At 40.5% G+C, this 72089-nt stretch overlaps 1 long non-coding RNA gene across 1 annotated transcript; it reads right to left on the bottom strand.

Annotated features, from left to right (window-relative positions):
* Positions 1-18668: 18668 nt before the first annotated feature.
* Positions 18669-50684, bottom strand: LOC111091743. The gene is made up of 3 exons (XR_005375968.1): positions 50581-50684; positions 19768-19866; positions 18669-19119 (listed from the first exon to the last, which is right to left on the bottom strand). It is a non-coding gene; the product is annotated as an uncharacterized LOC111091743 (long non-coding RNA).
* Positions 50685-72089: the final 21405 nt, after the last annotated feature.

The following is a 72089-nucleotide window of genomic DNA, read 5'->3' as shown; positions in this document are numbered from 1 at the left end:
TTTTCCAAGAAATATAAGAATTATTTGATATTAAAAAGCCACCGGTGCCACCAACGTAATTCAAAATATTAACAAAGTAAGGAGGATAAAATATATGTAGAAAAAAATGAATAAATACAATTTAGCACCACATGTATGATTTTTTTTTTAAAAAAATGGTCTTAGAAATTCTATCCGTTTCTGCGACTGCTACCACAGATTATTGCAAACTTAGTATTTTAAATCAACACAGATTTATTTTATTTCAGTTCTGGAGGTCCGAAATCCAAAAAATTTTAAGGTCTGTTGTCAGGTATGATTCCTTCTGGAGATTCTAGAGGGGAATTCATTGCCTTGCCTTTCCAGCTTCAGGAAATCACCAGTATTCCTTGCTTGCTTACGACTCCTTCCTCACTCTTCTCTCCCTGCCTCCATCATCACATTGTTTTTTTGGTTTTGTTTTTTAAATTTCTGTAGTCAAATTTCCCTTAATCACTTCTGTAAAGTCCCTTTTGCCATAAAGTTAACATTTATTTATTTATTTATTTTTAATTTATTTTTTATTGGTGTTCAATTTACTAACATACAGAATAACCCCCAGTGCCCGTCACCCATTCACTCCCATCCCCCGCTAAAGTTAACATTTAACAACAGTTCTGGGGATTAGGATCTGGATGTCCTTGGGGCCATTATTCAACTCTCCATAGCAAGTTAAGATTAAAAATATAAATTGGCCAGTGAATTTGCGAGGCCAGTTTTGTCATATCTTATAACACTGAGGATGTATGAATTAAATTTTCACTTCAGGAACATGTACAAGGGAGACAAGGCCAGGGATGTTCATTGCAGCATTATTTATGCTAGAAGAAAAATCCCATCATACTGTTATAGGGAGGCAGTGAAGTGTAATGCAACACAGTAGTTAAATTACATAGTTTTTGGAGCCAGCCAGACTTATATTTTTTTTAAATTAATTTTATAATTTTAATTCCAGTTTAGTTACGATACAGTGTCATGTTATATTAGTTTCAGGCATATAGTATAGTAATTCAGTGCTTCCACACATCAGCACAGCAGGTGCACCTTTACCTCCATCACCTATTTAACACCCCCCCCCCCCCCCCCGGGTCACCATCAGTGCCTATAGTCAAGAGCATGTTTCTATGTTTCTTGCTTTCTCTTTCTCTCTCTTTTTTTTTTCTTTGCTCATTTGTTTTGTTTCTTAAATTCCACATACGAGTGAAATCATATGGATTTATCTTTCTCTGACTTATTTGGCTTAGCAATATATTCTCTAGCTCCGTCTATGTTGTGGCAAATGGCAAGATTTCATTCATTTTTGTGGCTGAGTAATATTCTATTGCGTATATATACACATCTTCTTTATACATTCATCAAATGATGGACACTTAGCTGCTTCCCTGACTCAGCCACTGTAAATAATGCTGAATAAACATAGGGGCAACGTAATAATGTAAATAAACATAGGGGTGCACGTATCCCTTTGGATTAGTGTTGTTTTCTTTGGTAAATACCTATTAGTGCAATTACTGGATCATAGGGTAGTTCTATTTTTAACTTTTTGAGGAAACTGCCTACTGTCTTCCACACTGGCTGCACCAGTTTGCGTTCCCACCAGCAGAGCAATAGGGTTCTTTTATTTCCACATCCTTGCCAACACTCGTTCTTTCTTGTGTTTTTTATTTTAGCCATTCTGACAGGTGTGAGGTGGCATCTCATTGTGGTTCCGATTTAAATTTTTCTGATGACGAGTGATGTTGAGCATCTTTTCATGTGTCTGCTGGCCATCTGGATGTCTCTTGGAGAAATGTTAACATCTTCTGACCATTTTTAATTGGATTTGTTTTTTAGGTACTGAGTTGTGTAAGTTCTTTAATATTTTGAGGACTAACCCTTTATTGGATATGTCATTTGCAAATATCTTTTCCCTCTAAGTGGGATGCCTTTTGGTTTTATAGATTGTTTCATTCACTGTGCAGAAGCTTTTGATATATATTATATATATATGTAGGATTATATTTTGATATAATCCCAACAGTTCATTTTTACTTTTGTTTCTCCTGTGTTAGGAGACATATTTAGAAAGATGTTAAGGGCAGGTCAGAGAAATTACTGTCTATGCCGCTCTGTAGGATTTTTATGGTTTCAGGTCTCACACTTAGGTCTCTAATCTGTTTTGAATTTATTTTTGTGGGTGGTGTAAGGAAGTGGTCCAGTTTCATCCTTTTGCACATAGCCCGTCCAGTTTTCCCAGCATCATTTGTTGAAGACGCTTCTTTTCATTGCATGTTCTATCTCCCTGTCTTGAAGATCAATGACCGTATAGTTGTGGGTCTGTTTCTGGGTTTTCCATTCTGTCCTACTGATCTATGCCATACTTCCATTTTTATGCCAGTACCTTACTGTTTTGAGTATTACAGCTTTGCAATATAGCTTCAAATATATTTGAAGTCTGAGATTGTGATACTTTCCGTTTTGTTTTCCTTTTTCAAGATTGCTTTGGCAATTGGGGGATCTCCTATGGTTCTATACAAATTTTAGGATTGTTTGTTTTAGTTCTGTGAAAAATGCTGTTGGTATTTTGGGAGGGATTGCATTCAATCTGGAGATTGCTTTGGATAGTATAGACTTTTTAACAAAAGCATGGAATGTCTTTCCATTTGTTTATGTCACCTTCAATTTCTTTCATCACTGTTTTAAAGTTTTCAGTGTGCAGGTCTTTCACTACTTTGGTTAAGTTTATTTCTAAATATTCCATTGTTTTGGTGCAATTGTAAGTGAGATTGTTTTCTTAATGTCATTTTCTACTGTTTCAGTATTAGTGCATAGAAATGCAATGGATTTCTATATATTTGTGATTTTGAGTCCTCTCTCTTTTTTGATATCTAGTAGAGGTTTACATATTTTATTTATCTTTTTAGTAAACCAACTTTTATTTTCATTGATCTGTTCTATCTGTTTTATATCATTTACTTCTGCTCTAATCTTTATTATTTACTTCTGTTGATTTTGGCCTTTGTTCTTTTTCTAGCTCCTTTAGGGATAAGGTTAGATTTGAGATTTTCTTGATTTTTGAGGTAGCCATGTGTTTTCATTTTCATTTGTCTTTATGTATTTTTCGATTTCCTCTTTGATTTCTTGGCTGACCCATTCAGGAGTTTAGTAGCATATTATTTAACCTTCATGTGTTTGTGCTCTTTCCAGATTTTTTCTTGTGATTGATTTCTAGTTTCCTAGCATTGAGGTCAGAAAAGATGCATGGTATGACTTCAGTCTGTTTGAATTTGTTGAGACTTGCTTTGTGGCCTAATATGTGATGTATTCTGGAGGATGTCCCATGTGTACTTGAAAAGAATGTGTATTCTTCTGTTTCGGGATGGAATGATCTGAATATATTTGCTAACTCCATCTGGTCCAGTGTCTCATTCAAAGCCACTGTTTCCTTATTGATTTTCTGTTTGTATGATGTGTCCATCAATGTACATTGGGTGTTAAAGTCCCCTACTACTATTGTGTTACTATTAATTCCTTTATGTTTATTAATAAGTGTTTTATGTATTTGGGTGCTCCCATATTGGGTGTATAAATATTTACAATTGTTATGTTTTCTTTTTGAATTGTTCCTTTATTATTATACAGTGTTCTTTTTTGACTCTTGTTACAGTTTTTTTGCAAAGTCTATTTTTTCAGATATAAATATTGCTACCTGGCTCTTTTGACATCCGTTTGCATGATAAATGTTTCTCCATCTCCTCACTTTCAATCTGCAGATGTCTTTGGGTCTGCAATGAGTCTCCTTGTTGGCAGTATATAGATGGGCTTTTTTTTTAATCTACTCTGTCAACCTATGTCTTTGAATGAAGGGTTTAGTCCATTTGCATTCAAAGTAATTATTGATAAGTATGTATTTATTGCCATTTTGTTAGTTGGTTTTGGTTGTTTTTGTAGTTTTTCTCTGATCCTTTCTTCTCTTGTTCTCTTTCATGATCTGCTGGCTTTCTTTAGTGATATACTTGGATTCCTTTCTCTTTTCTCTTTGCATATGTTACTGGTTTTGGGTTTGTGACTACTATTAAGTTTATATATAACATCTTCTGGCTTATGGCAATCTATATTAAGTTGTTGTCATTTAAGTCTGAACCCATTCTTTACTTTTCTCCCCCTACGTTTTAGGTTATATGTTGTCATATTTTACAACTTTCTATTTTTTTAATATCTTGGCTAATTTTTACAGACACACTTATTTTTTAAAATAATCTTATGTTTAAGTAACCTCTACACTCAACATGGGCTTGAACTCACAACCCTAAGATCAAGAGTCTTATGGTCTATGACTGAGCCAGCCAGGCTCCCCAGATTTACTTATTTTTACTGCTTTGTGTTTTCCTACTTTTCATACTCTCACTTGTCAGGTCTTTCCTTTTCACTCAAAGAGTCTCTAATGTTTCTCATTGGGCTGGTTTGGTGGTCATGAACTGCTTTAGTTCTTGTTTGTCTAAGAAACTCTTTATCTCTTCTATCTGAATGATGGCCTTGATGGGTAGAGTATTCTTGCCTTCAGATTTTTCCCTTTTAGCCCTTTGAATATATCATGGCATTCTCTTCTGGCCTGCAAAGTTTCTGCTGAAAACTCCACTGAGACCCTTATGATGTTTCCCTTGTATGTAACAGTCTTCTTGCCCCTGCTGCTTTTAATTTTTTTTCTTTATCTCTACATTTTATCTTTTTAATTATTATGTGTCTTGATATGGATGTCCTTCAGTCATTTTGTTCTGGGATCTGTGTGCCTCTTGAATCTGGATATCTGTTTCCTTCCCTAGATTCAGGAATTTTCAGCTATTATTTCCTCAAATAAAATAAAATTTCTGCCCCCTTTTTTTCTCTTCTTCTTCTTCTGGATCCCTATAAAGAAAATGGAGTCACTGAGTTCCCTAAGTCTCATTTTGTGTGATTCTTTATTCTCTCAGTTGTTCAGCTTGATTACTTTCTGTTACTCTGTCTGCCAGCTCATTAATCCTCTTCTCCCTCTAGCCTGCTATTTATTCCATCAGGTGTATTTTTAACTTTAATTATTATGTTCTCATCTCTGATTGTTTCTTCTTTTACCTCTGTGTTAAGGGTCTCATTGATATTCTCCACTCTTTTATCAAGTCCAGTAGGTATATTTATGATCATTATTTTAAATTCCCTATCAGATATATTGCTTATCTCCATTTTAGTCAGGTCTGTGATTTTGGCTTGTTTTTTCATTTGGGACATATTTCTTTGTCGCCTCATTTTGCCTAAATCTCTGTGTCTGTTTCTGTGTGTTAGGAAATCCAGTCAGTCTCTTGCTCTTGAAAGTAGTGGACAGGGTGTGCGCTTTTAACAAGGTGGTGCCTGTTCTCTTCCACAGGGGACAGGTAGCCTCTGTGGAGATCCAGGCAGCGGGGCTGTTGTACAAAGCACAGGCGGCCAACGAGGTTTAACGAGGTGTGCACATCCTTTGCAGGTGTCAGGAGTCACAGTATTGGCAAATTTTGTGCTGGTCTTCTTGAGAAGGAGACTTGCAGCACTGGAGGGGAAGCAAGCAGGTCAAGCTGGAGGAGTGGAGCAAGGTATAAGTAAGTTAGATGGTAAATAACTGAGCCACTCTTGTTCCAGCACCCAGCTGTGTGATTATACTAGGGGGTGGGGGAGGGAAGTGGTGCCTGCCAGCTCCTTTGTTTTTGGAGGAGTCCCTCAGTGAACTTGGAAATTAGTAACTAATTCTCTCTCCTGTATCCCAGGCATTTTTCAACTGCTATTTTTAAGCTCTATCTTCCTGGCTGTTGTACTGTCTCTTTAAAGGTGGGGGACTCAGATTCTTATCAGTCTCTGGGCTGTCCAGAGCCAAGCTGCTGATTTTTAAAGTTCTAGGCTTGAAGTCCTGCTGGTTCTAAGAACTCATGAAGTTCAGTCCCTCTGATTTTCAAAGCAAAATGCTATGAGGATTCATCTTTTCTGTGCAGGCTCCCTGTTATGAGTCTGTTTCTCAGTCCTATCTGCACCCCTGCTTCCCTCCCTCCCTTTCTCCCTCTCTCCCTTCATCCTTCCCTCCAGTGGCCAGACCTGCAGGATTTAGCTCCCTGCATCTCTGCCCTTCCTACCCTACTTGATGTGACCTCTTCTCTACATTTAGTTGTGGAGTTTGTTCATCAAGTCTTCTAGTTGTTTTCTGGGTTATTTGCACTGATGTGACTGTTATCTAGTTGTAACCATGGGTTAGGGTGAGTTTAGGGCCCTCCTACTCTGCCATCTTCCTCAGAACCCCAGACTTAGATTTGAGTCTTGGTACTATCATTTATAAGATCACATTAATAGTTTATTGTGAGAATTAAGTAAATCCATGCAAAATGATTAATGACACAGTGCTTAGTGCTTAGTACATAATATACTCTAAAAACATGTATAACAACAACTAACAGCACAGTTGAAGGATTGGGCAAGTTCATAGTGGGGCACACGATTAAATGAAGCAAAAGTCCTCTTCAGACTATGTTGCTTCAGAAGACAGCCCCAGGACCCGAGTGGTTATTAGAGGCTGACACATTTTGAATAAATTCAAGAAAGATCCTTCCAACAATTACAACTCTCCAATGATAGAACAGGGAGCTGAGTAAAAACAAGAGAACTCTCTGTGTCTGGACATTTTAAAACAGTCTGGAGGACCATCTGGCAGAGATATTGCCAAAGAGAATCCTGTTTGGGTAAGAGTTGGAAGAAAAAAATTCTAAGGTCTCTTCCAGGTCTAATAATGTAATTATATTTTATTTATTTAAAATATTTAATTGGGTTTTTCTTTCAAACTAGCATTCTTGTAACAAGCCAAACCACAGGGTGACCCAACAACGGGGTGGAGTGGGGATGAGAAGGCCAATCTCCACACCTCCTAATCCTATCCTTCTGAGGTAACCAATGTTGACAGCTTGGTTTGTGTTCTTTTTCTGGGCTTTTCTTTGTATTCGTACAAATTTATGCAAACACACATATGCACACCATCCCTCCACTCACTTTCCCCTGCCCCCAGTGTTTTATTCTGTTTATTAAAAAAAGCGATCATAGATCATGCTGTATATGCTGTTCAACAGCATGACATTTTTTACTTAATATATCATGGATATAGCTGAATTTAAATGTCATATAGGAAAATAAGTGTGCTTGAAACAAAAAGACTTTTAAAAATTGCCTTATAAGATATTAAAATTTGTCATGAAACCACTGAATCAAAATTATGTGGTATCAGCACAAAATAGATACATAAGTCATAATAAAGAGTTCAGGAATAATTCTAAATTCGTACAGGAATTTGACCTTTTAAATTGGTAAGAAAATGATTTCCACCCTTCTCATCTACATACATGCTTACTGTGTACTGTATATACAGACTAGTATATAAAAATAAAAGTAAATTTAAGGAATTAAATATCAAATATTGAAAATATTAGACAAGAACTTAGGACACCCTTTTGTATAATGTTGGATATGTGTGTGTGTATTAGGGTAGACTTCTAAACAACATAAGAAGTCTAGAAGTCAAAAAGATTGACAAATTTGACCATATATAGAATAAAGACTTTTGCTAGGATAAAGACAATAGATAAAGCTGAAAACAAATCATAAAGGGAGAAAATGTGTGTAATACATGTAATAGTCAAGGGGCCAAAGTCCTTATTTTAATAAAAAAAAAGTCGTACAAACTGATAAGAAATGTTTAAGTAAATCAGTTTTACACTGGGCAAAGCATCTCAACAGGTTAGCCAGAAGAGGAAATCAGATGGGCAATAAGCAAATGAAAAGATACAAAGATTACATGTGAGGGAAATACAAATCAAAGCAAGAACAACATGTCATTTTCATGCATTGTATTGGCAAAAATGTCCAAAATTTATAACAACTAGAGGGAAAAGTGTGGGGGGATATAGTTCTCATAAATTGCTCTTAGGAATGTGAGATTTCACTCTTTTGGAAAAGTGATCTGAGAGATTAAAGATTAATAATATTCTTTGACATATCAGTACTGCCTTTAAGCATCTCTCCTATAGAAATAAAATCATCAGAGGGTAAGGCTATATATTCAAGGATTCTTATTATACAATTGTTTGAAGGGGCAAAAAGCTGGACAAATCATCAATGTGTGCAATTAGAGCATATGTTGAATTAAGTACATTCATATGTATCATTTTTAAAAAGATGTTGATTTGATGGGAAGATCACTAATTAAAAGAAACATTTCTAAATTATAAAAGCACAGAGTCAGCATAGAAAATTGAGAAAATAAGTCTTAAAAATACAAACTTAACTTAGGTTTCTCAGAGTTACATTTTGATCAGTTTTCCAATTTATGTGTGTGTATGTGCACATGTATACATACATACTCAGTATATATTTCTATGGTTATACAGTTGATCCTTGAGCAAAATGGGGGTTAGTGGTGCTGACTGACCCCCTGTGCAATCGAAAAACTGCATATAACTTGTGACATCCCAAACCTTAGCTATTAATAGCCTACTGTTGACTAGCAGCCATAATACTATAAACAATTAACACCTATTGTGTATGTTTTCTGTATTATATACTATATTCTCACCATAAAGTAAGGTAGAGAAAAGCAAATGTGATTAAGAAAATCATAAGAGAAAATATATTTACAGTATTGCACTATATTTACCAAAAAAAATCTGCATATGAGTGGATCAATGCAGTTTAAGTCGGTATTATTCAAGGGTCAACTGAATTATTCCTATTTATATTTGAATTTTTAAACAGGCATTTTTAAATACCTTCATAGCAGTCCCTCCTGAGGCTGTGGCATTATTTGCTGCTGCCACTAGGAGTGGTTTACTGTTTTTAGTGTTTAAAATAATACAATGGATCACTCATACATTGCTGGTGGGATGTCAAATGGTATGGGCAGTCTGGAAAACATTTTGGCAGTTTCTTAGTAAACTCAGTATGCAACCACCCAGCAGTTGAACTTTTGGGTATTCTTCCCAGAGAAATAAAAACTTGTGTTCACAAGAAACCTGCATAGAAATAATCTTGGCAACTTTATTCATAAAAGACCCCAAATGAGAACAACCTAGATTGAAAGATACCTTTCAATGGTTGCATGGTCAAACAAACCACAGTATATCTATTCCAGGGGCTACTCTGGGGAATGAACTTGGGTGAATCCCCAAGATTTATGCTGAGTGGAAAAAGCCAGTCTCGAAGATTTAATACATTATGATTCCATTCATGTAACATTCTTGAAATAACAATATTATATAAATGGAGAACATACACGTGATTGCCAGGGGTTAAGGAGGAGGAGGAAGAGTGTAGGAGGGACATGATATGGCCATAAAAGGGCAACTTGGAGATCCCTGTGGTGATGGCATGGAGTTAATGTCCTCATTAAAAAAAAAAAATCAGCATTTTGACTGTATCAGTGTAAATATCCTGGTTGTGGTACCGTATTATAGTTTTGTCAAATGTAAACATCAGGGGACCTGGATAAAGGGTACACAGGATCTCTCTGTATTATTTTATACCACTGCATGTGAATGTACAATTATCTGAAAATTCTAAGTTCAGATTGAAAACATCAATGCAATGAGCATTCCTCTGCGTGTGAGTCTGTTTCCTTGGGCTGTGTTCCTAAAAGTGAAATTTCTCCTACAAATTGTACTGACACTTTTAAGACTTTCGAGGCGCACTGTCAAATTGCTTTTCAGGAAGATTTGTGCCGTTTGTATGAGCTTATGTTCTCAGATAGGCCCGTTGTTGCCTTCACTTTATGGATGAGGACACTGAAAGAGAAGTTGAGGAGCCCGTGCAAGGTTTCATGCTGGCAAGTGGCATCTGATAGGATCATACTCGGTTCATTTAGTGCTAACTAAAGCCAGTGTGTTAACCACTGTACCATCTCTGGCTCTTATTCATCAGACTACCTGTTAATCAGTAGGCGTGCCATCTAAGCATTAAGAGAATATTGTATAGAAATAGGAAAAAATAATTTCTGTTGAATTGTGCTGGCACATTAGAAGACATAGGGTCATGGGACGTGGATGGAATTTCTAGAATCAATATTCACTAAAATCAGGCTTTTCCCTTGTCCTCTGGCTCTACAGAGCTAAATGATGAACCTAAGATTTCATAAGAAATCTCCAGCTTGCTTTTAAAGCATCGAAGTGAGGATGGTTGTCTGTTGCTGATCCATTTCTACTTAGTTTTCAGTTTTTAATCATTGTATCTATGACACATGCAGTTTTGTTCTCAATCATTTATAGACCAAGTGGAATGTAAAGATAGGGAAGGGTACATTACACACTGTGCTATGTATACTTCATTTATGTGGGGCCGCTCATCATTGCTCTCGTAAATGTGCCAAAGCTTTCATCCTTCAGTTGTTCTGAGTAGGGAGTTAATCATCTTTATTAAGTGTTTCCCAGAGAGTGTTGTTTTAGCAAAGCTTCTTTCTTGGTTGTATGATTTTCAGATTTCATTTTATGTACTGGGTTGAGTCCTCCAGGAAAATGACATTTTCATGGCGGTCCTTTGTTTATGTGGGCTCGTGTTTCGCTTAAAACTACTTAATTTGATATAAAAAGAAAAACTACTTAATTTGATCTACTTGTATAGTTTATGAAAGTATAGCTGACAATATTTAAATTAGAGGTTGATAGTTTTCTAGCACAGAAAAAGTCAGAAATCAATTGGTTTTGCTAGTCTTTTAGGAACTGGAGTTGTATATGATTGTACACCAAAAATCATTGCCTTTAATTAATTTTAAATAAATACTATAATAACTCAAATCAGTTAATAAAATTGGTCTAAAAATTCTGAATTATTGTTGTAATTCTGCCAATGTAGGATTTGATTAAAGTGAATTGGTTTTTACATAGTATGGCAATAATTTATTCCTTCATTTGTTTTAATTCATTTTGCTACATCTTTGCACATTATTTCACATTTCTCTAATTACACTTAAGCATTGTGTCCCTTACCAAAAACAAAGTCCTAGGCTTTCTAATCCCTCTGTATGTGAAAATCCTCATTCTGTGTTGCTTCCTTTTTATTGCTCTTTTGTAGAACTTTCCCTTTTGGGAGAAGATGACCCTAAGTGATAAAAATAAGTCATGGATGATTTATGAAATAGAATAATAATATATTCCATAATTTTTCAAATTCTGTTTCTGACTTTTTTTTTCTTGATGACCACTGTGTATTGAGCATACGTCTTCATTGAGCTGTCCAGAAAGACACCTAAGTCTTTTTACAGGCCTGGAACCTCTCCATGTCTTCCTCAGAGCCAATGTTAAGAGGGACTGTAAATTGCCAAGAAAGCAAAAATAAAAATTCAGATGTAATAAATGTCTTATGACAGAGGTGATTGAGTTCTTGGAAGTGAAAAGTAATTGGATCTAATTGTGAAGCCCAATTGTTTATAGTAGGAACATGTGTAGAATTTATGAGTTTGGATGGTCTATTCCACTCTGAATGTAAGGAGTGTAAGCCCCACGTTACCACATAAATAAAGTATATTACCTTAAGTCATGCTCCTTATTGCTGAAGCATGCGGGGCAAACCAGATGACAGTCATACTGTCCTGGTGATGTTTCAGGAACTTCCAGGTTTGGAGTAAGAGTGCTCCATGGTGATTCTCACCATTTTCTTTTTAGTGGCTTCAGGCCATTTGCATGGATAAGGTGCACCTTTCAGTAGTTGTTCTCATTTCACCTCAGTGAGTCTCAACAATGTCAAGAGCAAAGGAGGTGTGGGGTAGGGCACATGAGGAACATTAGCAAAATGTTGGGGCATATGCTCTAAAAATGCCCCTCAGGAGATTATGTTTCATTATTCCCCTCAGTGCCACCTCCCTCTTCCTGTTAAGAATAATATAGCAAGGAAAAAAAAAGAATAATATAGCAAGGAATATAAAGAAAGACTACATTGAACTCTATCCCAATAAAATGGAAATTTCCAAATAAATGTACTCTTTTCTTGGGCAATTATGAATTATCAAGATTGATTCTAAAAGAAAAATGTTACATAGACAAATATCAATAAAAAATGTTAATGTCAGAGACTTACATAAAAAAAAAGGCTTTAGAACCATGAAAATCCATGGGTAAGTTAGTTTGAACTTTCAGGGAACAAAGAATTCCAGTGATATAAATAAGCTATGTTCCTGTCTAACCATGTGTTATCCCAATATTTTTTAAACACAGTGCATATGCATGCTATTATTTTTTAAAAAGCATTGGAAACAAAGATCTCAAAATATGAAAAGCATTTATACCTGGTTGGTGAGATTTGAGGTATTATATTTTTCTTCACACTATATTTTCCAAATTCTCTATATTGAGCATGGAATATTTTATAATTTTATCTTTATAATTTCAATCAATTCAAAATAAATCCATTATCTTTTCTTGAAGAAAGAAAGTAGATGTGAATACAGTGAGTGACAGGTCTTTCAAACACAGGTGCAAAGTCTACGATGAATGTTCACCTTGTATTGAAGAGGTCTCTTTACAGAGTTGTCACCGTTGTGGATGGGACTTGAGTAAACCTCCTAGGCTCATGGCCCTCAGCCTTGACTACACATTAAAATCACCTGAGAGGCTTTCAAAATCCTCTCCCAGGCAAAGAATACTCAGGTGATCTTAATGTACAGCTGGGTTCAAACCATTGTCAGAGGCTCACAGCATATGTGTTCGGGAGTTCTGACATTTTGGCTCATTTCAGCAGCCGAGGAAGTAGAAGCCAAGCAGGATAAACTGAGGCAAGTGAAAACCCATCCCTACCTCCAGTCTGGTTTTTGGCCCTTTGACTGTAGGGGCAGAGCCTGCACTTCACCGCTGTATTTGCCAGGTATCCAGTTTGAGTATCTGTCCTTCACTGAGATGCAATTTGGAATAATAGCTCTCTAGTGAAAATTACTCAGTATGAGGCTATTGTTTACATGAACTCTTCAGTTCAACCCTTCTTAGGGAATGAGAGGTTTAGTTTGGTTTCTAGTGATGTACAATTCCAAGAATTTCCATTACACCTGGCCTGAATGTCAATTCTATTTCTTATCACTCAATAAAACAATTTATTAGGAAAATAAGGTTTAGAAGTGCCAGACTACATACAATACGGCCCTTGCAAATCATAAATGTCCTAAATCTTGTTGGACAGCAAAAGAGGTAACTAAGATATGCCGTTCCTTATGGCTGCTGGCTGGGAGCTGAGGAATGAGACTGTGCAGATGGTCAGGAGCCAAATGTGAAGGGCCTGGACAAAGGTTGCTGGCTCTAGTCTGAAGGCTGGCTATGGGCTTGGGCTTGGGAGCTCTAGATCTACGTGGTTATTATCACCAGTAGGAAGGCCAGTTTCTTGGCAGTAGCCGAAAATGAGGAGCCAGGTGGGCTTAAGGAATGTGACACGGAACGCTACTCTATTATGCAGTTCTTGGTTTTTCCACTGAGCTTGTAAAGGTGGAGGCAGTAAGAATAAATGGTCAGGGAAGGAATGAGAGGGGGAACTTTCCTGTCTTTTCCAAACATCTCCTAAATTCTGGTATGTCCCTGTCCATTTTAGGTGATTTATCTTTAAAATCTGCAGCCCTCTGGAGCGGTAGGATAATCATGACTATCCCTAGCTGCAGAACATTGAAAGCTTTCATAAAACCCAACCTCTCTTCCTTCTTGCCCTCGTCATCCAGTGAACCACAGAGATTTTGTAGATACAAGTATTTTCCATCAAGCTTATGAATAACACCCTTTGGCAGAAGACCCCGCACAGAGAACGAGGCTGCAATGTTTTGTAGCGACTTTACATACAATGTGCCTTAATTACTGGCAAGCCTGTCAAAAGCTTATTCCCACATGTGTCAACACTTTCTTAATACACTGTAATTCATCATGTTAGCATGGCAAAAACAAGGTATTCTCCGTCCTTACACTCATCCTTCCCCAAGTGCTGGTCCTGAGCTGCGTGTTCCCCTGTAGTGTCTTCGTCTGGTGAACAAAGAACAGACGATAGCATTGAAGCAGTGAGATCCCTGGAGTCCATCAACGTCGTACATCACCGAGCACTTTAGCCTGGTTGCATAGCACTGAACCTCCAAGAAGCGCTGCTTTATCGTCAAAAGGATGTTTGCTTAATAACGGCAGTAAATCCTGAAAGGCAGTCTAATTTTAGACAGAAAAGTTGGCTAAGAGGGAATCCTATCATTTACCCGTCTTGACAATTTTATTCATTGAGTTCATTTTCATGCTAGTTGTGTGATTAAATTAAGATAGGGATTTATTTCTTTTTATTAAAAAAAAAAGAGAGAACGCCTTCTGAGTTGAGGGAAGGAGAGCAAGAAGGAAAAAAGTCTGAATAATAAACACTGTGCTTCAGTTGGAAATAGAGTGATTTGAAAGGCTGTGTTATACTTTCTGGATCATTTCTTAACCCTTTGGCTCTTCTGAGTGAATCCAGAAATGGGCTCTGAGCCTGATTTTAGATGGTTTGGGGAAGAAGTGGTGAGTCTGAGTCCTGTCTCAGATGAAAGCTGGCATTGACTTCCGGAGCAGCTTTGCTTTTCATAGTCATTCAGATTGCTTCTTTCACTTTTGTGTTTCATTTTTATAACCAAGGAAAGAGAAGATAAATATACATACCCGAAGTTTCAGATTGTGTGAGACATGCTTCACACGATCTTTCAAGTAATGCAAGCATTTTTGAGAGTTCAGAAAAAAGGAATGGGGATCTGGGTATGGGAAGCAGAAACTTTCTTTTTGGTAATGCTGAGAATTTAAGAAAAGTTCTCTCTGTGTCAATATTATCTTCTCTTAAACCCACTCTTTGATGGCCGTTCCTCATCCTCGACTGTCGAAATACGTGAGTAGGGTTAATGGTGATACTTTGGTCAACAAGGGAGAGACCACCTGTTTTGCATCAATCTTTTATATTACTTTATAATGTATTTTTCAATAATTGTAACAAATCACACATGGTAGATATTTTAACAGTGCTTAAATTTTAATATTTGTCAAATATTGGGCATGTATTTTATTGGGCGTAAGAATGCTGTGGTTCAAACATATAAGTAATAACTACCCTCTCCCCCGTCAGAGCAGCATATCTCTCTCGCTCCCTATGCACATAATCTTGATGCAAATTGATGAAATTTAGGCATAAAAAGCATACATTTTTCTGCCTTTTAGAGACTTGTAATCCAGGTGTGTGGTGCATGGATGGTAAAGTGCCAGTAGGAAGCATACGGATAGTAAATGGCCTGGATGGAACAGATGTGGGATAGTAAGCTTTGGCGCTCGCCACTGAAGTTAGGCCCTGCCTGCTAGGAGAGCTTCTTACAGCAGAAGAGAGCAACTTCCAGGAAGAGAGGAAAAGAATGTACAATAGCTTTTCTGAGGACACCGTACAGACATCTCTGCAGGAAGCTTTCTAACACTGTAGTGAAATGTAGTATGTTTAAATGTACACTGAATGACCTGAAAAGATGATAAAGCTGAATATATAGCTTTTGCTCTCCAGACTTGCTTCTTTTCTTGCATTTCTTTGTGTATTCATCGAACCAACATCCCATCTGTGTTCCAGGTTCTCAATCTCAAAGGAATCTTTGCTCCTTCCCTTTTACTCTTTTTTTTTTTTTTTTTTTTTAAGATTTTATTTATTTATTCGAGAAAGAGAGAGAGAGGCAGGCTCCCTGAGGGGAGCCAATGTGGGGCTCGATCCTGGGACTCCAGGCAGATGCTCAACTGCTGAGCCACCCAGGCGTCCCCTTCCCTTTTACTCTTGGCCACCTCTGAATGCATACAAAAATCCTGGTGATTTTCTGTATTATCTCTGCAGGCTCTCCCTTCTCTCACTGCTGCCTCTTCCTCATCTCAGGCTAACAATAGCCTCTCCATTGGGCTCTTAGCCTCCTGTCTCTCTGATGAATTTATTTTATGCTTAGCTGTCAGGTTAGGCCTTTTTGAAGCTCAGCTCTTACACCCGTCTGCTCAGAGGCCTTCAGTAGTTTTTACTGCCTAGAGGAGACATCCCAAATTACCTATCCTTGCATGCAAGAACCTCTCCTTTTGGTTCTGTAGAGCTTTTTATATGTTGTAATTTAGCTCAGCAGAACTCTAACCCATACTTTCCTCTTTTTGATTGTTCTTTCTGCTTTGAACTCAGTGCCTGTGGTCAACTTACAACATGATTTGTTGAATCAGGATATTTGAGTTTTGAACATGAAAATTTAATACATTGGAGGCTTTTATGAGTTGGTTGAAATACTATTAACAGGAGTTAGGCATTGGGTATTCATAGAAGTCTTACTACCCATATGTAAGACCAACATTTAACTATATTTCTTCCATTTTCATTAAATCAGTGAACCTTTTGATTGCTGGTAGAATTAGAAATTCTTTGAATGTTTTCCTTCCCAATAAAATCATATTCTGATAACTAAAAATCCAGATATAAGATTATAGCTGCAGAGAAATAGGAAGAAGATCAATGCTCTAGAGTAACATTAGTTACTATGTTATATTGCAGTAATGAGATAGACGTCTGTATTCCACGATATATTAGAATAACAGCTCAATTTTTGTCACATCAAGTCCAATGTAGTTCAGGTGATCCTTGAGAGCATTTCTTTTCCAGGTGGATGATCTGAGTTCCTTTTATCATATGATGTCACTATCCCAACTCATGGATGCATAAGCACAATGACCTTTAATTTTACAGTTTTCTCTCATACCTTATTGATTATAACTAGTCACATGGCCCTACCTAACTAGGCATCTGGGAAGTGTAGAGGCGCATATGGGACATCTGGTGTGTACTACCCTCTGTCACAGAACGCAGGTAGTAGAGGTATGCTGGTGGAGCCCCATGTATTAAGAAGATTGTGGTCTACCTATTACCAGCTGTATGCCTTTTGGTTGGTTGTTTAACCCACTGTGCCTCATTTTCATATATATAACATGCATATAGTAATAGTAATAATAATAATAATAGTAATAATGATAATGTCACTGTCATAGGGTTGTAAGGTCTATAATTCCCATAAATCAGTTGGAAGTGTGTCTTGAACATTTTAGGTTTGAGTTGATGCTAGCTACTGTTATTATTAATAAGGAAAACTTGTCTTAAGAGAATCATTGGTTTGAAATAGTCTTGATGGAAAAAATAAAAGTATCTTTTAAGCCTTGACAGACTTTGGGGAAATAGTCATGGTGGCCAAATGGCTTATCAGACTTTCCTGAGGATTTGGGATAAAGAAGAAATATGGTTGTTTTGTTATTTTTATGCTTTTAAGGAAGTCTTTCTGAAAGTTAGGCTCAGCAAACCAGATTTTACACTTAGAGCATGGATACAGAAGACTCCGTTGACAAGACCAGCCTTTTAATCATTAAACAGTAGAACGAACTGAAGGATGATTTTTCTACTCCCTGCAGCAGAGGATGGTGGAGGCATTTATTTATAAGGAAAAACTGCACGTGTGGTATCCAGATGAGCCAAATAGACAATGGAGGCTGTTGATGGCACAGAGGCGGGGTTGCTTATGACATGGTCTGTGGAACTTGGCTGCAGAGATCCACGTCCTGAGTCTCCCTTTTACTAATCATGCAGCCTTAATCCTCCTGTGTCTCAACTTCACTATTTGTAAAATGGGAATCATAACTGTACTCAGCCACCCAAGACAGTTGTTGTGAGGATTAAGGCCTTAATATATTTAAAGTGCTTTGAAAATGTTAGCTCCCTAGTAAATGCCCATGAATGGTTATGGGACAGTCACAATGCTGTGACTATCTAGCTGAGAACAATGGAGAAATATAAATCACCTTTATAAATAAAGGTGTTCAGGAGAGTAGGGCAAAGGTCATGATGAGAAATGAAGAAAAATGTCAACAGCACTCAGCAAATACTGGCAGTGAGGAATATTAAACTGTGGAAAGTCCCCGAGAACAAGGTAGAAACTCTGTAGTTGGGAGATGTGCAAGCTCATATGGGGGGAGTAAGTGAGAACAGGAAGTGTTCTTCTTTGTGTAAGTTTATGGACAGGAGGACCTAATAAGGTACTTTCACCATTAATTTCTCCAATGACTCGGTAAGAAGGCTGGGGAGACTGAGAGATTGCTCTTTTCAGGGAGGGAACTATGCTGAGCATTTATGCCAGGGAAATTTGTGCTGATTTAGTTAGAAATGTGGTTCAGAGTTTAGTGTTGACATGCATCATCACTTACAAAGATAGGGGCTTTTAAGTTTCCAAAGTTAGGTGCAGAACGGAGTCAACCACCTGGCTAATTTGGGCCAAAATGCCATAGCAAAATGAGGGGAAGGAAGCTTTTCAATGTAAATTATCTGGAAAATTACTTTAATTCCCACTATCATTTTTGTGACAAACATTCCTGACTTTCAGATATTTTGGAAAACAAGTTTGTGGATTGATGATTTTCTGACATGCCTTAATGAAGAATGTTTGCTTATTTTGATATTTCTTGGCATCACTTTTAATGTGTCAAACCAAACACAAATGCTGGGTCCATGTTCAGATAAGTGGTCTCTACTTTCAATTTTATTTTTCCTTAGGAGGAGAAAACTTAGGTTCCATTGGCAGAAATCATAAGGGGAAGTTTAGTACTCCCCACAAAGTAACAACAGGATATGAGGGCTGGGGCCTAGTATGTCTTTAAAAAAGCATTTGCAATATCATATTATTTACATTTGAAAATAAAAACTTTCAGTTTCATAACATGAGCTACTTAAAGATCGTCAAAATTTTGGCTGATATAGAGAAGATGCAATGATTCTTAGTGGGTTTTTTTTGGGGGGGAAAGGATGTTATAAATATGTTAAAGGGAGGTGTGTGTGTATGTGTACGTAGATACACATACGTACATGTATCTGCTCATCTTTTAATGAACCAGGTTCAGGACCTCAACAGAAGGAAGGCCAAACTTTTTACTGGGACAATCTCAGTTTATGCACATACAAAGAAAAGCAGGATGGTGCAGTAAAACAATTCCAGGATCAGAAATTCAAGAGCTGGGTTCCTGATGAGCTGGGGTTCCAATTCTCAAACCTTGAGCTAGTCTCTTAACCTCATCAAGCCTGTCTCCTTATCTGTAAAATAGGAATAATAGTAACATCTTTTTATGGCCTCTAATGTTGAATATATGTATAATAAATGCCAAATATTTTTTAAATTGTAAAGTGCTGATACATGGAGATCTTACTGTTATAATACCATCACTCCTGTACCTGAACTTATCTCGAAGTAGGCAACAAAAACCCATTTATTGTCCATACATATGCATATACACACATATTGTTAAATATAACATAATTTTTCTATTTTTGGCTAAAATAGTCAATCTTTTAAAAAAATGTTCTATCCTCATGTTAGAGGAAGGGACAAGAAATACTTTAAAATAGGTGAAGGAAAGCATAGTAACTATCTTTTATTTATTTATTTTTTTATTTTTTATTTTTTTTAGTAACTATCTTTTATATCCTAACTTTATCCAGCCACTCATGCCTGACAGTGAATGATCTGTGCATGAATACTTTTGAGGCCATAAAGAATTATTTAAAAAAAAAAAAAAAAAGAATTATTTTAACTTAAGCCTCTTTTCGAGGGCAATGGGAATATTTAAGTTCAGGTCTAAAATAATCATTTTTCTGAAAATAACATTCTTCTGCTTATCCAGACTTTCTCCTTTTGCTTTTGGTGTCTTTTTGGCATGTAACAGACAGCTGTAAATTCCAGACCTTCCAGGATCTTGTCTCCTCCCTTGGGAATTCACGATTGGACTCTTGACCTTTGATCTCCTCCATATTGCTCTCATGGAGAGCCCTCATCTGACAGTCCTGGAGCAAGAAACGAGAGATATTTATAGAACATCAAGTTATTGTACAAGCTTGTGTCTCTATGGTTAAATACTGGGTTTCTGCCTCTAAATTAGTACTTTAGTATGTTTTCTTAAGTGCTGGAAATTTATGGAATTATCATAGCCGAGTTCTTGTTCCTAAAACAAAAACAGAAGAAAATACCACTTGCTGATTTCTTTCTATTTTTATGTCTTTGGATGGCTTATACTGCCTTGCAGTAAACAAGCAAGAGTGTTATAGAATTGTTTTCCTCAGGATCTGATTGCCTCTTGGGGAGTACTCCATGTATATCTTTTAGTAATGATGCTGTTCTCACACCCAGGAAATCAGTAATAGAAAGGATGATGTTTATATCTTATTAGACCATTAGCATTTCTTTGACTTCTTAATATTTTGTCTGACAATCAATGTAATCGGTGAAGCATTAAATCGTTTGCTGATAATTACCTAGGAAATTTAGAAAATATTTCCAACCATTTAAAACAAGGGAGAATATCGGTGGAAGTGATGGGATTCCTAAAGCTAAGTCACAGTATCATAAAAGCTCAAGTTAAAAAACACTTTGACCCTATGGAGAAGAATTCCAAATAATTTATGTAGATATTCACTCCTTCTTGAGGAGCTCCCATTCCTTAGGTATGATCTGCACAGAGACTTCCTTCCAAAGTTACAGTATGGACTATAAACTTTGGTTATTAGTAATAATTCAGGAATGTATCAATAATTGATTATTAATGATATATCAGTGTTGGTTCATTAATTGTAACAAATGTATTATACTAATGTATGATGTTGATAATATGGGGATATTGGATGTGGAGTATGTGGGAATTCTCTATACTAGTTTCAATTATTTTGTAAACCTAAAATTACTCTAAGGAAGTACTTTAACAACTTTCTGATATTGTTCTAGTAGGCAAAACTTTGTCAAGACTAATGGCCTTCTTGAATTCCTTGAATTACAGGCAACTCACCAGTTCTGAAAGTAATACTTTGATTAATTCACAACACTTGGAGTTTTGTCTACTTTGTTTTTTGATAGGTAGTAAGAGCTACAGAAGAAATTGGAGGTGGCTAGGGTTAAGCTACTGTGCCACAAACTTCCTACATGGCTATAATAAAAATAAGTCTCATAAGAGATTCTTTCTCCATACATTTATTACCCTGTCTTCCATTAGCAAGCAAGCAGGCACAAAACAGTTCTTATAACCTGTTCTGTAAGTCTGATGATGTCTAAACTCTACTTTGGCACTAAGACCACATCTTGGATGAAAGATTTACTCTAAGCAGGCATGATATTTGAGGGTCAGGATATTGTGCCCTCTAGTAGGTACCATGAAATCAGAAATCCTCTTAAACTAATGACTGGAACTAGGACTAATTCCTATCATCCAGGTTGCAAGATTCATCGGATTTTCAAACTCCATTCATGCAAGTGTCTTTGAACTGTTGTGGCCAATTCACATATCTTGGTACTTCTAATGTCACCAATGAAAGCCTGTTTCTAATATGTCACTAGTTTAACCAATAGATCATTTTTGACATTATGGATGCTAATTAGTACCAAGTAGCTTGCTCATTCAGATGCTGGTAAATGAGGGACTTATAATAGATACTCTGGAACATGATCTTTTCTAATAATGTAGGTGACTACCATGAACTCTGCATTCTGGATTTCATAAGCTAACCCTCTTTAGAAATTAAAGCTTTAGCTGGTCAAACATTATATTGATTATATGGAATATTTGATGTAAGTTACAGACATCAGTAGAAGCAAATTCCATTTTTTAAAAACACAAGAACCCAAAAATGTTCTTCTGTGTCCCTTCTATCCATTCTTTCTTTTGGGGCAAATAAAAGTATGCTTAAGTTTATATCTGAGGTGAATATTAGGCCTGAGTATGGTATCTTTGAGAGTGAACTCCAAGTGTTGATAATTCTTGGGACAGTACAGTGGGAAGAAGAATGAGAGAGTGGGTAAACACAGTGACATAGAAGTGCTTTGGATTCACTGTCAGAGAACTACAATGATCTAGTGAAATCTTGTTTTCCTTTAATTTGGATCTTCTAAATTTTTTTTTGGTCAATAATAGAACTGGTTTTGAACACAGTATTTTTAAATGTTACACAAAAGTAATGTTCTCTGAAACACATAGTCCATTCCCTTTTCCAATACTATAGTAGAAGGTCAAGTGGGGAAGGGCTGGAACATATGTTCCAGGGATAAAAAACAAGACAAATAATATTTATCATAATAATAGTAACTAACATTTATGTATTATATACCATATTCTAAGTGTAACTTCTGTTAGCTGTTCTAAATACATTATATACCTTAACTCATTTAATCCTACAACAAATCTAAGCCATTTATTTATGAGAAACTATTACCAATGACTGGGGAGACTATCTCACATTGTATGCTGGAAAAAGTTGCTCTTCTATGACAAAATGGCTAGAGAGTAAATTAGAGAAAATCTAAAGCAACTAAAAAGAATGACCATGTAGAGAAGTAAAGAATTTAATACCATTAGCATTCATTGAGCCAACATTGAACGTATGTCTGTGTACCTAGAATATTCAAAAATAACTAGAAAAATTTAACTCACAGTCATTTCAGGTACAGATACAGAGCATGTTTTATTTAAATTTTTATTATCTTCTAAGTTTTTATTATTCCTTAGCTGTCTCATAGATGCAGAGATGAGATATAATCTGTATAGATGAAAAGTGACTTTATTTTATTTTTTTTTTAATTTTTATTTATTTATGATAGGCACACAGTGAGAGAGAGAGAGGCAGAGACACAGGCAGAGGGAGAAGCAGGCTCCATGCACCGGGAGCCCGACATGGGATTTGATCCTGGGTCACCAGGATCGCGCCCTGGGCCAAAGGCAGGCGCTAAACCTCTGCGCCACCTGGGGATCCCGAAAAGTGACTTTATTTTTAAGATCTGTTATATAAGAAATTAGAGAAATAATAATTCTGAGGAGATGGCAGCAATAGCAATATACTTTATGGCTGTCCCTGAATTCTCCAGTAAGCACAGGTAAAGTAGGAAAACCAAGACTACAAAGATGAAACCTACAACAAAACAACAAAATATGTGCCCTTATACATGTGCACGTGGGGACAAAACCCTGACAGCAAAGAGTTGAGTGGTATCACCAAAACTGCAAAAAGCAGAGGGAAGACATTGAGACTCTTGTTGGATTCTGGGCAGGAGCTTTGCAGGACCCAATTCTTGGTGAGTGCAGTGAGGCTATGGTAAGATCAGATGCTGCTATGGGTCTCTGGCTCTGTGAACTCTTGAAACTAACCAAGTGAAGCTCACTTTCAGAACAGAGCCCTGCACTGAGATGCTGGAAGCAGGACTCAATTTGAGCAGGATGGACACTATAGGGGCATGGAAAGAGAAGATCCCACCAAGAGTGAGGTGGAGGAGCAGAAGAGGCAAATTTCATAGGCCATAATTTGAGAGCATTCATGGAAAAAAAAAGAGAAGTTGTACTAGAGTGTAAATTTAAGCCCCCATTACTGCTGTAAAAGTATAAGCACACTCATTTCACTTTAACATGAGGAACAGAAAAGGATTACAGTAACATCCTATATAGAAGAAAAAAAAAGAGATGAAATAGAGTAATATATCTAAAGACAGTGAAGTCACTCCAGAAAGACTGGCCTACAAGATTGATAAAAATAACCTAATATTTCAAAATGAGGCAAAAGAAATTGAGAAGTCATTAATAGATATGAAAGAACAATGCAAATCTTAATTGTGTCACATCTCTGGTCGAATCACATCAGAGATGAAGTGATTGGAAAACAATGATATTTGGAAATACTGGAGACAAGTTAGGAAGAGTTGGCAATAAAATTAGAAAAACAAGTTCAGTAATGAAATCTAAACTAGAAGAAACTCGAGAGCAATAAGCACCTTAAGATAGATGAAGAAAAGAAGAAAAGATATTATAAAAACAAATGAAGGGATTAAAAGGACTAAAGAGAAGGTGACAGCTATAAAAACAGGCAAAGGAAATGCAACATATATATAATAGGAGTTACCAGGGAAAGAATCAGGTCAATAGAAGAGAACAAGTACTGAAGAGTATGATTCAAAAAAAAATTTCCTCACTTGAAAGTACTTAATAAAAGGTAATACTGCAAACCTGGGGAAATGAACTGAAATATATATTTCACCAGAACTATGGACTTTAAATAAAATGAAACAATCCTTTGGTCATCTAAGCAAAAACTTCATTGTAACACATTTAAGTGAGTCAGTAATTGAAATATGAGCCAAAGATACTATAACTTGTCAAACTGACATTTAGTTATAAAGGTAATAGACTGTTATGACTATGGAAAAAACTCTTAGGATATTGTATTTTTTGAGACTTTATGAAGCATCTACTAAAAAACAAGCTTAAGGCAACTAAGATGACCAGAGAGAATGAAATGAAAGCATTTGATATAAATAAACAATTAATGAATTAAGATTACATAATATTTATAGGGGAGACATTTTATAATACATAATGGCTGTATGATCTGATGATGTAGATAGGTATAATTACAAAGAATTTGAGAGATAACCAGGAAATAATTAATGCAGATAAAATAAGTTCACTTAATGATCTTACAGATAAAATTGGGAATAAAAAGAAATTTTTTCAAGTTAGATACTAAAGAAATATAAAGAATGGTATAAGTATTTATTAGCTAATTTCAATCATATGTAGAATAGGGAACCAATAGACAATAGCAAAAAAAAATTGAAAGAAAGCTACGGATAATAGTATAAAGGTAATCATTAGAATTAAAATATAAGCTTCCTAGATTTTGAAAGATACATAAAAAAGCAACAAAAGAGACAACATATTGAAAGACTGAATATACAGTACATACACACAAAGTACACAATATAAGTTTAAGGCAAGTACGTTGAATACATTGGTAAATGTAAATGGCACACCAGTGAAAAAATAAAATAAATAAAAACGGAGATTGTCTAACAGCAAAATCTAATACTGTTGTATACAGGCAATATACCTAAAAAGTTTTGTGATACTAAAACCTACAATCCACAGTGAAAATAGTCATTAATGTTTATATTTGCAATAATATAGCAATGAAATTTATAAAACAGAACAAGAAGAAAACATAGACAAAAGGATGCCAATAATAGGTGGTTTTGACATACGTCCCTCAATCAAAGATAGATCAAGTGGATACAAATATTAATAAGGATATAGAAGATCTAAATGACCTAATCATCAAGATACAGTTTATAGATAAATCTTCAATTCTGAATCCAGTTAATAAAGAATACACTTTGTTTATAAATCCATGTGAGACATTTACAAAACTTTACTATGTCTAAACATCAAAGAAAACCTCATTCAATTTCAAAGAATAGAAAAATTACAAATAAAATTCTCTGTTCATAGTGCAATAAAATAGAAATGAGCACAACAACCATAAAAATGCTATTAATTAACTTTCAGGTCAAAGGGGGAAAAAACTAAATTGGAGAAATCTTTGAAAATAAGGGTAATGAAAACATGACTTATCTATAGTACACAGTCAATGCAGTTATCAAAGGAAAATTTTTAACTTTAAAAATACCTACAATGATAAAAAGTGAAAAAAAGAAAATAAATGAAAAATCCAACTTAAAACAACAACAAAAAGCAGGAAATAATAAGATGAAGACAGAAATTAACTAGACAGAAACCAAAAAAAACACAAAAAACAAAAAACAAAAACGTGGAACAGCTCAGTAAGTAAAAAAAACAAAACACCACAAACTTTGCTTAAAAAATCAACAAAATCAGGGATCCCTGGGTGGCTCAGCAGTTTAGCACCTGCCTTCGGCCCAGGGGGTAATCTTGGAGTCCCGGGATCGAGTCCCATGTCGGGCTCCCTGCATGGAGCCTGCTTCTCCCTCTGCCTGTGTCTCTGCCTCTCTCTGTCTCTTTCTCTCTTTCTGTCTGTCTCTCATGAATAAATAAATAAAATCTTTAAAAAAAATCAACAAAATTGACAAACCATAGATTAATGGAGTCAAGAAAGAAATGAAAAATACCCCACAAATAGTAAAAATTAGAAATGACAAAATGAAAGAAATATCCAAGTAGACAGTTAATCATAAACTATTTTGTATATTCTATGCATATAAATTTGAAAATCTAGGTAAAAAAGTAGTTTTTAAGAAAATATGACACAGCAGCGTTGACCCCAATAGAGACAAAATAAGCTGATCTATTACTTTAGAAGAAGGAGAAAAGTAGATAAAGAGCTCCCCTACAAAAAAGCCTCAGGCTCTTAAATGTTCACAAGGGAATTCTATAAAAACTTTCAAGTATAAAATGATCCAAATTCTGATAAACTAAACCAAGACATAGGAAGAGAAAGAAGATTTTCAAATTTGTTTTAGAAAATTAGGTCTTCTATATCCTATTATTATTATTTTTATCCACTTGATCTATCTTTGAGAGAATTGTGATCTATCTTTGATTGAGAGAATTAGCATACTTTTATCTGTGTTTTCTTCTTCTGTTTTATAAATTTCATTGCTATATTATTGCAAATATAAATATTTAAATACTGAGCCCTAAGTTTGGCCAAGGGCTTCACCAAAAAAGAGAAAATTACAGAATACTTTTCTGTGATACAGAAATATCACATATGAATAGTGATAAAAAAAATGCATAAATATAATATTAGCAAATAGAATTTAACAGCCTATTAAAAAATAATGTATAATTACCACCCAGGGTTTACTCTAAGACCAAAAAGCTTATTTAATATTGATAAATGCAGAGAAATAAGGAAAATATTATAATTATCTCTGTACCTGCAGAAAAGGTGTGTGACAAAATTCAATGTTCTTTCATGTTACAAAACATTCAATAAAATAGGAATCTGTAATATTTTAAAAACATAGCACTTTGTAAACCTCGGTGTTAAAATCTCTTACTTGCTGGATAAATATAGTGTCTTTTCTTCTAAAAGTCAGAGTTGAGAATAAGACAATGATACTCACTACCTTCACCACCATTTTATACTGTGTTGTGGGTGTCAGCCAATGGAATTGGACAAAAGAAGGCAATAGCAGTAAGGAATTGAAAAAGCAAGATTATATTGGGTTTCACATCTGGAAATCTCAAAATTGTCAATTGAAAACTATTATAAATAGTAAAATAATTTGAGTGATGGATTATAAAATCAGTGTGCAAAAATAAAGTTTTTATATATAAAAATAAAATTATAATTTATATATATATAAATATATTTATTAATATATTGAATTATATATAAATTATATTTAAATATTAAAATATATAAATATATTATGTATATAAAATTTTATATATATAACATGTAATAAATATATATATATATAGCATAAAAGAAAACTTCACTTATAATAGCCGATAAAATAAAATAAGATAAAATAAAATGGAACGAAATGAAAAGAAATGTAGTAAAAGAGAAAACAAGGTGTATATTAAACTAGACATATTAAAAAACTACATAAAGAGAACTTACACGCATTTCCCTCAAAATACAAAAGTAAACTTGAACAAATGGAAAGGCATACTATGTTCCTGGATAGGATGATTCAACGTTTTAAAGCTGTCAACTCTCTTTAAATTAGTTTAAACCTTTAATGTCATCAGGTTTTTAAATTTTTATAATCAATTAGACGAGTTGAACAGTTCACTTGGAATAACATGCAAGAATAGCCAGGGAAAGAACAAAACAGAGAGCGGAGCTAGAACAAGCTGATAATAAAACACATTACAAAGAGAGGGGTTTGGGTACATGAATACGCAGTTGGGCTCATGCATTAGAACATCCAGAAACAGGTTCCGTTACACATGCAAATCGGTGAGGAAAGACATACACTTTTAAAAAGTGTTGTGAATTAAAAAAAAATTAAAATTAAAAAAAATTTAAAAAAAAATAAAAAGTGTTGTGAGAGCTGGGTGGCCTTAGGCAAAAAGATAAACTGCATCCATTCTTCACACTGCACATCATTCAGTGTATTAGAGAGTTAAATTAAGAAAAAAACAACAAAACCAACCAAAAAAACCCCACACCCTACCGGTACCATACAAAAATACAAAGTGAACAAAACTTTTCTGTGACTTAAAACTCAGAAGCAACAGTAGAAAAGATTGATATACAAACAGCATACATATAAATTTTGCCTGGCAGAGAAGATCTACTCTAAGGAAAGCAAGACCCGTATTTTCAAAGTTGTGTCCTGGACAAGAGATTGTTACATAAAGTGAGCTTCTAAAAACGGAGGGGTTACAGGCAAATAATCGCCACTTACAGGGGCACAAGGAACAGCAGGAAATACTCAGCGAGGCCATGGGGATGGGGTCAGCAAAACCCAGAGAGAGGACAGCGGCCGGAGCTTCTCAACCACGATAAGCGGTAACAGCAGCAGCCGGCGAGGAGAGGAGCGGAGCCACCCGGCTTTAAGGCAACGGGTCAACCAGACACCAGGTAAGGACCTTACCTGAATCTCAGTCAGGAGGACAAAGCTCCTTGAAACACTCACAGGTGGGCAGCCCCGGTGGCTCAGCGGTTTAGCACCTGCCTTTGGCCCAGGGTGTGACCCTGGAGTCCCGGGATCGAGTCGCTCCCTGCATGGAGCCTGCTTCTCCCTCTGTCTGCATCTGTCTCTCTCAAGAATAAATAAATAAAGTCTTAAAAAAAAAAAAAAAAGAAACATAGGATGTTCAGATACCTTTAGGAAATCCACGTTACACCTTTTTAAGGTATGGTCATGGTACTGCCTGCAGTTTTGTTTTAAGAAAGGATCTTTATTTCTTACCCAAGAATCCCAGAGTAAGAGAGATTCATGGGTGAAATCATACATTTTCTTGGATGTGCTTCAAATAATCAGGGGAGGCAGAAGCAGCTTGGGGGACAAACAGACGAACAAAAGTGGTGGCAGGTTGATAGTTGTAGAAACTGAGTGTTGGATGCCTGAGAGGCTGTTAACTCTGCTTCTACGTTGGGTTTGAGTGACACTTGACATTTTTTGCATAGGTGATCTTAGGAAAATTAGGGAGTGCCTCTTTACTTAAAACAGGGGTCAGACTTTAGGTTTGGAAGGTGTCAACCAGGCACGTGAGAACTTCTTCAGCGCCCGTTTGGGGGTCGCTGAAGTCCCAGGCGCACCATTCCGAACACCGTCCCTCTTATTTGATGAATCATTTGTGCCTTAAAAGTAATTTGATTTCGATGTTTCTACTTAGCTCGTTCAAATATTGTATGCGAACTATTTGATGTTCATTTTCCACTCCTCTCTCCCTGCTCCCCCCCAACAAAAAAAACCCAAACCAAAAGACAAACAATAGTTGCTCATCTTTTAAGTTGTCTTTCACTTAAAATCTGAAGCTGTCATTTTGCCCAAATAGACAGGAAAATGCCTGTTGAATGAACGCGGTGTCGTTTGTTGGGGGGGGGGGGGGGCCTGCACGTGGCTCCCTCTGCACCTGCCGTCTGGGTTGGAGCCTGGCCCGTGTCTGCAGGAGGCTGGGGAGGAGGAAGCAGCGGCCCGCCTTGTGGCCCACCTTGCACGTGTCAGGGCTTGGAAGGCCACCGCGACCTCCACAGCCGCTGGGTCAAGGGTGCAGGGCGGGGCCACCACGGCCATCCACCTGGGCCTAGGGCGTCTCTGTGTAAGCGAGCATCCTGCCATGTGTGCGCATCTGCCAACGGCACACCCTGTGGCCGCGCACCACCCGCGGCCCCAGGCTGGCTTGGAAGGGAGGGCGCGACTGGTACAGAGCGAGGGGCCCTGGCTGGGCTCAGGGAGCTCCTCTCGGGGTCTTCGGCTGGCCTGGGGTGCACCTGTCCTGGTGGCCTGGCCTGGAGTGCACCTGTCCTGGTGGCTGGCCTGGGGTGCACCTGTTCTGGCGACCTGGCCTGGGACGCACCTGTCCTGGCCACCCGGGGTTCACCTGTCCTGGTGGCTGGCCCGGGGCACATCTGTGCCGGGGCATCCCTTCCCTGGCGTGCCCTCCGCTGCGGGCACCATGACCTCACACCCGCCGGAGGCGAGGGGACAATAGACGCGTTTCTCGGCCCCTTGGACAGGTCATGCGGGAAGAGGGCCCCAAGGCCGCCCTGACCCTGCACGTGGCCTCAGGCAGTTCCGAATTCCATTTGTGCGACATGGAGCCGAGGAGAGAAGCGAACCAGCGAGGGTTTCCCTCAGGAGCTGTGGGCATGGGGCTCGGGGCACACGGCGTGGGGTGGGTGCATGAGCGCAGGGACAGGCCATAGCCGGGCGTCCCCCAGGCCGGGGCGGGTGAGGGGACCAGGGCCACAGGAAGGCCTGGCAAGGCCTCCAGCCCTGAAGGCCGGGGCCCCTGACACAAGTCAGAAGAAAGCCAGCAAGCAGTGCTCTGCAAACACCTAGGAGATCCCAGAAGGTGGCTCTCGCTGTTACCTGACTTTATCTGCCATCATTTTAATGGTTTTCGTAAAAAATGGAATACCAAATCCTTTCAAAATTTTTTTCTTTCTTTTTCCTGATTTACTGGACCCACGTGCTTGCACTGCGTTGGGGCAGGTCGCAGTGGCCACGGTGCACGCCCCCAGGCCGTGTGACCTCCTGCGGGAAGGCCGCCGGGTGGGCCCGCACCAGTGTGGCCCATGCGGGGGACGCTTACCCCGACCTGAGAGTACTTGGTTTTGGCTGGAGTACAGCTGCGCTGGGGAGAAGCTGGTGAGGTTAGATCCCCCTCGGATTTCTGGAAAATATTTTATTATGGTAGATCTGGCCATACATGGGAGGATTGTGATACTTCGTGGATCATCCGGGAGGGAAAACCTGGCCTTCGATGCCATGATTTCCAGAAGCAAACATAAAAACACTTTAATCCGTTTCCCCACAATGTAGGTTTCTAAATTTGCAAAATCCTGCTTTAAGGTTGCCACACATAAACAAGAAGGGGCTTGAATATATGCTTTGCTGTAGAAAACTTCTGTAAAAAGAAAGAAAAATACAGCTCGTGGGGTCAAACAAATGCTTTTGGCGGCTTTATGGAACACATATTGGGAGAGGGGTTTGCTTCTCCAGTAAAAGATACGGGGAAATCAAAAGCCCCTGACTTATGTGTGAGATGCACACACATGAGAATAAATGATAATAAAAAGGTTAAAAAAAAAAAAAAAACCCAGCATGTCTCTCTATCAGGATGGAACCAAAAAAGCAAGTATGCATTGTAAATAAATCATGTCTGAAAGGCTGAGAACTTGGGCAATCTGAATTAAATTTGATGAAAATAGTGCATGGAACTGATGATTTCATTTTGAGTGCACAAGTCATTTTTCTGCTTATGTTTTTTTTTTCTCTTCTTTCCTTCCCTCCCCCCCTGTCCAAGTACCCCCTCCCCCCTCCACTTCCAGAAGAAGAGAACACTGTTCTCAGAACTCTCTCAGGCTTTCTTAATTGAAAGCAACGATTCTGAGTCACTCCTTTATATTAAGTGAAACACTCTTGCACGAATCTCCAGGGATGGAGTGATTAGCACAGCAAGAAGCCGGCAGACTCCAGTTGTCCCTGCGAGTGGTGGAAAGAATCAATACAATTTTGCAAAGATAACAGTGCAAGAACGGTGTTTTCTTTCAAAACACGTCCCTCTCTGAAACATCAGTGCAGACATATGTCAAGATAGAAACCGGATCGTGTTTCTAACAGTTGAGGACTCGGATTTCGTCAAAGAAGACTGTTTGTTCTCGGGCCCGAACTGTATCCTACGCTGTCCCCGCGCCTGGGCTATGATGGAATATAGAACATTAGCCTCGGACAGTGGAGGCTGAGCCAGTGCCAACGTCGCTAATGAACATGTGGTTCCAATAATCCTGTGGCTACTTGCACGTTAGGTGGCAAGGTGCCAGGTACTTAACGTCGAGGGCGCAGCCGTCGGAGAAGGTACCATCTCCTGACATGACGGCGTATCCAGGAATGCTCTGGGCCCAGACGGAGACTCAGCAAATGGGGAGCGGGTGTCACGGTCTGTATCAGAGGGTTTAAGGCACTCACCCATGGGGATGCGGCCTGCAGATGGGGCCGGGGCCTGAGGCACCCCGGGGTGTTGTCGATAATGAAGTGGGTTACACCGCAGGCTGCAGAAACTCAGCCTGGCCCAGGGGGCGGCGGGAAGAGAAAGGATTAGGATCGCTCCCTGCTTCAAGTTCCTGATGTTCTGGACTCTGGGATTTGAGGGTCTGAAAGCTCGAAGACAGTGAAATGAATTACAGTTTAATGATATTCCCACTACACAGACAAAATGGATTCAATTACATAATGGTAGCATTAAATGTTATTAAGAAGGGATCCAGAGTCTTGAGGCCAGACTCTCAGAAAATCACGATAAGCTGCTTAAAACAGCTGAAATAGCACATTTATAGGCTTTCCAGTCCTCGGTTTGTTGAAGAGGGAAAGGGTTAGGTTTGCCCAAACGGTCTGCGGCGCTGGTGTGTTATCAGGGCCTCTCGCGCAGGGAGGGAGCGTGGGGACGTACCTCATTCGATTATTCTATCTTCAAGTACACTCCCTCCCCCTCCAAGAAATGCTTTTGTGACATGCAGAGCTAAATGGCTTCCCCCAGGACTTGGGGATAGGGCCATGGTTTTTCTTGGGGGCAGGACCCCTTCTGTAGGATGACCAGATTTAGAGCAGATCTGAATTTTTTGAATTTTCTTCAATTCGAGCTTCTCCTTGGAATGAAGGACCTCTTATTTTTGTTCCGCTTTTAAGTTTGCAAACTGTAAAATGCACCCTTAGGGACGTACAGATTCAGCAAACACACAGCGCCGTGTCTCTACCACCACGATCCACAGACACTGGGTTCTGTTGCTTCAATAAATGACTTCACGCCGCTGGTCCATGTGCATTCTCTGTCTTCCAAGGGCGGGCAGACGCTGAGCTGGGCTCCATCCTGCAGTTTTGCCTTTTCCCGAAGATCATGTAAAGGGAATGTGCAGCATGCAGCGTGCAGCCTCTGGGGATGACTCTTCTCTTAGCAAAACCCCTTAGAGATTCTTCTGTGCTGTTGCGTGCATGGGTGGACTGGCTGTTCCTTTTCACCATCCAGTAGCAAAACTTTGCAGGGACGTGCCACGGTCTGTGCATCCACTCACCCTTGTGGTTGCTGCGGCGTCCAGTTTGGAGTGATGGTGAAGCAAGCAGCCGTAAAACCTTTGTGCACAGGTTTTCGTGTGAACGTGGGATTTTACGTCTCTTGGGCAGAACCCTGAGAGTGAGCTCCCGGGGCCATATGGTCAGCCCAGGGTGGACTTTGTAAGAAACGGTGAACTTGGTTTCCAAATGGGCTGTGACATTTCGCTTTCCCACCAGCAAGATCCGAGAGCATCTTGTGACACCACTTGGTATTGTCAGTTTATTTGATCTAAATAATCCAGGGTCTTGCCTGGGTGGCTCGGCTGGTAAAGTCACCAACTCTTGATTCTGGCTCAGGCCGTGATCGCAGGGTTGTGAGGCCGAGCCCCACGTTGAGCTCCGTGCTGGGCGAGGAGCCTGCTTAGGATTCTCTTTCTCCCTCCTCTCTCTCTCTCTTTCATTCTCTTTCTCAAAATTGGTCAATCAATCAACCATTTTTGTAGGTAAATAGTGGTATTTCCTTTTTAATTTGGGTCCCTGATGACTAATGATATGAATATCTTTCATGTGCTTATTTGCCTTCGGGGTATCTTTTTTTGGGTGAAGTGTATGTCCAGATCTTTTATCAATTTTTAAAGTTGTTTTCTTACTAAGTTTTGAGAATTTATATACTCTTGATAGAAGTCCTTGGTCAGATATGTTATATATAAATATTTTCTCTCAGTATTTGACTTGCCTTTTGATTCCCTTACAGTATCTTTTATGGAGCAAAAGTTCTGAATTTTGATATGGTACAACATATAAATATATTATTTTACAGATTGGCCTTTCTGTGGTATATCTAAGAATTCATTGGTTAACACAAGGTTACACAGATTTCTCCTATGTTTTCTTCTGGGAATTTTCTAGTTTTATCCTTTACATTACATCAGTTTTGAGTTATTTTTAAATAGAGTGCAAGGTATGTGTTAAGGTTCATTTTTTGCATATATATGTATTTATATATGTATGTATAATATATATATCATATACATACATACATTGCTCTAATTCGACTTGTTGAAAATACTATTCTTTATCCATGGAATTGCTTTTGCACTTTTGTCAAGAATTGGTTGACTATATTCGCATGTGCGTTTTTTTTTTTTTTTGGACTCTATTGTGTCTCACTAATCTGTATTTATCCTTTTATAAATATGAAGTTTTTCTTTTTAACCAAAGTTTTGTCATAAATCTTGAGAACATATACAGTGAGTTTTTCAGCTTTGTGTTTTCTTTTTCAGAATTGTTTTGGTTATTCTATTTGGCATTTATAAAGAAATATTTTTGAGGGCAGGCCTGGTGGCTTAGCGGTTTAGTGCTGCCTTCAGCCCAGGGTGTGATCCTGGAGACCCGGGATTGAGTCCCACGTCAGGCTCCCTGCATGGAGCCTGCTTCTCCCTCTGTCTGTGTCTCTGCCTCTCTCTCTGTATCTCTCATGAATAAATAAATAAAAATCTTTAAAAAAAAAAGAAATCTTTTTGAGATATTGATTGAGTTTGCATGGTATGTATACACCAATTTAAGGAAAAATGAGATCTTAACAATATTGAATCTTCCATTTTATGAACATGGTATATCTCTCCATTTACCTAAGACTCTGCTTTTTTTTTTTTTTTTTTAATCAGTGTTTTGTAACTTTTAGCATACCTATTCTGCATGTGTTTTGTTAGGTTTATACCTAAGTATTTTTGGGAGAAGGGTGTTATAAATAGTATTATTTTATATATTTTGAATTTCAATTATTCATTGTTGGTATACAGAAATATAATGGATTTTTGTATATTGATTTTTATCCTACAACCTTGCTAAACTATTAGTTTCAGAAACATTTTTTTTTGTGTGTGTGTAGATTCTGTGTTTCTCTTTAGACAAGCATTTGAGCTGCAAATAGGGACTTTCATTTCTTCCTTTCCAATCTGTATGCCCTTCTTTTATTTTTTCTTATTGCATCTGCTAGAATTTTCAGTGTGATGTTGAATCCGAGTGGTGAGAGAGGACAACCTTGTCTTGTTCCTGATCTTTTCATCTATTAAGATGATCATATTATTTTTTCTCTATTTTGTAATATGGTGAATTATATTGATTTGTGTTTGAATGTTGAACCAACCTTACATTTTGGAAAAATCCTACTTGGTCATGATGTACTTTCTTTTAAAATATATTTTTATAGATTGCTACCTTAAATTTGCTAGTATTTATACAGGATTTTTGTGACTATGTTTTATATAAGAATTTAATGCTAACATTTCTCTCTAAGCACTGCTTTAGATACATTCCACAAATTTTTATATGCTGCTTTTTAGTTTTCTCTCAGTACAAAATACTTTATTTTTTATTTATTTTTTTTAGTACAAAATATTTTAAAATTGACCTTGAGACCTTCTCTTTGATCCTTCTCATTTAGACTTATTTAATTTCCCAATATTTGAGGGTTTACAGATATCTTTGTTAGTAATTTTTGAATTTAACTTTGATATGGTAAAAGAACACTCTTACTATGATGTCTTTTAAATTTGGTAAAATTTGTCGATGGAATAAAATATGCTCTAATTGAATATAATAATTACACCTGAAGAGAATATGTATAATGTTATTGTTGGGTGTAGTAATCCTACAAATATCACTTAGGTCAAGTTCATTGATAGTAATGATCAGGACTTCAGTCTACTTGTTCTACCAATTATAAAAAGAGGAATGTTGAAATTTCCACTACTATTGTGGATTCTCTATTTTCTCATTTATGTTCCATAAACTTTTGCTTCAAGAATTTTGAAGCTCTGTTGTTAAGTGAATACACACTTGGGATTGTTATATCTTCTTGGAGAATTTATCCCTTTGTTCAGAGATTATTTTTCTCTTTTTTCCTTGGTAACATTCCTTTCATAGTATACTTCATTTTATACTAATTATGTCAGCTTTTCTTTTAATTATTGTTGGTATACTATACATTTTTCTATCCCTTTACTTTAAATTCATCTTTATATTTAAATTGAATTTCTGGTAGACAGCATATAATCTGGATCTTGCTTTTTTGTTCAATCTGAAAATCTCTGTCTTCTCATTATTTTGTTGAGATTGCTTATATTTAATGTAATTTTTAATGTGGTTGCATTAAAATCTGCCCACGTGCTTGCTATTTTCTATGTGTTCTATCTGTTCTTTGTTTATTTTGCCATTTTCAGCCTTTTGGGGGGATAATTTAATTGTTTATTATTTCATTTTATCTTCAATATTGGCTTATTATTTATGCTTCTTTCTTATTTTAACTTTTTGTGCTTGCCCTACTTACAACATGAGTCTTTGATTAATCTGAGCTTGCCTTCAAATAATACAATATTGCTTCATATGTAGCATAAGGACCTTAAGACAGTATATTCCCAATTTCTCTATCCTGTATCTTATGCTCTGCATTTTATTTTTGCTATGTTATAAACACACAACATAGTGATAATGTTTTTTGCTTCGCATAGTTATCTTTTAGAACACTTACTAGCATGAAGATGATTTTATAAACCTTTATTCATTCTCTTTACAGCACATTTCATTTGTTTGTGTAGATCCAACTTTCTGTCTGATATTATAGTCTTTCTGCTTGAAAGATATTCTTGAAAATTTTTATAGTGCAGGTCTACTGGCAATGAATTCTCTCAGTTAAAAAAAAGAATATCTTTCCTTCATTAAAAAAAAATGCCTTCCTGGATACAGAATTCTGGGTTAACTTTTAAAAAATATCTTTCTTTAAAGATGTCACTCTATATTTTCCTGGCTTTCACAGTTTTGGATGAGAAGTTTGTTCTTATCTGTGTTCCTCTGTATGCAATATGTCTTTAGCTTTATCTGGTGTCTAATAAAACTTATTTTTAGAACAGTTTTAGATTTACAGAAAAACTGACTTGTGGAACAGTTTCAATATACACCATACCAAATTTCCCCTATTATTAGTATCTCATATTAGTATGATAGATCATTACAATTAGTGAAACAATATTGATAGCTTAGTATTAACCAAAATCCATACTTACTCAGATTTTCTTAGTTTTTACCTTATGTCCTTTTTGTGTTCTAGAATCCCATCTAAAATACCATGTTATATTTGGTCATATTTCCTTAGTGTCCTCTTGTCTGTGACAGTTTTTCAAAATTTCCTTGCTCTTGATGATCTTGATAGTTTTGAAGAATATTGGTCAGATATTTTTTAGAATATCTCTTGATTTGGATTTGTCTGATGTTCTTCTCATGGTGAGGCTGGGGTTTTAGAGTTTGGGGAAGAAGACTGGAGGGATAAAGTGACATTTTTGTGCCATCATATCAAGGGTATGTGTTGTCAACGTGACATATCGCCGTTGATGTTGGCTTGATCATCTGGCAGAGGTGGTGTTTGTTAGGTTTCTCCATTTTACATTTATTCCCTTCTTTTTGAACTTTTTGGAAGTAAATGTATATGCAAAGCCCATACTTCAGGAGTGGGGAGTTCTACTCTCCTTCCTTAAGGGGAGAGTATCTGCATAAATTATTGGAAATTCTTCTGCAAGGGATATTTGTCCTTTCTTTTCCAGTGTTTACTTATTCAATCATTTGTTTATATCAGTATTAATGTATCATTTATTTTTGTCTGCCTTCAACATTTTATTCTCTTTTCTTTGTTTTTTTGACAGTTTTTTTTTGTTTGATTTTTGTTTTTTGGAGTTTGAAGAAGGTATTTCTAGGGTTTGTTTGTTTTGCATTGTATTGTGTATATCCTTTTTGATGTTCTCTGTGTTTCTTGGATCTGTATTTTGGTATCCGTCATTAATTTTGGAAAATTCTTGACCATTATACCTTCAAATGTTTTACCTGCCTTATTCCTTTTCTCTTCTTCTAAGAGAAGTTTAACTGGAGTTAAACAAACCATGAGAGACTCCTAACTCTGGGAAACAAAGAAAGTGTTGCAGAAGGGGAGGAGAATGGGGGGATGGGGTGACTGGGTGATGGGCACTGAGAAAGGCACTTAATGGGATGAGAACTGGGTGTTCTACTATATGGTGGCAAATTGAATTTAAATTAAAAAATAATTGTTTACAAATTACAAAAAAAAGATACATATCATTGTCCTACATCCTTTGGATGTTCTGTTCTGCTCTTTTCACTCTTTTGTGTGTGTGTGTGTGTTTCAATTTGGGTAATTTGTATTACGCTATATTCAGGTACTGATTCTTTCTTGGTGTCAAATTTATTGATGATCCACTCCATGGCATCCTTCATCTCTGTAGCTGTGTTTTTTTTTTTTTTTTCTAGCATCTCTATTCGAACCTCCCTTTGTTGTTTTCATCTGTCTGCTGAAATTACTTGTCTGATACTGCATACTGTCTTCCTTACCCATTAAAGCCTTTAACATATAATTATAGTTATTTTAAATTTCCTGCCTTATGGTTTCAAACTTTGTGTTATATCTGAGTCTTTTTGTATTTATTTACTTTAAATAGTGTGTTGTTTCTTCTTGCTTTATTTTTGTATGTTTGTAATTTTTTTGTTGAAGGCTAGATATCTTCTGTAGGACAGTAGATCCTAAAGTGTGGTTTTTATGCCTGGAAATAAATACTTCTTTCTGTTAGGCCTCAGTGTGGATTATTGGTCAATCTAGTCAGGAATTGAGCTGGTATTGTAGACTATTATTATTATGATTACTTACAATGAATGCATCATAGATTTAAAATTTCTCTAGTGATACTATGTGCTTAGGGTGGAGATTGGTTGGCTGGGGGCTTTTTCTCAATGTCCATTCTCAGCTTTAGGTTTTTCCTTTACACTATGCCTCAGAGGGAATCTCTTTCCATATTTATATAGTTCTTCTGCACTGCTTCTTGTTACCTGAAGCTTGTTAGCCTGGTAATGTTGTTTTCATTAAACTTGCTTTAGGCAGGCATTGTGTCCCTGAAGACCTTTTTCTGCATTGTTTTAGTTTTAATTTTTTTACTTTAAAAAGTATGATATCTATTCTTAAGGATCTGGAAAGAAGTAAGGAGGTGTCTTGATGTATTTAATAATAAGAAAATTGCCAACTATATGCCACAGTGCTTGAGATGCAAATGTGACTATGACTTGTTTCATCCTACTCAGAAGCTCTGTAGTAGAGAACTACAAACTGGTAAACATTATAACCTAGTGTGTATCGTGGTAGGAGTAGACTCTAGATGCTTTGAAATACAGCAGAGGCCTTCTTAGCCCAATGTGGTTTATGGTAAAGTTCAGGGAGTTCTTACTGGAGGAAACCCAGGAAAATCACTATTTCTCTAAGACATCTTATTTTGTGTTCCTTCAGGAAAGTGACAATGGGTTTGGGATGAGAGAGGGAAAGACCTATGAACCTGAAGTAAGGATGCAGGAAGTGGGTGAAGAAACTATGGAAAAATACAGCACATTCTGGAAGTCACATTCTCACATTACTTTAGGTATCTTCATGGTGTCATCAAGAAAAACCAAGATTTTTTTACTTCAGACAAATCTGGGTTTGAAATCTTGCTTTCTCACCTATATCCCAAGGAACTTTGGGAAAATTACTTTCCTAAGGTTCAATTTCCTCATATACAAAATGCTAAAGGTGTTTCCTATTTCCCAGGATTGCTGTGAACATTATATGAAGCACCAGGCTTCTAGAAGAAGATCCATAATGAGTATCTATTGTTACTGTCATTGTCATTTGCAGCCACTAAATTAAATGTTTTGAAATTCTTTAGGTAACTAACGATGAACTCACTCCAGGGTCTTCTAAGGAGTCAACTTGGAAATGAGAAGCATCTGATTTTCCTGTAGAGGTTGTTCCCTAAATGGCTGATTCCATGCTAATGGTGAAGAAGCAACTTGAAAATAAGATCCCATAAAAGTATATTTAAAAATTCAGCTCCAGTGGTCATCTCTTCCAAGAGCTTAAATCTCAGAATTTTCTCCTGTGAGTATATTGACCCCACAGAGTTCATAACCCTGCAGTGTCTTGGCCATGTGTACCCATCTGGTACATTCAACCACCAAACTGGAATATGATATTGTATTTTCTGGACAGGATTAAGAGTGAGTTCTCTTAGGCTCAAATGACCCCTGCAATCAGGGGCAAGAGGACTGTAATTGACATGTCACTCAACAAACATACTAAGAATAATAGAAACAGAGATGACTACTTTGCCTTGTGGTGAATGCCCTCCTTTGGGGATTAGCAAGATGGTTAGAGGATGAGCAGAAGGCAGCACTAACTTTCTTAGCCCTGCTTCTTCCTTTAGCATATAATATAGCTTGTTTTAGGAACTAAACATCAATGATGTGGCTATGACAACTTCTTCTTTAGAAAACCAAGATTTGTCTTGATTATGGGAGCTGGGTGGATGAGGAGTACTTCTTTGCCAGTCTTCATTCATTCATTTATTCCTTCATCTGAAATGTATTCAATACTTTGTTTATGATGGGCTAAACTTCAAGGAATCGTGCTGGATTTTTCTACTTTTCTAATGAAGTTTATAGTCTGCTGGAGGGACATAGCTACTAATCAAATAATCACAAAGATAAATGTATTTCAGAGATAATTACTCTGAAGGAGAATTATCTGATTTGGGGTTCTGGGAAGTCTTCCCCAAATTAGAAAATTTCTGAACTAGATGAGCTGGTCAGGGATGGGGTAAAGAATGTAGAAAGAAAGAAGCACACAACAGGCAATTGGAGAAGCATGCACAATGGTCCTGGGGATAAATGAAATGGCAAATTTGATGAAGAGAAAGAAGAGCAGTGAAAATGTAGTACGGAGAGTAAGGAAAGAGGGTTGTGCAAACTAAAGTTGAAAGGGGCGGGGGACAGGTCAGGCCAGCAGGGCTTTATAAGGCATTTGCAGAGCTTGGGTTATCATTCAAAGGGCTAGTGAAGCCACTGAAGAGTTTTAAGTGGGGCAGGGTTAGGAGGTGGTGACCATGGTCTAATTTGAAAAGATCACAGAGGCTGTGGGGTGGAAAATAGATTGGGAAGACAGCAAAAGTAAATGTGGAAAGACTAGTTAGAAGGTATGAGGATTGTTTCGTTTTTCCTTTGTAGATGGCAGAAACTTGAGTAAGTGTAAATGTCAATAGGAAAGATTCAAGTGAGAGGAAATGTGGAATATAAAGGAGAGAGAAGAGATGGTGAAAGGTACCTGGAAAGGCCAATGTAGCAATCGGAACAAATTGTCTTAGAAAAGAGAAGGACTAATTCTACTCTAACTGAAGAGGAGAAAGAACGATGAGTAGATATAAGGAGTTCACCATGGGAGCTTCGTCCTACGGCTTTTATTTTCTTTGTGAAGTAGGAAGTGAGGCCATTTTTTAAGAGTGAGAGGGAAGAAAAAAAAAGAGTGAAAGGGAAGGTGAAGATAAAAGGGCAAATTAGAGATCCAAGAAGGGTGGAGAAAATTTGAAGTATTTACTAGAAAGTGGGAAAGAGAACTGATTTAAATGCATGTAGGAATCTTGCTAAGATGTGTTGAGGACACATTTGTTTTGGTGTTTATGACTTCACCATGATCCCCATATGCTCCATATGTTACTTTTTCCATCAATACTTGTCTATCTTGACTCAGGAACAGAGGGAAAGAGGTTCAGGTAACATTGTCATTTTGTTAGCAGCTGCTGATATAAATGTAAATAAAAAAAGAGGGAGTTTAGGATACTGGCAAACATATTATTGAAATTATGTAACATGAAATTCAAGTTGGAAAGGAGGGATTCGAAAAAGAAGCCTGATGGATTGGGAGGAAGAGGAAGAGTCTGTAGACTAGAGACCCTAAAGAGATTAAAGAACATTTGTAATCTAAGGAGCCCACGCAGCAACCTGGGTGGAAAGGAGTTAGCAGGAACATGATTTAATGATTTTGGTTATAGAGAGGTTTTGAGTAATGACCAGTTCTGGGGTAATTCTGAGAGATAATTCTCCATGCATATTTTTACATTTCTGCTCCGACTGGGCTTTTCAAGCAGAGAACACTAGCAAACTTGGTTAGATGATGACTGAATAACGAATATACCTTAGAAAGCTAGAGATAGTGTGTTACTCTAGAGAGACTTAGAGACTTACTTTTCATGGGGTCATGTGCTTACATTTCTGGGTAGTAAACACCCAAGGACCTTCCCCCAGAATCTCAGAGAGGATTTGTTTACCTTCCAGAGTAAAATTCTGTCTCTCTTTCTCTCTTTTTCCTTCCAGAAGGGAGGCGGGGCAGATGTGTTAGGCACCCTAAGTAAGCTTATCATCTTAGGTACCTTCCCCTGTATACAACCTTGCTGTTTGCATGGGGTACTTCTTTCTGGCTCTCATTATGTCACCTTATGGGGATTGAGGCTCAGGGAGCTGGTGTGAACATGCTCTGTGAGTAATAAACATGATGTTCTCTGATCCAGAGACTTTGTGCTTCCTGGCAGAGAAAACTGTGATCAAAGTCACAAAATCTTTGATGAATAAAAGGAATAATTAGATCAGTAGAGGATAGCATCAGGATAGTGGAGAGAATAGTATAAACAAATTATTGAATCCCAAAACTAATCATTAATTCATATGATTAACATTTTTTATAAGAAGCTAATAAACTAGAAACAGCAATGGGGAACAAAGAAGTTTGCTGATCCTACAGATATATGCAGTGTAAGATGATGACAGGTACAAGAGGGCTACAGGAGAAACAGTAACTTCAAGAGAAAAATATGCAGGTAGAAATTAGGTCCAGGGTATATAGAAGTTTGATTAAAAAATAGTTCCAGAGGTCCTAGTTAAAGATTATGGGAAATGAAGTATTAGGGTTGGAACAGACAAGGAAGGATCATTGGAATGGTGTTCTGATATGGGATTGATGCAAGGTGGGCTTATTCTTTGTGGTGTTGATGATGGTGGGACTATACCCATGGGATCATCTGTTCCAACTGTTATAATCTCATTTACCTGTCCTTCTGTGGTACTAGGCCCAGTGGCTGACATCATTTGAGGGCTTCCAGGGTACAGCCTGACATTATATAGGCTAAAATCCCTGCACCATATTTAGTGTTGGGTGATTTTTCCAGAAATGTCATATAAACCTCAAAAAGTGATATTCTAGGTCCTTAGGTCAGGAAAATAATCCTTTCCATAGTTACTTATGATAGAATTTGGGTTTGTTATTTCACAAAAGTGGAGCTGAGATCAAGCAGTCATTTTCAGAAGAGTTAATATCCCTAGGATGCAGGTTAGAAACAACCACTTCTTGGATGACTTATGAAATTCTTGCAATTAAGCAACTTTCTTACATTTACTAAAAACTTTTTCCCTCCTACCCAAGCCTGTTCCTCCTTGTCTGCTCCCAACTGATGACAGTAAAAGTAAAGAATTTTATGCTTTGCTTAATAGTGCTCAGACATGGCCAAGTTAGAGCTGGAAAAGAAGCAGAATACACTTGCCCATTGGAGGATTTCATTATCCAGAGGGCCTGATTTTCCAGACTTTGGTCAATGAAGAAAACTTCAGAAGAGTCAAGTGGCCAAGGCAGTTTGATGCTCCTGCAGGAGCCAGGCGCTCTCACAAATATGGGTCGTGAAATTGCCATGAACCACCAAAAGTGGTTTTTTGTAGTGAAAATAATCTCCGAAGACCTGGGACTGCCCCTTGGTTCTTCATTCTGTATCTCATATCTAATGTAGAGGAATATTTTTCAACTATTTCCTAAATTCAACTAAATTCTAAATTCTACAAGAAAACTAAGAAGTTGGTGGAGGCCAAAGTGAGCAATCATTTGAAGGTACTGTTGGAGAGAAACTGGTGACAGGACTAAGTATATATTACATGAGTGTGAGGAATTACAAAGGAAGGAGACAGTTTCAATTCTTAAAAAAAAAAAACAAAAAACAAAAACAAAAAAAAACCCCTCTTTTTCTAATTAGGAAAATAATGCCTGTTATATAAAAATTTAAAAATAAGGATAAATCATAAAAAGAAATTATAATTACTCATAGTTTCACATTTCAGGAATAACTAGTATTAACATTTTGTTGCACAGTGTTCTGCTATAATGTGAGTTGCTTTACATGCCAATTAACTCATATGTGATTGATAAATAGAGAAATGTGTCCATACACAGTAGTTTTATATCTACTGGGAGATTATTTTTTTCCCAGCATTTTAACATTTTGAAGAGATTAAGAGTGAGCTATCTTAAAATAATTTGAAAAAGCCTTATCAATATACTTCAAGAAAAAAACCTGAAGTATAATAAGAATTATTCACAATGCTAATACATTCTTTGATGAATTGCCATAGTTTAAATATATTTTTAAGTTTTGATGAGACTGGTATCTATTAGGAGCACATACACTGAAGGACTTAACTCTTGAAGTAGGAATCATGAGTCCTAGTATTTAAGGGTGAAAAAAATAATCTATTTGTGATGCTGGGTCTAATGCCTGAGAGGACTCAAATGTACTATTGTTTTGATTATTTTTGTCAGAAAGTTCTATAGGTTTTAAGAGGGCTGTCTAGCCTTTATGTTTACTGGTAAGCCTTATTATTGCCAGTACTTGATTTTTCAGAACGTTAGGATTTTCAAGAATTACTTTGTGACTTTGTAGCAGATTGCCTGTATATCTTCCAGTCCTTTTGAGAACATAGTTTTCATTTGATCATAAAAATGTCATTTAAAAAAAAGATCATTTTTTTCTTTTAAAGTATGGCCAGTATTGTTGTAACTAAAGCAACAAGGAACATACTGCCTTCCATGTAACAGTCATCTTTTAAGTTTAACACAGATATATGTGTGTTATGTATATATATGTACATACACACATCCATGTTTATATGTAAATATAGTAGGCTTTAAAATGTAAATTTAAAAACACACATGTATATATACATATATATGTACATATATATATATACACACATATACATATATATGTGTGTGTGTGTATATGATAACAGCTGGTTGGTTTTAAACTTTAATCTTATTTAAAATTATCTCTAAAATATCCAAAAGCAAAAATTACCTATAATCCCAGCACATGTTTTGAATTTTTATAAAGAAACAGAGTCTCACTTCTATCCATGTCAATCCTTAGAAATAACCATTATTAGCAGTTTGGAGTATATGGTCTTGAGTAATTTTTCCTATGCTTATAAAGATCTATTTATGTGTATGCCTGCCGTATACCTATCTATGTATCTATTTCTCTGTTGATAAACATAAGAAATATAGGTATGAATATATATTTCTTTTAATCAAAATGGAATCATACTATATTAAATACTTACATAACATGTATATTAAATACTTGTTTTTCTCAATTAAAGTCATATTACATACAGGTTTTATTCCAGATCTATCACATCCTTTTGAGTTTGTCATAGTATTTTGTCCTTTTGAGTTTGTCCACTGTGTGAGACAAGTTATGTGGACCCCACATTTAAGATATAATTATAAAACATACATAGGATAACATGGAAAAGATGAGAACTAGAATCATATAATAGTAACTATTCCATAGCAATTCCAAATCTCCACTAGGCACGTAATGCTAGTTGCTATATCAGGACCCAGCCTTACTACCTGGAAACATTTCTCCATGGCTCTTATCTGGCTTTCCAAGTCAATTTTCCTGATTCAGAAGAAAAAGTCCTTATTTGCAACTGAGAGGCTATCTCATTCTGTAAATGTTGAGGCCTTGAGATTTCTTCTCATTTTGAACTATCTTTGTTCCTTTTGGTCAAAGCTGGTGATGTTTCTCTGAAGAGTATTCTCTTAACAACTTTGTGTATTGCCTATGAATCTTATTGGGGCTCATTTAATTTAATGAAAACAACATTCATAAATCTCTTAAAAATTAAATAGAATTTAAAATTTAAACCTATCATGTATGCGTATCAATATAACACACATACAGGTTTCGTGTATGTGTGTATCTTATAAACACTCATAAAACATGTATGTGTGTTGCATTTCACAAAATGTCTGACAGCTACATCTTTAATTTTTATCCTGAGGGCATTTCTTACTTTGAGACCCTTTGCAAGACAGATTATCTTAGATATCATAAATTTTCTTTAAATTCTATTAAAAAATTGCTCTGTTTCTGACTCCTCTCTTTTTATCCATACTTTATCATATGTAGCTAAAAGAAACTATTTGGCCACTTGGATGTTCTGCCTAGAATTCTCTAGCCAAATTCACCAATTCATTAGGAATCCTTTTTGTTTTTCTCATTATCGTGAGTGACATATTGCCAAACTTTTCACCATTACATAACACTAGTCCTTTCTTTCATCCTCCAATAAGATTATCTTCACTGCCTTTTTAGCCTTCATTTACTGTCTCTCGAGACCTTCTGGCCTCTGCCCAATGTCAAAGTCAAAGTCACCCGTTTTGGATTTTGTTATGGTGGCACTCCAGTTCCAGGTTCCAATTTCTGTTGTGACTATCTCTGGCTGCAAAACCATCCATTCCAAAATTTAGTGACTTAACACAATTATTTTGTGCCTCACAACTTCATGGGTTGACTAAGTTAGGCTGTGTGGCTCTAATTTAATGGCGGCTGGGACTGGAATCCAACGTTCGGCTGAGCTGAATATCTAAGCTGACTTCTTCATTTACATGGTTTTGGTGCCTCAATTAGGACAATTGGAAGAGCAGAGACTGGTTGGGCACTTTATTGCCTCCACGTGGCCTCTTCATGTAGGTACCTGAGGATGTCTCATAGCAGGAAGGTCTTAGGGCATCTAAACTTCTTACATGGCAGCTGGCTTCCCCCAGAGTATACTTCCCATTGACCAAGATGGAATCCTCAAAGCTTCTTAAGAACAACTTGGTATCACATTTGCTACATTTTATTGGACACACATGCCAACCCTGATTCAATGTGGGAAGGGCCTGGACAAGAACATGAATCTTAGAGAGTGTTCTTTGCAGAATAGTTATCATATGTGGATATACCATAATTTATTTAACCATTCCTTTATTGATTAAAATAACTTTGGATTACTTAAATTTATTACTATTGTAAACTTTGTTGCAGAGAGCATCCTTTAGTTGTGACTTTGTCAGTCCTTCTCAAATGTACACATAAGTGTAATGCTTAATTAAATATAGATGAGGATTTTAAGGAACTTTATAGATTTATATAAAATTTTATGGAAGAGAAAATGTATAAAACATGCCAATAAATATTTGAAAAAGAATAGCAAAAAGACATTTGTCCAAATATTTCAGCAGACTCTAAAGCTACTATAATAAGAATCATATGGCACTTTACAGAGAAAAAGACAAGTAAATCAGTAGAACAGAGAAGAATCTAAGAATATACTGAGTATATATGTAAGTTTAAGATTTGATACTGATGGCATCAGTATCATGGTATCCATGGGATACTAATGTATTATTAAGAAATATATATTAAGATATTGATATTTTAGAAGAAAATGTTGTTAGATTTCCTCTCCTAGCTGATACAAAACCACATTATAGATAAAGATCTAGATATAAAATGTGAACTTGTAAAAAGATTAGAAAAAATGTAAAAACACTTTTTAAGAGTAAACAGAATGAGGAAAGACATGGAGCAAAAGAAAGATCTTTGATTACATAAAAGTTTGATTTTTCAAAAGATATGTTAGCTTTAAAATTTTTTATCATTAAATGCAAGCAATAGAGTAAAGGAAAATATTGGTAACATAAGAAATTAATATCCTTAACATGCAAAAACATCGTATATTCATAAAACTATTTTTATATAGAAAAAAGGCAGAGTAGATAAAGTCTAGAAATAAGTAGTTCATCAAAGAAGAAATAAAAATGACCAATAAACATATGTAGAATTTTTGCCCTCACCCCAACTTAAAATCCAAATTTCTTTAATTTTTATTTTTTTCCAAGTTTTTATCTAAAGTAAGTTAGTTAACATATAATGTAGTATATTTTGGGAGTAGAATTCAGCATTAAAATCCAAATTTAAATGGGCTGATATAATTTGTTGCTCATCAAGATTTTTAAAAATCTGTATCTCCAGTGCTGGTGAGAATGAGGGGAAGGGAGTTCTTTTATACACTGTTGCTGGAATTAAATATATCACTTTGTTACAGAAATCCCATATCGAAGAATTTATCCTCTGGAAAAAAATTGTTGACTTTTTTCCTATCATTTAATTTGATCTCAGGAACATTTTCCCATACCAGTAAATAGTCTTTGAAACAATAAATAATAAATAATTGAAATAATGATTAATTGAAAAAATATTTTTACTGATTGTATATTATTTCTTTTCATAGTTATGATGTATTTAAGCATTCTTCTGTAATTGGAAATTTATGTCATTTTTAATATTTTGCTTTTAGATTTAAGAGAATATTACTGGATCCAATAAGAAGATATTGTTTAGATCTGATTGGAACAATCAAAAAGTAAAAAGACATTTTGGAAATAACTTGGACTTTTTAATATGAACTGGGCATTCAATGATTTAAAAATTAGCATTAGTTTAGTTTTGTTTTATTATATCAGCTTTTCAGATCAAGGGTCACATCAACCTCTATACTCTTTAAGCCCAGATCTGACCCATTTCATCTCGAAAATTTGCTGAAATTCCTTCTGGAATTTCAAGGAGATTGTGTGTTTCAAATACGAAGAGAAGAAAGACCTCAGGGATCCAAAGCCTTGTTTAGTTATTGTCCCTTTGTAGACAGGGAGGGATGAGAGGCATATTCTTTTGGGGGGGGGCATTTTTTATTTCTTTTAAAAAATTTTTTATTTAAATTCAATTTACCAACACATAGTAAGTACATCGTTTCAGATATAGTTTTCAATAATTCATCAGTTGTGTAAAATACCTAGTGCTCATCACATCATGTCATCCTTAATGCCCGTCACCCAGTTACCTTCCCCTCAGCCTCCCCTTCTGCAACCCTCAGTTTGTTTCCCAGAGTTAAGAGGCTCTCATGGTTTGTCTTCCTCTCTGAGTTTTCCCCATTCAGTTTCCGCTCCTTTCCTTATGGTCCCTTGCACTATTTCTTTATTCTACATATTAGTGAAACTATATGATAATTGTCTTTTTCCGATTGAGTTATTTCACTTAGTATAATATCCTCCAGTTCCATCCATGTAGATGTAAATGGTTAGATTCTTTCTAATTTCATGAAGTCAACAAGAAACTATGATTGCTTATTTATTCACCAGCATTGTGTCCATTGTTTTTAGAAACATGTTTGCAATAATTTAGATTCTACTAAGACAGTAAAATATTATTAAATAAATAAAAAGGATTTGTGTTTACCAAATGCATAAAAGCCTAATAGTGAATGATGTTAAGAGAGAATTACATCAATAGGATGAGAGGTGTATTTTTATTATTTCATTTATTTACAAAAAATAAGGGAGTTCTTTTCACTGTAAAGATAATATATATTCACTGTAGGAAACATCAACAATGTCTAAAATGCCACTATTCAAAGATAATAATATTTTGGCAACTTTTCTTCTAATCTTTTCAATGTGTAATTATTACTTATTTTATAATTTTTTAAAATTTAGAAATTTTAAAATATAAGATTACATATAATTTAATATCTCACTCTTTTCATGTAAGTTACAATTTTTTCTATCATTATAAATTCTTGCAATATGTCATTTTTATGGGCTCTATAATACCAAATATACATATCACAGTTTATTCTATCACTATTGGAAAAATAATGTTTGCTATTAATTTTGAATAAGAGATTTTGAATACAAGATTTATTTATCAGTTTTTGAATTGTTTTCTTAGGGATGCTCATTTTTCAGTATGTTTGCTAACCACTTGTATTGGCTCTCAAGGACTGTTTGTATTATTGACATATTTTTTTTTGTTTCCTATTCTACTGCACTATTTAAATATTAATCATTTAACTTAGTGTCTGTGACATTTTTTCAGTTTGTTGAGTAATTTCTAATGTGTTTTTTAAAGATTTTATTTATTTTAAAAAGAGACGGGGGAGAGAATGAGCACATGAGGGAGGGGTAGAGGGAGAGGGAGAGAGTCAGGGCTCCATCTCACCACCCTGAGATCAATCACTACCTGAGCCGAAACCAAAAGTTGGATGCTCAATCATCTTTGCCCAGGCACCCTGCCCCAGTTTTTAAATATTTTTCAGCTTTTTTTTATATATTCAGAAAATTTTCATTTTAATATGTAAAATCTGCAAGTCTCCTACTTTGTGATTTCTACTCCCCGATTTAAAAAATTTTGGATTCAATGACATAGAAAAACTATTAGAGCACAAAGCTGATTTATAAACATTAAAATAGGAGCCTGCAAAGGTTTTCCTTCTCTTACACCATGTTAAGGGAGAAGGGAAGATGACATATGGAACTGGAACGAGGGCCTTTACAATCAGAGCAACCCAAGCAAGAGACAGCGATGGTGATTCTTAGACGGGTTGGAGGTAATGATTGGCGCGCCTAGGTTGGTGGCTTTGGATGGATAAAGAGTGGCAAAGTGAGGGACCGAGCCATGGCTTCCTACCTGGTTATGCTGCAAGTGACCACGGTTCAGCCATTCTATTTTGTGTCCTCTTACCCAGGGTCGACTCTGAGCCTGTCCTGTTCCTACCGTCAGATGTGTGCTATTGCTGTAGCATCTGTAACACCCGCTGCACTTGGGAATAAGCCACTGAGAACTTATTTCAGTTCCTGTTTCTCAGAGGTTCAAGAAGTGGTCCCTCACCTACTACTGACTACCCTAGCATGTGCTAGCCATTTACTATGGGGCGCAAAACCGACAAGGTGGTGGGGCACCTGGGGGGCTTGGCTGGTTAACATCTGCCTTCAGCTCAGCTCATGGCCCCAGGGACCCCACATCAGGCTCCCTGCTCCGTGGGGATTCTGTTTCTCCCTCTTCCTCTGCTCCTCCCCTCTACTGTGCTGTCTCTCTTTCTCTCTCAAACAAACAAATAACATCTTAAAAAAAAAAAAAAAAAACAAAACAGACAAGGTGGAAAGAAATAGCCTGGTTCTGGATCTGTTTTAAAGACATAGCTGAGAGTATTTATTCAAGGACTGGTTGAAGGTTATGAGCAAGAGAGAAGCAACCGTGTCCCAGGGCTTTTGGCACGAGCCACTCAAGTAAGGAATTGCCATATACTGAGATGGGACAGACAGCTGAAAAAGGAGGTTCAGGAGGTAGAGATCAAGAGATCAGTTTTGGATGAGTTAAGTCCGATATCCTGTGACACCCAGATGGAGATGTACATGCAGGCCCAGATGAAGATTGCAGGGCGGGCTGCGGCTCAGAAGAAATACCGGCTTGAGACGACAGCTAGGCGTACAAGATCACCAAGGGGTCAAGGGACCTAGAAAAGTGAATAAAATGAAGGACTAAGCCCTGGGACCTTCCACTGGGACGTCGTTTGCAGGGCAGAGAGCTGAGAGTACACTAACAGAAAAGACTGAGGGTGGCAACTAGTGAGACAAGAGGAAAGCCAGGAGGCTGTGGTGTCCTGGAAGTGGAGTGAAGGAGGTTTATCAGGCAGGAAAGGGGGATGAACTGGGTCAAATGTTGCTGGCAGGTCAGGCAAGATATGGGCTGAGAACTGACCTCTAGATAGAGTGAAATGGAGATTACTGGCACTTTGGCAAAAGCAATTTCAGCAGCGTGGTGACGGCGAAAGCCTGACTAGAGTGGAGTCAAAAGGGGATGGGAGGAGGGACTGGGACAGCACAGAAAGGTACCGTCCAGGATGGGCCGCTGGATACCGGCTGCCACTGCGGACTTGAGCTGTGGCCACTGTAATTGAAATGTGCTATAAGGGTAACACCCCCATTGGAGTAGAATCACAAAAAGAACGTGAAGTACCCTAATAATTTTATAACAATCATGTTGAAAAGATACGATTTTGGAGATGTTGGGTTAAAGAAAATATATCATCAAAATTCATTTCACCTGTTTCTTTTCAGCAAGAGAATTTAATGTAGCTACTCGAAAAATCAAAATTACAAATGCGGCTCCTTATATTTCTCCTGAAGAGCGCTGATAGAAACACTGCTTTTAAGTGGTTTTATTAGAAAGGAGGATGGATACACAGTAAACAGGGTCATAGCTGGTGGTGAAGGGGGTTTGGGAGAAACTCACAGCACGGAGCAGCGGGAGGTTCATGCAGAGTAACCGGAGGGAAGTGACGGGCCTGGAAGCAGAGAGGTGAGTATTTATGGAAGTTCCTCTTCTGCATTCTTAGTGACGTAGGAAGGACGTTTTTTCAGCTGAGAAAGAGCATGGGGGAGGAGGTCCTCTTTTGTAATCACACCATCGACCACAGAGCTTAACAAAAGCTGCGAGGCTGTAGACTGCTTAGAAGAGAAGGGCGGTATAGGGTACTTTCTGGGTTCACGGGTAGTTCATGACCAAAGACATAAAATGAAATAACCCAGGGGAGAAGTCGTCCCACTTGGTCATCTTTTCTTTTATTTCTTGGCCCTCAATTTCTTTTTATCAAAGCAGAAAACAAAAGACCCACTTCCAACCACCTCTGTTTGCTCAGTGTTCAGCATACTTCCTTCTGCTACAAGCGGCTTGGTTTCTTTATAATTTAATTGCCACAAAAATGTTTCAGTTTAGAGCCCTAAGTTTTCCAACTCGTCCTTTTGTGTTTCATGTTTTCCAACTTCTCTTCTGCCTTCAGGAAAAGACGCAAAAAGACAATTCTCTTGTCTCTACCACTCTAGAGAAGCCACGTGGGCTGGGGAGAGGCAGTCCACACCCCCCCCCCCCCCCAACTTGGCCACTCCTGGCCTGGTAGCAGCCAGGCTTCAAAAAGAAACCACTACTTCCTCCCCCAGCCCCAACGCCAGCTTCACAGGCAGCTGGGCTGATTAAACATTGAAGTTTCACTTCAGGCTACTTTAAACATTTGCATTATTCCAAAAGTTATTTTCAGGTATCCCATACGGGATCTTTATGCTCCAGTTTATTGTGTGGTTTTGAAACCTTTCTTCATAGTTATGACACCCAAAGGTCAAAAATAATGTCTAAATAAAATCCTTATACTGACCCCTGTGCTTCCTGAATGGGACCCCGGGCAACGTCAAGACGGCTGGACCGCCAGCCCAGCTGTGCCAACACTGACTTCCAAGACCTCTGATTCTTCGACGTGTCACATGGTTATGTTCTGGTGTGCAGGAAATCAAAAGGAGTCTGAGGTGACCAGTCTCAGAGTCAGATTGGGTTGGAGGTTTGGCTGGGATCGAAACTTAAAAATGGTCAGTGTGCTGAATTTTTTTTTTTCCTCTTCCTTCTCTCGCTGTCTTGGGAGCAATGATCCCATAAAAATATCCCAAGTTTATTTTCTGTGAAATAGTTGCCATTCACCTTTGAGCTGATGAGCTTCTGTACCTAAAGGACCATAAAAATTGGAAGAGTTTATAAGATGCTGTGAGTTGGCACAATGTGGCAGGAGAGGGGAAAGCACTCAGGACGTGTAAATATTTTACAGCACTCACAGTTTTCAACTGTCACTGCTTTAGAGGATAACCGCCTCTTTCCTGCCTCCCTTCCCTCCCTTCCCTTTTCTGTGGCTTGCGTTCTTTCTGCCATGTTTTTCTTTCTCTCTCTCAAAATTAATTTTTTTGCATTTAATTCTATCTGCTTCCCCCAGTAGTTAACTTATTAGTGGACTATTTACACATTTTGTAGAATTCTCTGAGCTTGCCATCACTATTTTCTTGACTGACCATCTGGAGTCATTCCATGGCAGGAGATAGTCTGAACTGGAAAGATGGGAATTTTTGGGTGGGTTGAGTCGGGTTACACCTGCTATTAAAAAGCTGGGCTTTCAGAAAAAGAGAAACAAAAATGAACAAAATAAAAGGCACAAACAGCCAGCCTTAGTAAGCTTCATGCCTCCTTCGCTACCTGTTGTCACTTTTGTGTGCGAGAATTGTTTGGGTTTTAGAAGAGTGACCTCGATGCACAGGCTCCATCATTCTCACTGAATTAGTTTATGGTGAAATAAATCATACCAAGAGGGGCCCCTAAGTCAGAGAGAATGCTTGTTTTTTTGTTTGTTTGTTTGTTTGTTTTTGTTTTTGTTTTTGTTTTCCCTCTAGGGAGCATTTAGTTTTGACAGCAGCTTGCTCCAAGGAAATGCTCATTGAAACAGTGGAAAGTAGAATAGAAGAAAAACATGTTTCCAGACATTGTTGGTTTTTGTTTTTAGTATAGGGCTGAGTGTTAAGGCGGGTTAAATGTTTTTTCAAGTGAATGAATTTTCTCAAATTTTATAATGCTGAAAACTCAGTGTCCAGGTGGTAAAAATACTCCGACTATGGGCATTCTGTAAGGCATTAAGGGACACTGGCCATTGGAGGCAGGCGCAATTGTCCTCTGACTTGATGAAGAAGTTAGATTTTCAAGTGCAGTTGGGTTGCATAGTCTATCTTAGTCATCATTCCTTGGCGTCATGTCAATCTACCATAAAAATTGGAGAAAGTGCCCATTGGTCAGGGGAAAAAAAAAGAAAGAAAAAAATAGAGACGTCCTTGCTCTGTTGAGAAGATAAATCAATTTTATGAGGGAATAAAAATATGCAGTATGTATGTGGCAAAGCGTCTTACATGAGGGCTCTCACATAACTCTTCTCTTCAAGAAGAAGACTTTGTCTCCTACTTTTTGCAAGAAGCCTAGGTTCACTAGGGCCTGGTACGGAGAGTGTGTTGACAGTTGATAAAAGATGCAAATGCAATCATCGGAGAGCTAGTTCCTGCTGTTTGGGAAGCAGGAGGTTGAACTTTTTCTCATTTAACGCCTAAAAGTGGTGGTGGTGGCGGGAGGGAGCTCTCTTGGTATTTGTTGAGAAGTTTCAGTTAATGCAGGCTCAGTAAGTCTGGAGAGCTGATGGACAGCCTGGTGACTGTAGTTAATCATACTGCGGTCTCAGGGAGCCCAGGGGGCCCAGCGGTTTAGCGCCTGCCTTTGACCCAGGCTGTGATCCTGGAGACCCGGGATCGAGTCCCGCGTCCGGCTCCCTGCATGGAGCCTGCTTCTCCCTCTGCCTGTGTCTCTCTCTCTCTGGGTCTCTCGTAAATAAATAAATAAAATCTTTAAAATAAATAATAATACTGTGTTCTTACTTGAAATTTGCTAAGAGGGCACAACTCAAGTGTTTCACCACACACACACAAAGAAAATGGTCATCACGTGAGGTGATGGGAGGGGAACCTGCTGGATTATGGCGATTGTTTCATAACGTAGTGTGTGTATCAACACATCCACTTGCCCACCTCTGCTAGATACAGATTTCATTTGTGTATTACAGCTCATTAAAGCTGAAGAAGAAGGAATATGAAAAAAATGCAAACAAAAAAACAACAAAAACTCATTGGCAGACTGAAACTCGCATGGATTGTCTTGTACGCTGTCTTCTAAAAGTTGGTAGTTTGGCCGTTGACATTAAGGTTCATGATCCGTGTTGAACGACCGTCTCTGACAGGCAGGGGAAGAGATGAAGTGAGATTTTAGGTAAAAGACAGATCCTTAGAAAAAGAGAAAGGAAAAGGGGAAGAGGACGATAGTCCTTCAAGCTCTGGGGCTCCTGCCGTGAGGCTGGGCCCGTGGCTGGTTTCCACGCCGTGGGCCGAGGCTTGGCTTCTTTGTCCCGACGTTGGCTTCTTTGCATTGGCTTTGTGTCCTCTCATGGGCAAAGTCCCAGTTTAGCCCTTCAGAGGTGCCACATTTTAGTCTCGCCATGATGACAGTCATTCCCTCGCCTCCTAGCATGGCTCTTTCTTGATGATGCCAACCCTGGAATTTTAAAAAATAATTTTTCATCGTGGTAAAACAAACAAACAAACCCATCTTCACCATTTCTAAGTGTCTAGTTGAGTCGCGTTGAGTAGGTTGACACGGTCGCATGACCATCTGCAGAACCTGTCCGTCTCTCAGAACTAAAAGGCCACTGGCCCCAACCCCGGGCCCTCACCTGCCATCCTGGCTCTAGTCCTCTGCATCTGACCCTGGACGTGACTCATGCAGGTAGGATCCTAGAGTACCTGGGACTTTGTGACTGGCTTGACCCACTGAGATGTCCCCGAGGCTACCCGTGCAGCAGCAGGTGTCAGGATGTCCTTCTTTGAAGGGTTGAGGGTGCTGCACCCTGTGTCTCGCGCGCCATGGTCCACCCTATCCTCCCCCGTGGGCCCTCGGGCGGCCTTCACCCCACTCCGCACTGCCTCCCATTGGGCCGTTGGAGGCGCGATGCCCTTCTGGTCGTGTCCCGCCACAGTGTGTCCCCAGCTGTCCTACTGCGGAGCGGCCTTCCCCAGAAGCCCGCGGCTGGTGTTGGGGGCAGGGAGGGCCCCAGGCTCTCGCTGCCCCCCCCAGGGGGCCTTCTATATGGGGCCCAGCCCGGGCCTGACGGTTCTCTGGGGGAGCCTTCCTTCCTCAGGAAACCCAGCGACTGACCGAGCCTCAGGCCCCATGGGGTAGAGTGCCGCCTCTGCCTCCTCCTCCTTCTCCTCCTCCTACTCCCCCTCCTCTTCCTTCTCCTCCTCCTCCCCCTCTTCTTCCATCTCCTCCTCCTCCTTCTCCTCCTCCTCTTCCTTCTCCTCCCCCTCTTCTTCCATCTCCTCCTCCTCCTTCTCCTCCTCCTCCTCTTCCTCCTCCTCCACCTCCTCCTCCTCCTCCCTCTCCCTCTCCTCCTCCTCCTCATCCTCCTTCTCCTCGTCCTCCTTCTCCTCCTCCTTCTACTCCCCCTCCTCTTCCTTCTCCTCCTCCTCCCCCTCCTCTTCCATCTCCTCCTCCTCCTTCTCCTCCTCTTCCTCCTCCTCCTCCTCTTCCTTCTTGTCCTCCTCCTCTTCCTCCTCCTCTTCATCTTTCTCCTTATTCTCCTTCTCCTTCTTCAGAAAACTGGTCAACAACGCAACAACACATTGAGCCTGTAACTGGGTCTGAGCATTTTCATCTAACACGAGGGCCAAGCACACCTCTGTGCTGACGCTCAGACAGAACTTAGAACTGGGAGGCGTCTTTCCATCACAACTTAACTCTGCAACATGAGCCAGGAGGCTGGGGAGGTGTCAAGGTGTGCTTCCCACAAGTCAGAGGGGGAAGGCTGGCCAGGCTCACAAGTTTTAGCAAAGATAATAAAATAAATAAAAAGCTAAGTTTCCATAAATTCTGCATCCCGTAGCCACCTGCAGCCAAACCTCCCCGCTTGGAGATGTGCCCCCTTTCTTGCAAAGGGTGTGCTCTACGGCTCTGCGCCGCCCTGGCAAAGTGCAAGGGACTGCAGAAAGCAAGCCAGAGACACAATCCACCCCTTTTCCTTTCTACCTACGAGTGTGTGTGCGTGTGTTGGTAGTATTGCGCTGCACAGCCACAGCGCGTGGAATTTCAAGTATTCCAGAGATTAATTTATTTGACATTTAGTGAAGAGCAAGTGGCTCATTTTAAGAGTATAACCCTAAAGATTAGGGACTTACCCTCAAGGATGGAGATACTGTCTTGGTTGCCTTCCTTTTTTAATATCTAGAAGAGAGAGCAGCTCGAATTAATCAAGGCTTTGTTGAATTCTGTAAATCTTGCTTCTTCTTCACCCCACGTGAGAGACTACTCAGGCAGATGGCAATTTCTGGATTAAAATGGAAGGAAGATTGGAAAAGGAAATTAGGCATTTTCAGCGAGTACCTTCAAGGTTCTAGTAAGCGCTGCTAAAGGTCTCGCTTACAGGTGGCTCGTCACGGCCTTGCAGACTTCTCGGATAAAAAGAAAACCTTTAAACTATGGCCTTCCTCAGCTTTCTCTGTTTAGGTGTCGGGGCTCCCGCTGTGAGATCATCTGTGTGAATCCGACTCTGAATCATTCAGTCGGCCAGTGTTCCATTCTAAGTGGAACTGAATTTGACTAAATGCAAAGGGTTGGTGCTCTCACCCCGGGCCTCCAGAGACACCTCCCTGGCATCGCGGCCTCACCCTGGTTAGTCAACGGGATGATGGATGAAGACATTTCTCTGCCGAAGTTGATGAGGCTAATGCCTGTTTCTGGGAACTCTTTCTTAATCCTGGTTTTAGAATTTTATGAACCTCTGCCTTACATGTGATACTTCTGTTTAGGACCATTTCCGTCTTTAAGAAAAATTAGTACCCGAATTTGTATTGTTTTTGGTGGTGGTGTGTTTTTTTTTTTTTTTTTTAAGAGCTTATTTATTTATTTTAGAGAGAGAGAGAGAACATGAGTGGGGGAAGAGGAAGATGCAGGCTCCCTGTTGAGCAAGAAGTCCAACCCAGGGGCTCCATCCCAGGACCCCAGGATCATGACCTGTGCCCAAGGCAGACACTTAACCAACTGAGCCACCCAGGTGCCCTGCTGGTGGTTCTTGAATTCTTACTCTGATATCACAGTATTTAGGAATAACCACAAGTGACTCTGTAATTTTTCCAGGTGTCTTATTTTAAACCCGAAGAAATCATGGTCAGTGTCACCGTTTGTTGAGCATCAGCTGGGTCAGAGGCCTGTGCCTGGCACTTTAACAAGTCTGTCCTCAGTGCTCTGGATTTCTAACGTGCTCCAGCCCCTGGATTGGGGGTCAGATATTGCCCCTACAGAGGTCCTCCTTGTCTCCTAAGTCTTAAAACTAAGTTGCCAATCTTTAAAGGCGTTGTCTGTAAGACTTAGCGGTATCTTAGTATCCGTGCCTAGTAGTTTTCATTGATCAAGTGCTTGGTATGGGCTCGAACCTGGGGTCCGCCCGTGTTTTACATGGTTTCCTTGTGCTGGTCCCCGCACCAGCCACTGCCTTGGGGGTCGGCTCCTAGATCCCCACTTTGGGGATGAGCGCCCTGAGGCTCAGCGAGAAGTGCTGCGTGTCGCAGGCCGCAGGGCCGGCCCGGCAGCCAGTTCTGAGTCCCCAGCCTCCCTGCTGCTCCACACCAGTTTTTCCGCTTTGTCTCTTTCTCGATGGCCTTCTGGAAGTTCTCGGTCAGTGCCCCCGCCGTTGGCACCGATGTGGCACCTGCTGATGCACTGGAACCCCTAGGGGCCAGGGCTGCCCCGCAATGGTCACCAGGTACCGGGGCCTGTCTGCAGGGATACCTGGCAGCCTCCCCGCCTGGCCTGGATTTCCAAGCTATTCCAGTAACGGATTATTTTGGTCACACGTGTTTCTGAAAGCGACTCTAATGGTGAAACTTCTTTTAAATTCCCAATTATCTGGGATAGGCTGTCTAAGGGGGTAAGAGCTGGCCGGTTTCATTCCCTAAAGTGTTGGAATTTGGTGGAAAAGAGAAACCCCGAGCCAACCAGCTTCAAAGGCTTCAGGAACCGAAGCCGCAGCATCGCGCTCCGGTTCCTCCTGCACATTCCCGGGGCGTCCCCGCAATCTGGGGGCGTCAGTTGTGCAGCTGAGAAAGCGGGTGGCAGGAGTAGGGGGTCGGCGGGACCCACACAGGGGACCCCGGGCGCGGCGGGTGTGCAGGTCGCCCTGACGCCGGCCCCCGCTCGCCTTCCATGGGCGCCCGCCTGCGCCCAGCCCTGGAGACGGCTCCTCGGGGACCAGGGCGGCCCTGTGGGTCCTGGCGGGCGCGGGGGGGATGCGGAGGGCGGAAGCGGGAGCCGGGATGCGAGGGGGATGTGGGCAGGAGGATGCGGAGGGGGATGCCGGCGCGGGGATGCGGGCGTGGGGATGCGGGGGTGATGCGGGTGAGGAGACGCGGGCGGGGGGATGCGGGGGGGATGCGGGTGAGGAGACGCGGGCGGGGGGATGCGGGGGATGCGGGTGCAGGGATGCGGGGGACAATGCGGGGGGATGTGGGCACGGGGATGCGGGCGCAGGGATGCGGGGGGTGATGCGGGCGTGGGGCTGCAGGCGCGGGGCTGCGGGGGTGTATGTGGGTGAGGGGCTGCGGGGGGATGCGGGCATGGGGATGCGGGGATGCGAGGGGGGATGCGGGGGAAACGCACACGCGCACGGATGGTTGGTGGTGATCACGGCGGACACCTCAAATTAAATGGAACATTTGTCTCAAAAACATCCATTTCACACAGGCCAAGTGCTCTCCTCCGCTTTTCTCTTTGTCCCATGTGGCCCCAAGATTCTTCTTACGGGGCTGTTTGTGAGGGTAGAGGAGATCCCCCTGCCTCTGGGGTTCTTAGCAGGAGGACTTCCCCTTGTGGCGCATGGAAGACCATCATGATCTCTCTTTCTTTTTTCTTTTTCTTTTTCTTTTTCTTTTCTTTTTGGTTTTCTTTCTTTCTTTTCTGTTGGATTTTATTTTCTTGAGTGGGGGGCGTTTGTTTTCGTTTAGGTGGGGGCTTCCTGGACTTCATCATGTTTTGTTTTTTTTTCTTTGTTTTTTTATTTTTTGTATTTCTTTCGTTTTCATCTTCTTTCTTATTCTTTTCTTCTTTCTTCTTTTTCTTTCTTTCTTTCTCTTTCTTTCTTTCTTCTTTCATTTATTTTGTTTTGTTTTGTTTTGTTTTATTTTATTTATTTTATATTTTCTTATTCCTGAGAGACCCAGAGAGAGGCAGAGACCCAGGCAGAGGGAGAAGCAGGCTCCCTGCGGGGAGCGGATGCAGGACTTGATCCTGGGACCCGGGGTCACACCCTGGGCCGCAGGCAGACGCTCCACCGCTGAGCCCCCCCGGGCGCCCGGAGAATCCTGGTCTCCAGGCACCAGGAAACAGAGGTGCAGCTGAGGCATGACGAAACTTGCAAGTCAAGTCTGGGGGAGAAGGAGGGGACATGGAGTTGGACACTGGCTGACTCGGGCTCTTCGCTTTTCCCCTTTTTAGGCTGATGCGTTCTTTGCACCACATCTCCCGACTAAGCAGGAGGCTCCCCAGTGGCAGTCATGCTGTGGGCCCTGACCTGGAGCGCGGGGTCAGGTGCTCAGCGGGCCCCGGGGGACCAGGGCCTGTCCATGTGTCCCGAGGGTGGCCTCTCAGGTCCCCACGTTCTTCTCTGCCGCTGACCTCCGGGCCCCACAGCGTTTCCCCTGCCTCCACCCAGCCTCCCAGAGGCCCCGTTGGACACCCGGACCTGGACCCAGGAGAGAGCCCTGCAGAACCCCACACGACAGCCACGGCCCTGATTACTTGCTTTAGAGGAGGTGGCGGCGAGGAAGAAGGTTGGGAAGGTGCAGAGCTGCGTGTGACCGGTGATGCCACCCGCTCAGCAACTTGCTCACCTGGGGGCCCTTCACAGCTGGCGTTCGAGGCCTTGCCCAGGGTGCCCCAGCACCCTCTGCACGCGGGCTTGGAGGGTGCCTCGTCTCTCACGGGTAACTGCTGGTGGGGCAAGAAGCAGGCACTGCAGTGTTCAGTGCACCCCCTTTGATGTGAGGGCGGGGGTGCGATGCCAGGGCTTCCGAGATCCCACAGAAAAAAAGCAAAGTCTGGCTTCTTTGAGGAAAGAGGCAAGGGCATCAGCAAAGTCAAATAACGGCGAGGGCAGCCCAGCAGTTCAGCGCTGCCCTCGGCCCAGGCCGTGACCCCGGGTCCCGGGATCGAGTCCCGCGTCGGGCTCCCTGCATGGAGCCTTCTTCTCCCTCTGCCTGGGTCTCTGCCTCTCTCTTGCTCTGTGTCTTATGAGTAAATAAATCAAAACCTTTAAAAAATAGCATATTAAAAATACCGGAGAGCCTTTCCTCAAATGCCCTTGAGCTTGATTTTTGGGTCAAGGTGGGGGAGGGAAGGGAAAAGAAACCCAACAGCCTCTGCCAAGGATTTGCTGAGTGTGTGTGTGTGTGTGTGTGTGTGTTTAATGCTGACGGGCATTCAATTAAGTAACAACCAAAGATTACCCAAGAGTAAACATCGCTGCTAATGTTTGACTAAAAGCTAGCGGAGGGCTCTCGGTGACTCCAGTTAATTTACACATCACGCCAATAACAGCCCCAGGGAATGGGGCTGCTAAAGGTGGGGGAGATTTTTATAGCCAGAAGCCACGTTTTTAAATTTAGAAAAAGAAAACCAGAGCCCGAAGGATTGAACGGCTTTAGAGACTTCAGGGAAGGAGAGACAGAAAAAGAGAGAAAGGGGACTCGAGTGGCTGTGCTCGCTGGGCTTGGGGTTAAAAAAAAAATGGGGGGGGTGGGGTGTGACTTCTAAATAATTCTTCTAGGGGGAGGGAGTGTGCTAGGATCAAAGAGTTCACTGTTCCTGTGGGACACGAGTCCTAATAAAGGCTAGACTGTGCCAAGGGCTCCATCCATCCCAAATGAAAGAGCGTAAATTCCCCCGTGAGATCAAATAAAATTGATTTAACTTTGTAACATTTAGCATCAAGTTTAAGTGTGCAGCAAGTGAGGCTAAAATTATAGTCCCTCTTCCGCCGCGACCTCTTTTGCTGCAGCTTTAAATGGTTTTAAGATGGGATGTGTCATTTATTTAGCAGCACAGCAGTGGGTATCCCCACACCGGGGTTTCATCATGCACTTTAATTTTCTGGGGCACCGGGGACGACCGTAATTGCCAAACAATTCAATGGGACGGAATGGGCTAACTCAGCACTTCGTATTGCACTTTTCCTGCATAATATCTAAAAAAATCTCCTGTCTCGTCGCAGTCGGTTTAGGAAAGCGAGGCCCTTAACCCTTCTATTTCCTGGGCTTGAGTTAATTGTGTCACATGAGGCTTCCAACCGACGTCTGCAAATCCGCCCTCTTTCCGTGAGCGCATCCACGAGAAGGAGACAGGGCGTCCGGGCCCCGGCCCTGTTGTCTGGCGCTTGACAACCTTCGGGGGACACTCAAGGAAATCCGGTCGCTCCAAAGATCGTCTTTCTCCTCAAGGTTTTGTGTTCTCTCAGGCAAAGGCCAGAATATCCGCTGTGCCAGGCCCGCCTGGAGTGTAATCCTGGAGCCTCAAAGATAAACAGTGAGTGGTGAGGTCTGGATAACATGGACAGACGTTGCTGTGTTCTCCCAGATGCCACGTCACAAATGCTAAAAGCCACCAAAATCTCTGCTCTTTCCCTTAACTGTCCTGGGTGATCAGCTGGAGATGCGGTGTGGGCCCATAGGTCATAGGGCTATGAAACCTCGTGTGTCCTTGACTGACGCCAGCCTTCGGGGTCTGCGGCCTTCTCTGCCTTCCCGCCTTCGGGGACCCTCCCAGGTGCCAGGACCCAGCACCCCGTCCGCAGGGGCAGCCCTGATGCTACACAAGCTGCGAGAGAGAGAGAGAGAGAGAGAGAGAGAGAGAGAGAGAGAGAAGATCCCGCTGTCTCCTCCTTCCCGCACCATCAGCTGACTCACTTTTTGACTTTCATTGCAAGAGCCCAAACTTGGTGGCCAACCTCAGCCCAAACTAGCGGGCCCGTGGAGCTATTCTAAAAAATTGAAATCGCTTGGCGTTTTCAGGTCTTGCCTTCCGCGAGTTTGCTCAAGTCTGTGACGGGCACTTCCCAGCACTCCATGGCCTCCAGCTCCGAGGCTGTGCCAGGCCGCGGCCAGCCCGACGGGGGCACCTGGGAGTGACTGGGACTAGCAGACACTGGCCGGTGCCTCGTCTCCTGCGTTCCCGAAGCTGCAAACCGTCATGAGGCCGACCCGCGTCCGCCGGACCAGTTTGTTAAGCAGACTTAGGGCTGTCGGGAGGGGATCGGCCTTTCCTGTACCGACCAGCTTTGAAACTTGAGCAATCCCTGCAATTCATCAAAAGCTTGACACGAATCCACTGTTGTAGAAATCGTCACACCGTGTGAACAAACAGCCCGCCTCTGACGATGGGGCATTTCCTGCGCTTTGCCTTCAGGAGGAAGCACGATGTCACCTTACGGCCATCTGGCTCTCCAGCTCTTCTGCTTTAACCCAAAAGAGAGAAATTGATGTAATTTCTCAAAACTCCAAATTGCAAAGTTGGGCAACGGGGGAGGGGGTTGTAATAACAGGAAGAGCTGAGATCTGCCGAGAGGCCACCCTGCGCCCTGCTCTAAGCAACGGCGCCCTGAGCCACGCACAAGTGCTCTCCGTCGGCAAAGCTACGAAGGGAGGCTCGGGGAGGTGAGCCAGTGTCCACGGTCCCCGGCCGTTGGTGGAGGAGGCCGCCGCCGCACAGCGGTCCATCTGGTCTTGAGCTCCACCGGAGGGGAAGCCGTCGCTGCCTTCCCAGGCGCCCACACGCACCTGCTTACCGCTTTGTCCCCCCGGACCCCGGCATCTAAGCTATTGGCATGGCACGTCTGACACTTTGATTTGCACGGCCGGCTGGGCGCTCTCCGCTCCGGGCGGTGAGGAGCCACGGCCTGCAGCCTCCTGCTGAGGCATAGCCTTGGGGGGAAGCGTCCAGGAGGAGGCGTGGCCTGCAGCCTCCTGCTGATGCACAGTCTGGGGCGGGGGGTCCAGGAGCAGGGCATGGCCTGCAGTTGGGGCACCCGGTGGGTGGGGTCTGTTGGTTGTCCCTGCCCTCCTCAGGTGCTCTGCGCAGGCTCGACTCGAGGGGCCCAAAAAAGACGGGTTCCTGAGCTCGCCGGTGGCTCTGCTGTCTCTCCTGAGGCCGGAGAGGGTCGGCTTCTATTTCACCGCTTTCTGTTTCTCTAAAAAACATTTTTTATTTTTATTTTTTAAAAAATTTTTTAAAGATTTTTTTATTTTATTTATTCATGAGAGACACAGAGAGAGAGGCAGAGCCACAGGCAGAGGGAGAAGGAGGCTCCATGCAGGGAGCCCAATGCGGGACTGGATCCCGGACCCCGAGGTCACGCCCTGAGCCGGAGGTGGATGCTCCACCTCTGAGCCCCCCAGGGATCCCCGTAAAAATCATTTCAGAACTGCTTTCCTCAACGCCCCCACTAAAAGTTACCGTCCCCTCCCCTCTGCACTGGAAGGCCCGACACGCATTCACCGGTCCTGCTCCAGGTCGGCAGGTGCACGGGCAGGGGGGCTGCCCTCACGTGTCCCGGCCTGGCCCCACCTGTTGTTAAATGTGCAGGACCCGTGGCCATGACAACGAATGTCCCCAGGCCAGGTCCCTGCAGGCCACGGGAGCGCAGCCTGTCCCCTGTCCCTGTCCCTGCACTCAGCTCTAGCTGAGTGTCCTGCCCCTACCCCCGGGGCCCCCCATGCTCCCAGGACGCCTGCGGTATGCAGAGGCCCTCAGGCGCCCCGAGATGCGGAGTGCGTCCAGAGGGACCCGGGCTCGGCACAGGTGAGGGGCCACACCAGGTGTGCGCGCTGCTGTGGGGGCTCCTGCGCGTCAGCGTTCCGGCCTCTGTGCCTCTGTTTCCCCGACAAGGCTGGGCAGCCGCAGGTCCGCTGCACAGGGCTCCCGGGAGCGCCGCACGACGCCATGAGCACCAAGTGCTTAGCTCAGGGCCTGGAACGGGAGCAAATGTGACTTGGACAAGAGCTTTGCTCTTTGTTATCATCGCCCCGTTTTCTCCGAAGAAGTAGCTGCTCCTGGCGCACATCTGCGTAGGCATCTGGGGGAGGCCTGATGGTTTGGGATCCAGGCCACATGTGACTCATCAGCATTACCTGCCGGCGGCCCCGGGCCAAGAGCCCTGCCCCCTTCACGTGGGCCTCCTCGCCTGGAGCCCCCCAGCAGGTGCAGCACCCACGGCACAGTACTCTCGTGGGAGGCCACAGGCTCGTTGGGCTCGGGGTCAATTCGGCATCACCCGGTGGCGCCCGGTACCGGGAGATGGTGGGGCCCAAGGCCTCCCTGCAGCCCCGAGCGCCGTGAACCAGGACTTTCTCTCCCACCGGTGAGATTTGCAGCCCAGGCTCCGGGAAGTAGCGGCAAGAACGCTGGTGATGAAGGTGCCCAGCTTTGCCTTGCGAGGCCCCAGCTCCCTTCCACGGGTGCTGCAGCAGCTTGGAGTGAGGCCCTGCCGGGCCGGGACCGTCAGCCGTGGACCCGCGGGCAGGGGCAGGCTGGTGCCCGGTACAGCGAAGCCCGTGCAGGTCGGGGCTTCCCGCGGTGCGAGCCGTCCAGGCGCTGAGCTGAGGTGAGCTGGGCTCAGGGAGGCGGCCGGAGCGTTCCTCAGTAAGGGAGCAGGTGGGCGGGTAGAAGCTCCCCCGTGTTAACCTCTCCTTGCACGTTTTTTAAGGCGGGGCCATGGCCGAGTGTGAGCGGCCAGCCTCGAGGCCCGATGCAGAGGCACGTAGCTGGGGCCTCGTAGGAGGGAAGGAACGAAACCTGGCAGAGCCAGCCAGGCCGCTGGTGCCTGAGGTCGAGCAGGCGCAGGTGGTCAACCAGCCCGGTGGCTTATGCACCCTGAGTGTCTGTGGCTGTGCACCTCAGCCCTGTTCTCCCCCGACGTGGCTTCAGGGGGACAATTGCTGGAAGCTCCAAATGTCCTTCTAGGCCTGGTTACCTGTCGCGCACGTCGAGAGGCCTTGGCAACTGGGAAGTGTGAGGCCGCCCGGGCGCCCCCTGGGTCAGCGCTGTGTCCCCACCCACGGGGACAGGCGCCTGGTTCCCCGCAGGGTCCGCGTGGGCCAAGGCCCGGGCTGCGTCTGGGGCTGCGCAGGCCTCGGGCAGCTTGGGCGAGGCAGGTGTCCCCTGCAGGCTGCAATCACAGACGCACCCCACTGGGCTGACCCCAACCCACAGACAGCCTTCCTCCCAACGGCGTTTAAGCGAGCTCGGAAAGCAGCCCCAGCCGGCCGTGGGGAAGTGGGGAAAGGGGTACCACGGGAGGCCGTGGACCTGAAAAGACAGGACAAAAACGCGGAGCCTTCTGAACCGCTCCAGACGTCATGCCTCAAAGGCGCTTTGCTTTGGCACCTTCCGTGTGTCTGGTCCTCAGGCCTGGGATCACCCCAAGGTGTCGATGGCGCCTTCGGGCTCCGTGGGGGCTCCGGTCCCCCAGCCCTGCCCCAGGCCACACGCTGCGCGGGGGAAGGGTCCGCAGAGGACCGCTTCTCAGACCCCGCTGGCCCGGCTTGGCTCCGGGACGCTGGTGACCTGCAGGTGTACAAACCTGAAACCATCTGGGACCCCGGTGTGAGCACGTGCACGGCCGTGTGCGGCTGCACCCAGGCGGCGAGGGCCACCTTCCTGCTGCAGGCCCCCACCTCTGGGCCTGGCCTGGGCCCGCCGCCCAGCTGCAGTCAGGCCAGGTCTCACGGAGGAGCTGGGGTGCCCGTGTCCGCAGCTGGGGTTCAGGCTGCTGACACGGACGCCGACCTGCTGGTTGTCAGCAAGGAAGTGAGCGGCAGGGGCTGTGGGGCTGCTGGTTCCAGCCGGAGGTGCCCAGGGCTGGGGGCAGGAGCCGTGAGAAGGGCCAGCCTGACGCCAAGAGCTTCCCCGCGTCGGAAACATCGGTCTCGATTGAGGCGCTGGCGATGTGATTGTGCATGTTTGTCGAAACTCATACGACTGTGTCCTCAGAAGGAAGACTTCCACCGTATGTAAATCATGACTATTTAAAAATAATTAGGAATCCCCGGGTGGCCCAGCCGCTTAGCACCACCTTCGGCCCAGGGTGTGATCCTGGGGTCCCGGGATCGAGTCCTGCGGGGGGCTCCCTGCATGAAGCCTGCTTCTCCCTCTGCCTGTGTCTCGGCCTCTCTCTGTGTGTCTCTCATGAATAAATAAATCCTTAAAAAAAATAATTAGAGGGAGACACTAACTTCTATTAAGTTGGCAAATGTTTTATTTTTTTTTTAATTTTTATTTTTTGGCAAATGTTTTAAACAATGAAACAGATAATTACATATTTGGGAGAAAGTTCAGGGGGAAAGAAAAGTGTCATACGCTGTTCGATTGGGGGCAGGGAGGATGCAAACATTTTGGGATTTTTCTGGTGGGAAAAATGGCGATATGTATCCAAAGACTTAAAGCGGTGGGTAAGATTTTATCTGAGAATTCCCCTCCTAGGAATCTATCCTCAGAGGATATTTTCAAAGAATATAAAGATCTGGGTACAAGGATGTTTATTGCAGTGTTATCTGTAACAGGAAAAAATTCAGAAATAGGTTTATTTAATTACAGTACGTCTGCAGGCAGTAAGAATTATAGTCTCAGGAATAGTTAAGACTTTGGGGGCACCTGGGGGGCTCAGTCTGCTAAGCGTCTGCCTTCGGCGCAGGTCATGACCTCAGGGTCCTGGGACCCAGCCCTGCATCGGGCTCCCTGCTCAGCGGGGTCTGCTTCTCCCTCTCCCTCTGCCCCTCACCCCTGCTCTCATGCACACTCTCTCTTTCTCTGTCTCTTGCTCTGCTTTCTCTGTCTTAAATAAATAAATAAATAAATCTAAAAAAAATTTTAAGGCTTTGGAAAAAATGTAAAAAATTAATGTAAAGTGAAAAAATAGGATACAAAGTTGCAGGTACAATACGCTTTTGTAAAAAAAAAAGGTGGGTTTGGTTTTATATGCATATTTATATATACATATGTACAAACAGAAAAAAGACTGGAAGGATTTGCACTAATAAAATGTTCAGTTGGTTTTCAGGTTAGTGGAATTAACAGTGATTTTAAAAATTATCTTTATTTGGTATTTCTCTGGATTTTCTGCAGAAAGAATGTATTAACTTTATGATCAGACACATAAATATTATTTTTTGTAATTTTCTTTGTTATCAAGGGCTCCCCCTGCTGCTCACCTAAAAATATTTGGACGGTTGGCCTTCTCCTGCTTACTTCTGATTTTCCTCGTCTTCCAAAAAGTTCCATTCTTCATCTTGATCCACTTGCTACCTGTTACTTGTCCTTGGAGCAAACTCTTCTAATTTGAATACTTGGAATGATAATGCCAAGCTCTAGTCTTTTTGTAAAAATTGCAATGTAATTCGTGTACATTAGTCATTCATTTTAAAGTGTACAATTCAGCGTCGCTTTTTTTTAAAAAAAATTTATATTCACAAAATTGTGCAACTGTCATTCATATCTAATTCTGTACCATTTCCGTCATTCCAAAAGAAATCTCATAACCATTAGCAATGACTTCCCACCACCCTCTTGTCCAGTGCCTGCTAATCACTAGGCTACTTGCTGTGTCTGTGGATTTGCCTATTTGGATATTTCATTTAAATGGAGTCATACTGGGATGCCTGGGTGGCTCAGTGGTTGAGTGTCTGTCTTCAGCTCAGGACATGATCCTGGAGTCCCAGGATCGAGTCCCGCATCGGGCTCCCTGCAAGGAGTCTGCTTTTCCCTCTGCCTGTGTCTCTGCCTTTCTCTGTGTCTCTCATGAATAGATGAATAAAATCTTTAAAAATAAATAAATAAATAAATAAATAAATAAATAAATAAATAAATAAATGGAGTCATACCATATGTGGTCTTTTGTATCTGGCATCCTTCACTTAGCGTAATGTTTCCATCGTTATATGTGAAGGTCACAATCCGTGTCCTAGAATGTATCAGAACTTCACTCCTTTTATGACTGAATAATATTCCCTTGTTTGAATGTTTCACATCTCATTTATCCACTCATCAGTAATGGACATGTGGGTTATTTCCACTTTTTGGTCATCACGATTAATCTTGCTATGAATATTCACATATAGAGTTTCGCGGACATAGGTTTTCAGTTCTCTTGGGAATATACCTAGATGTGGAATCACTGAGTCATAACTCTATACTTTGTTTTTGTTTTTAGAGAGAAAGTGTGGGGGATCCCTGGGTGGCTCAATGGTTTAGCGCCTGCCACCATTGGCACCATGGTCAAGTCCCACATCGGGCTCCCTGCAGGGAGCCTGCTTCTCCCTCTGCCTGTGTCTCTGTCTCTCTCTCTCTTTCTGTCTCTCATGAATAAATAAATAAAATCTTAAAAAAAAAAAAAGTGTGTGCATGCATATGTGTGAGCAGTGGTGGTGGTGGGGGGGGCACAGAGGGAGAGGGAGAGAGAGAATCTTAAGCAGGCTCCATGCCCAGTGCCGAGCCCTACATGGGGTTCACTCTCATGACACAGACCATGACCTGAACCAAAATCAAGAGTCAGATGCTTAACCTGCTGAGCCACACAGGCGTCCCTACACTTAGATTTCTGAGGAACTGCCAACTCTTTAGAAGTGACCATCATTTTATATTTTTCTCTAGCATCCTATGAGGGTTCCAATCTGTCCTTATCCTCACCAATACGTATATACTCTTTCTGATCAAAGCTATCCTAGTGGGTGTGAAGTATTATGTTATGGCTCATATCTGCATTTTTCTAACGGCTAACGATGCTGAATATCTCCCCGTGTGCTTGCTGCCTGAAGCACAGAGCTTTCAAAACTGGGAAGTGTGAGTCTCCCAGCTGTTTCCTTTTTCTGGTTATTTTGGTTATTCTGAGTCTCTTGAATTTCCATATGAACTTTAGGATTAGTTTGTCAATTTTTGCAAATAAAAGCTGTTGGGATTTTGAGAGGGATAGGGAGTTTGAAATCTGTAGATTAATTCAGAGAGTATTGCTATGTTAATGATTTTAAGTTTTCCGATCCATGAACACTAGATGCCTTTCCAGTTATTAAGGTCTTCTTTAATTTCTTTCAACGGTAGTTTGTATTTGTCAGTGTACAAGGCGACCTCAACACCAAGAACCACAAATTGGAAATTTAATAGGTCATTTTGTATCAAAAGATCAATTATGAAGCACCTAGAATTTTTCAGTTAAAAGAATATATTCTCTGGGTTCTGCTATGGCCCAGACAGTGTTAACTTTTTTTTTTTTCTATTGTGGGTTTTGACTTTTCCCCAGGAAATTGGTTTAATTTGATGTACCCAAATCTTAAGTTTCTCAATACAGAAAAAAAAAAACCCTCCATTTAAAAACAAACTGATCTTAGTAGGAAAGCTTTCAAGCCTTCAGCATTAACTATGATGTTAACTGTGGGCTTTTCTTAGATGCTGTTTATCAAGTTGAGGAAGCTCCTTTCCATTCCAGTTTATTGAGTATTTTAATGTGATTTTTACATGATTTTTATCATGGATTTGTTAAAATGCTTTTTCCGTGTCTTTGGATCATGTGATTCTTTTTTTCTATTAAAGTGGAGTATGACATTGATTAATTTTGGTATGTTGAACCAACCTTGCCCTTCAGGGATAAATTCCAGTTCATTATTTTGTGTAATCACCCTCTTCTCTTTTTATATCGATGAATTGACTGTGCCAGTACTTCGTTGAGGATTTTTGCATTTTACACTCATTAGAGATATTGGTCTATGGTTTTCTTGTGATGTCTGGCTTTGGTGTCAGGGTTCACAGATTTCCTGGAGTGAGTTAGGAAACATTACCTTCTCTTTTTGGAAGAATCTGTGAAGGATTGCTGTTAATTTTTCTTTAAATGTTTGGTGGAATTTACCATGGAAGCTATCATGTCCTGGGCTTTACTTTTGTGGAAAGTTTTTTCATTACTAACTCAATTTCTTTACTTCTTTAGGTTATTTGTGTTTTCTATTTCTTTTTTAGTCAGTTCCAGTAGTTTACGTCTTCCTAGGACACAGTAATTTGTGTATAATTTGTTGGCATACCAGTATTAATATAGTTCACTTAACCCTTTCTATTTTCTGTATAAATAAACTCTCATTTATTTTATTTCTGCAAGGTTTCCTTTTAATTCCTGATTTTGAAATTGAAGGCCTCTCTTTTTCTGTGGTAAGTCTAAGCTAGAGGTTTGTCAATTTTGTTCATCTTTTCAAAGAACTAACTTTTAGTTTCATTGATTTTTTTTTCTGTTTTCTATTTTATTTCCACTGAAATATATATTATTTCTTTCCTTCCGTTTTTTTTTTTTGGGGGGGGGGGATGTTATTATTTTCTTATTTTTTTAGTTTCTTAAAGTATAAGTTTAGTTTATTGATTTGAGAGGTTTCTTTTTTTTCATAATAGATATTTATAGCTATAAGTTTCCCTCCTAGTGCTCTTTAGCTGCATCATAGGAGTTCTGATATTTTATCTTTTTGTTTTAATTCATATCAAAATATTTTCTAATTTATCCTATAATTTCTTCTTTGATTTCTTTCTTAAGACCATGTTGCTTAATTTCCATATATTTATGAATGTCCTAAATATATTACAGTAATTTATGCCAAATTTTATTCCATTATGATTGAAAAGAATACCTTTTCATGATTTCAACCCTTGTAAATTTAGTGAGACTTGTTTTA

This window comes from Canis lupus, chromosome 22, assembly GCF_011100685.1.
Source record: "Canis lupus familiaris isolate Mischka breed German Shepherd chromosome 22, alternate assembly UU_Cfam_GSD_1.0, whole genome shotgun sequence".
NCBI lineage: Eukaryota > Metazoa > Chordata > Mammalia > Carnivora > Canidae > Canis > Canis lupus.
The sequence above is the reverse complement of the archived record's forward strand: the minus strand, read 5'-3'. Positions and strand labels throughout refer to the sequence as shown.